Source organism: Cibotium barometz, chromosome 65 (genome assembly GCF_041138505.1).
Source record: "Cibotium barometz isolate CiBa-2024 chromosome 65, ASM4113850v1, whole genome shotgun sequence".
Taxonomy (NCBI): Eukaryota; Viridiplantae; Streptophyta; class Polypodiopsida; order Cyatheales; family Cibotiaceae; genus Cibotium; species Cibotium barometz.
In genome coordinates, this window is record NC_141110.1 from 57,451 (window position 1) to 129,539 (window position 72,089).

The following is a 72,089-nucleotide window of genomic DNA, read 5'->3' on the forward strand; positions in this document are numbered from 1 at the left end:
ACCCCCCGTGGAGGATCAATTGCAGGAGCTAGAGGCAAAATTGAGCTAAACCCTTTATACCCAAGGTAGATTAGGTCATTGCTAAGAGGCCTATCTATTCAATTTTGATTTCCCCTCTCTCTACAGCCCACAACAGCAGGCGGCGCTTTTCTATGCAGATTTCTGAAGAGTTTGATAAGATTACATCCTAATTCACTCATTTGGACACCAAATTGAATGCTTTAAAGCTTGGAGAGTTTAGCAAATACATTGCTAAGGCCTTGTGATGCTTGGTTGCAGCTCATTTCATGTATTTGGAGCTCATTGAAGTGATTTATCAGAGGTGTGCAGGTTTGCAGAAATTCTGTCCAGAAACAGAGCATTTTTAATCAAGGCATTAATCTTTGCCTATATCAAATTGGCCAAATTCCTCTGGTACAAGTAGAGTCCTATGAGTTGCTAAACTTTTGAATCAAAAATTTTTGGATTTGGAGAAGATTTGAAGGAGATAGAGCAATTTTAGTGAGAGGTGGTACCTGACAGGTGCAGAAAAATTCAAACCAGAGGTTACAAAAATTGGTGGTTCTCATTCCCCTTGAAGAATTGGATCAAACCCTTCTAGGATATGTTGGAGCAATGTGTTGGGAAGCTAATGCAAGTTGAATCATTGCATTTGGACAAGATTTGAAGGATTTAGAGCATAATCTTGACTGGTTACTGGCGAGAATTTACTGGCGAGAAAAAAACCAGAAAATTTTTTGTGAAGGAGTTTCATTTGATTTCAACTTTGATCGAGTGTACATTGTTGGTGAACCATTGTGGGATGTTAATGCACACAATTTGCAAGCATTTGATGTGATTTGAAGAAATTTGGAGCATTACAGGTACTTCGTACATTGTGATCGAAAGGGTACATCTACTTTATTTTTTTGTAACAATGGGAGATGGTCCGATACAGATTGTTGGAGAGAAGCTTGATCGCACTAACTTTCAAGTATGGAAGTTTCGAATGAAGAGTTTTTTGAAAGGCAAAGGGTTGTGGAGTCTTGTCTCGGAGGAAGACCCGGAGCCATACCTACCTCCTCAACCAAATAATGCTCAGTTACTGGCTCACAAGCAATGGGTAGAGCGGTCCTCGAAGGTGTTGCATTATTTTTCAATATGTGTAACAGATGCCTTGCTTATTCACATCCAAGATGCAGATACACCGAAAGAAGCATGGGGTATCTTGTGCAGAATGTATGAGACAGACACTGGTGCCAGGAAGATACAACTAAAGCAACAGATTCACAGTGTAACACGAAGGAATCGGAGTATACATGAGTATGTTCAGGAAATCAAGGGTTATGCTGATTCCTTGTCATCAATCCATGCCCCAATGGATGATGATGATTTGGTTGCACTCACGTTGCGTGGTTTAGGCAAAGAATACAAATCTTTTGACACTTCCATCTCAGTAAGGTTGGGAGGAATGCCAGACTTTAATGAGCTTGTGTCATTGCTCATTGTGGAAGAATTGAAGCTTGGCCTTGGTGGTATGAGTGTTACAGGTGGTGCATCCTCGTCAAGCAATGATGAACATGCAAGAAATCAAGCTTTTTACTCATCTAGAGGCTTTCGAGGCAGGGGGAGATTCGCATCACGTGGACGTGGTGGTAATGGTCGTGGATGGCAGGATAGGCCTCCACAGCAGAATTTTCAGCCTTCATATGGTGCTCGAGGTGGTCGTGGTTATGCACCTCAGTGAGGCAGAGGTAACCCCCGTGGACGAGGACGTTGGCAAGGCCAACAAAATTCTATGCAAGATGTGGAATGCCATTATTGTGGCAAATATGGTCATATGGCGAGAGATTGCTTTCGCAAACAGAATGATTTGAGAGGGGGAAGAGCACAACGTGGTGGTCATTATGGTGGAAACTATGCACAACATGGTGGCAACTATGCATCAAGTAGCAATGATGGAACTGCAAATCATTTGTTTGCCATGAAGCATGTTGTGGGTTCTATGACAACAAATGCTGAGAATGATGATACATGGTACATGGACTCAGGAGCATCAAACCATATGACATGTCATGGAGAATGGTTTGAGCACATGAAGCCAATGGATGTGAAGGGCTATGTGGAAACAGGTGATGATACCCAGCATGTCATTACACATGTTGGAAGTGTACCATTGCTCATGCATAATGGTCAGACAAAGTCTATGTCAGATGTGCTGTATGTGCCTTCGATCACTAAAAGCTTGGCCTCAGTTGGTCAAATGGTAGAACAGGGATTACAGGTTAGATTCAATGAGCATGGATGCTTCGTTGAAGACTTTAAACATGGATGTAGAGTGATTGCTAAAGGCAAGAAAGAAGGAAGACTGTTTAAGCTGGATGCTGGAATTCCTGAGCTAAAATCAGCCATGTTCTCAAAGAGCAGGAATGTGGTACAGGATATTGATATGTGGCACAAGAGGATTGGCCATGTAAATATACAGAGATTAAAGAACATGCAAACAAGAGGCATAGTCAATGGATTGCCTAGGTTCAAATATGATGGACATATGCATGTTTGTGAAGCCTGTCAGTTTGGGAAGCAGGCAAGATTGAGATTTCCTAGAGAAGGAAATATGAGTAACAGGCCACTTGAGATCGTACATAGTGATGTATGGGGTCCTGCACAAAACCCATCTATCAAAGGCAGTTTATACTATGTTACATTCATTGATGACTTTAGCAGGATGACATGGATATACTTTCTCAGGGAGAAGAGTGAAGTATTGGAAAAATTCATGGATTTCAAAGCTTTTGCAGAAAAGCAGTATGGCTGTTGGATTAAATGTCTGAGGACAGATGGAGGTGGTGAATACACCTCAAAGGCCTTTGAGCATTTCTTGAGGAAGCATGGAATAAGGAGACAATTGACATGCAGGTATACACCTCAGCAGAATGGTGTGGCTGAGAGGAAGAATAGAGTTATATGTGAAGTGGCAAGGGCGATGCTTAATGAAAAGAGCATGCCAGATTACTATTGGGCAGAAGCATGTGCTACTGCAGTTTATATATTGAACAAAACACCTACAGCAGCCATTCATGGAAGCACACCAGAGATGCGGCTCACAGGTTATAGGCCAGACATTGGACATCTTAAAGTCTTTGGATGTGTAGCTTATGTTCATGTGCATGATGAAAGAAGACGGAAATTGGATCCTAAGGCAGAGAAATGTGTATTTGTTGGATATGCACAGGATCGCAAAGCTTACAAATGCTATAACCCTCAAACTAGACAAGTAGTCATCTCACGAGATGTTGTATTCGATGAGCTTGCTAGTTGGTATAAAGCCAAAGATGAGGGAGTCATTGACACACTTGAGGCGAATGTGCCTGTGAACTTGCCATCACAAGCAAGTTCTAGTTCTACTACTATGTCTGGGCCAGCAGCAGAAGCTGAGAGTAGTAGCAGTGTACGTCCATGGTCAGGACGTCTGAGACATGAGAGTGTGAGCACTGGGAGTAGTGCTATGGATAAAGGCAAGAAGAAAGTCGAGGGAATTGGGATCACAGGTTATGAGTCCTCTAGCTCAGAGAGTTTGGATGAGGAGCTAGGGATACCTGTTGTACGCACACCTGGTGTTAGGCAGGACAGATATGTGCCACCACATGCTCGAGTTACAGGTGTACAGAGTGACCCGCATGCATTGCGGAGATCCCAAAGGGTCAGATATCCTGTTGACAGGTTGACATACAGAGATTTTGCTATGCACTATGCATACATGACATCTATGGTGAAGCATGTGGAACCTACATGCTATACAGAGGCTGTTGGAGAGCATGTATGGGAAAAAGCAATGGATGTGGAAATGGACGCATTGGTCCATAATGATACATGGGACTTGGTTGCACTACCAAAGGATAAGAATGTTATTGGATGTAAATGGGTTTACAAAGTGAAGTGCAAATCTGATGGTTCTATTGAAAGACATAAGGCAAGATTGGTAGCAAAGGGTTATGCACAGACCCATGGATTGGATTATGATGAGACGTTTAGCCCAGTGGCTAAGATGGGCACAGTGAGAGCAGTCATTGCTATGGCTGCAGCTAATGGCTGGGAAATGCATCAGATGGATGTTAAGAATGCATTTCTGAATGGAGATTTACAAGAGGAAGTATACATGGCACAGCCAGAAGGGTATGTACACCCTAGATATCCCACTCACGTATGCAGGTTGAAAAAGGCATTGTATGGTCTAAAGCAAGCACCTCGTGCTTGGAGTGATAAGATGAGCAGATATCTTATCTCACTTGGTTTTCAGACTTCTACAGCAGATTCTTCACTGTATGTGAAGAAGACACAGCATGGGATTGTTTTACTAGTCATCTATGTGGATGACTTGATTATCACAGGTGATCATAGTGCAGATGTGATGCATGTCAAGAAAGCTTTGAGTGGGCAATTTGACATGAAAGATCTTGGTGAATTGAGATACTTCCTTGGCATTGAAGTGGTGAAAGATCATGGAGGTACTTGGTTAGTACAGCGCCAATATGCCTTGGATATGTTGGCAAAGTATGGCATGACAGGGTGTAAGCCTATCAGTACACCATTGGAGCAAAATGTGAAATTGCGGGCTGATTATGGCGAGGAATTGGATGATCCTTCTATGTACAGGAAGATGGTTGGTAGTCTCATATACATGACTATCACACGCCCAGATTTGAGTTATGCAGTGGGGCTAGTCAGCCAGTTTATGCAGAGCCCCAGGAAACCACATTTGGATGCAGTGAGACGCATCATGAGATATGTGAAAACCACAGCACATTATGGTTTATTCTATGAGAGTGGTAAAAGCTTGGACATACATGGCTACACAGATGCTGATTGGGCAGGTAGCGCATATGACAGGAGGTCTACTAGTGGATATGCTTTTACACTTGGCAGTGCTGTGGTGAGTTGGAGTAGCAAAAAGCAACCTACAGTTGCTTTATCCAGTACAGAGGCTGAGTACAGAGGTGCAGCCATTGCTACTTGTGAGGCTATATGGTTAAAGAGTCTCTTGGCAGATTTATGTGAGCCTCTTGATGGCAAAGTTGTCATACATTGTGACAACATGAGCAGTATGCAGTTGGCAAAGAATCCAGTATTTCATGCGAGGACCAAACACATAGAGGTCCATTATCACTTTGTCAGAGAAAAGGTGCTGGATGGTACAGTTGATCTTCACTATGTGAAGACTGATGAGCAGGTGGCTGATATCTTCACGAAGCCACTTAGCAGGGAGAAGTTTGAGTACTTCCGGACTATGTTGGGAGTACATGGGATGAGCTTGAGGGGGAGTGTTGAGAGTGTTGATATCCCAAGCTCATCTACATCTTCATCGGCAGTACATCATGAGCTTGAGAGGGGCTGTTGAGATTCAAGCTCGATGTCAGTGTGAGCCAGCTATGCTATGTGCTGGCAGATTAGGTAGGAACATGTGTGAGACATAAATGACCGCGTGTCCAGCTGGTCATTGTGTGTGTGGACATTACATTAGGTTTACTTTGTAGTGTGGACATAACACTATGTTGTGTTCTCCTTTGTGTGTGTGAGAGAGATGGTGACTATGGCTTCTCTCCTTCTTTATGGTTGATGATTATGGATTAGGGTTTGCTTCCCTTGTGTGTGTTACATCCTGCTTCTGTTTTTTATCAGCGTGGGTATCCTAGGCAACCCAGAGCCCGAGCACCGTATGGTCAGCACCCTCTAGGATCCTTCGCAGGTAACCTAGCGCTTCACGCATAGGCCGCTTCCTTGGCCCCTCATCCACCGTACCGGAAGCTCACCATTTTAATCGCACCGAGGCTGGTCAAGACCTCGGCCGACCTTGCTACGCGAGACGTCCTTCATTGACTCCCCGTCAGCAGTTGCAACTTTACCATCACGACTTTAATCACAAGACGGTCAAAATGCTCCCCCCAGCATTCTTGACATAAAACAATCATTTACAAACAGCATTTACAAACAGTATTTACAAACAGTTTACAACACAATTTCTATTTTAACTTTCATTTTTCCACATTATCCCTCATCAATCTACATTACTTATTCCATATTCCATTTATATGTATACTCATCCCATCACCTCATTTCCATCTCATCACTTCAGATTCCCTCACATCACAATCATATATTCACATCCATACATCCACAACTATATGCGTACATTCATATCTACATGCATACATCTACATCCCTATGCATACATCCACATCCACATTCACATTCACTTCCATACATCTACATCTACATGCATACATCCACTCCACATTCACATCCACATCTATACATCTACATCTACATGCATACATCCACCTCTACATCCACATCTACGTCTATACACCTACATCTACATGCATACATCCACATCTCCATTCACATCTACATCTATACATCTACATCTATGTATACCTCCGCATCTCCATTCTCATCTACATCTATACATCTACATCTTCATGCATCCACCCACCTCCACATCCACATCTACATCTATACATCTACATCTACATGTATACATCCACATCTCTATTCACATCTACATCTATACATCTACATCTACATGTATACATCCACATCTCCATTCTCACCTACACCTATACTTCTACATCTACATGCATCCACCCACATCCACATCCACATCTACATCTATACATCTACATCTACATGCATACATCCACATCTCTATTTACATCCTCATCTATACATCTACTTCTACATGCACACATCCACATCTCCATGCATACATCTACCTCCACATTCACACTCACATCCATACATCTACATCTACATGCAACATCCACATCTCCATGCATAATAAAATTCTTTTAATTAATCTAGGATGATAGTTCCTAGAATATGGTAGGAAGTCCTCTTTTTATGCTTTGAATGATTTTATTTTATGCGTAATTTCTATAAAAATTTTGCCATAGCTCCGCTACTATGACTGATAAATCTCAATTTTTTTCTAAGGGATAAAGCTCATTATTAAAGAAATAATTAGAATGGTCTCTAATTGGATCATCAATCCATAATGGTCTCTAATTGAATCATTAAGAAAACAATTAGAATGGTCTCTAATTGGATCATCAATCCATAATGGATTGAATCATCAATGTGCATAAACTAAAAGCATAGCAAAAAAAACCATTAATTTGGCCTCAAGCATAGCTTAATCTTGGATTAAGGAAAAGCTTTATGAAAAGCTTCATTTGGATTGAGAATGGGTCATGAGTATGACCATTTCTTGAGAGAGAGAGAGAGAAATTACCTAAAAACCATTTGAATTTAAACATAAATGGAAATTAACTTCTATAGAATTTATTAAATTATGTAACTCTTCCCTACTATTCACCAATTAACTTCAATAGCATTTAAAAAACCATACCAATTAAGCTTCTCAAGCTTGAGAGGGGTTGAGAAGAGAGAATCATTGAGAAATTATAGAAAAGATCAAAATTCAATATACTTACCGTATGATTTGCTTGATTTTTTATTCACGGTAGAGGCCCCCAACCAATCAATTGGTTTAGTATGTTGATGGAGCCACCAATAGGGATTGAAGAAAGAGAGAAGTATCAAAACTAGTGAATTATTAAAGAATTCACAACTCTTGGCTTAGGTAGAGTAGAGTAACAATGCATAAGACACTCTATATTTTGGCTTAGGTGGAGTAGAGTAACAAGCATAAGACTCTATCTAATTTGGCTTAGGTGGAGTAGAGTAACAAGCATAAGACTCTATCTAATTTGGCTTAGGTGGAGTAGAGTAACAAAGCATAAGACACTATGTTTTTTTTTCAACAAGGGGAGGCTTCTATTTATAGGAAAATTTGAGCTCCTAACCAAACAAACTGATTCTAGAATTTTCCAAGTCAGTTTGGTTTAATTTGGACTAGATTTGGACCTAGTTTGGTTACTTTTTGATTCGGTTTGGTTCCATTTTGATTTGGTTTGGTTCAAGAGAGATGAGAGATAAAAATATCACATTATTTTTGAGTTTAAAACTCATTCAAGCATGTGAAATATGCACCTCCTTTAAAGAATTCCCCTTCCTTACATATGTGTCAAAATTTTATTGCTCATAGTTTTTTACTAATAAACCTTGTACATTTTCAACTCTTCATCTTATGTGAAATATGCACCTCCTTTAAAGAACTCCTCTTCCTTACATATGTGTCATAGTTTTTTTACTAATAAACCGTGTACATTTTCAACTCTTCATCTTATGTGAAATATGCACCTCCTTTAAAGAACTCCCCTTCCTTACATATGTGTTTATTTACTAATAAACCTTGTACATTTTCAACTCTTCATCTTATGTGAAATGTGCACCTCCTTTAAAGAACTCTCCTTCCTTACATATGAGTCATAATGGAATCATTTTAATATTGCTCATAGTTTTTTACTAATAAACCTTGTGCATTTTCAACTCTTCACCTCATGTGAGCATTTACTCATTTTTGGGTATTTTCTTTTTACAATTTGGATTTATCTCCTCCCTACACATGGATTGATGCTATTGGCCCATAGGAACCTTAATTGGACCATAATCTAAAAATTTCTGAAAATCTAGACTCTTAGACTAAGGTTCTTTATACTTATTCCCAATTAATTCCAATTGCACATTGGAAAATTCTTTTTGAATTTCTATTTCAGGGGAACTTATTTTAATAAGATGAGTTAATTTTCTATCCAAAAATATTCATAATCTGAATATTCTCTCTCTAGCATATTTTTCTCTCTCTAGGCTAAAACAGTTAGAACAAGGCCTTTATATTTCTGAAGAGGGATTGATTACAGGGGAAGATACTAGACATCAAAAAGGGGTTGGGGGAGGAATCTTACATTCTACCCCACTTAAAAAATGCGAGATGTCCTCATCTCGCAAACTGGGATAATTTTACAAGATGCACGAATATGAGATTTAGAGAAAAATTTTAATCAAGATTAACCACCAAGAAAAGTCTTAAAGAGAGCAAGATTCAAAATAAGAACAAGATTTAAACTTTATTCATTCACGGAACTTATACAGTAAAGATAGAAGAACTCTTTACACTTCCATAAGCCCGTCCATCATATGGTCACAAAAGCAGTCCTCACAAGCTGCACAAGTATAGGGTAACTCATCTATGGGAATGATTCTGCTGGTTATTGCCGCACCTATCTCAGTGGTATGAGGTGATCTAACAAAAGGACCTCTGAGAGGCAAGCCAAAAACGGGGTAAAGGCATATCTTCTCATGAGGAAGAAAACACGCCAGTAAGAAGACCCGCTCAGAAAACCCAAGATGCCTTGATCTCATGACGCAGTAGTATCGGGGACCCAAACCCAAAGCTTCAATAACCATGGCCAAGCGGACATTGTTACGAAAGTGTTGCTGACCCCAGGGTGTTACCCTAGTTATGTTTTGATAGGTCCGCCATTTGGTCTGCGCTACAGAAGTTCCTAGGTGAGGAAAAAGTGAGCGCTCATACTGTTCTATAAAGTCTTTCTTCACAGACTCTCTTGCGTCTTGAAGGTGAGAAATCATCAGGGATAAAACTAATTCCTGTTGTCAAGCCATGAAGGAGATTAAGAAAGAAAGGAGATTGATGGGAGTAAGATTACTGTGAGCGATAGTTAAAGGTTACGACTTATATAAAGGAAGGAGCTAGCGTAACCTAGAAGCCAACGGTAACTTGTCACTGAAGTTTTATCGTCTTTCCATGATTTGCGTTTGACACATTTTTCTATAGAAGGCATTAAGAATTTTGAGATGAGGAGATAAAAGAGGCTTGTAGGCTAAGTCACCTACTTTCATTGAATTCAGATATAAGGGTCACAATATCTGGGGGATAACTTCTTATACTCCCCAAGAGATAAAGAACATCTTTTGGGCCGTACTCGAATGAAAGCCAAAACCTTGGTATCCAAAACACCGATTCTCACTTCTGAACTCATTGTTCTAAATCCTTAAAACAGGTGGGACTCCTGAGAAGTATTCTAGGGAAAGGGTCTTCCTTTTTTTAAACAGAAACTTTCTTTTATTTTAGAGAGGGAATAATTATAAGATCAGAAAGGGAGATTCTTACTCCTGTATACCTCGAAGGCTGGGGAGGAATCTTACATTCTACTCCACTTAAAAAAAATGCGAGATGTCCTCATCTCGCCAAGTAGAGGACAACTCTTTTTCTTAAGATCCAATTTATTCTGGGGTTCCTTATATTCTGGTCAACCCAACAGAACACTGGGATAAATATCCCTTATATAGAACTCATTATTAAATAACAATTCATTCAGATCATATCTTTAACATGATAATGGTCCATTAGACCGAAAAGTTTCCTTCGAAACATTCCTCCACGGAAATTTCAGTCCAGCAAGTTCTCAATTTGACATCCCTTAACTTGATCTACCGGTCAAGTATTAACAGCAGCAATCTGACAGCACAACCCACTAATCTCATAGTGATTTGCTGAATTCGTTATCATCTTTCTAGTTATGAATATCATCACAGGGATTCGTCCCATTCCCCCTCATTGTGGTTTCATTATATTTCAACTAATTTTTAAAAATCAACATTTTTCAATCAGCATTTTCAATCAGCATTTTCAATCAGAATCCAAATCAATTCATCAATTCTCAAACAGAATTAAAAATCATATCAATCACATTCGAAATCATCATCTAGATAGCATTAACGCTTATAATTTCAAGTCTTAGATTTACTCGTATATACTGTCAGTAAAGAGCTGCAGTATACTCTCGGTATATACGGGTAGTCACGGCCCTTGGAATTATATGGTAAATACTATCATGGCCTCAAGCAAGTCAGGGATTCTATATAATTGCGGTACTTCCATCTGAAGACCCAATTACCAAATTGCGAGTTTCAGTTTGAATATCAAATTGTATGAATTATCTCACACAATTATAACCTTTTTGTGTTTCTTGATAAATTTTTGATATATTTATCTTCTCAGTTGATCTTTATTAACCAAATGCTCTGATACAAACTGTAAGATCCCTGTTCCCACCGAGCAACGGATTCGGGTACTGGCAACGGAAGTAGCGCTTCTCACGCGGGACAGGGGTCCCACACTCGGGGCCTCGCCCACGGATATCCGGATAAGAGACTAATCCGTCGGTTGTTCCAAAACCGAAACCGGAAAAACTTTCTTAACCGGAAGCACTGGCGATTCCACCAGGATAACTTTTTACTCTAACGTAGTCAAGATCATTTCTGATTGAGATGATCCAATTACATCTATAAGATACTTAGTCAGTTCAAGGAAGAAACTTGCACTTGGATCATTGGGATCAACGCTTTTTTCCCCATTCAAGAGGCACAGCCGTTGATTCCTATCCATAGAACAGTTACTGTCCGAGATTTTTTTTTTCTATCGTAAAAACAAAAGTTTGAGTCTCGATTTACGGATCCATCAGTCCAGCCTAACCCCATCCAATCCCATGGGTTAGCCAACCGCCCAACCACTGTAGTGATGGGATCCAATTAGAATTTGGTTAGGTTTTGTCCCGGGTACCAAGGAAAAGAGTTCCAAGGCCCCCTTGCCGGATGTTCATGCAAAATAAAACTAGTCACACCACTCACACACCCAATATGAAATTGCCTTTTTCAACCAGATTCAACCAGTTTAAAACAATCCTTTAATAAAACCATAGTATCATTGATCACCATCTTCCAATTTATCCAATTGATTCTTAATTTCCCATCATTCCTTCATCAGAGTATCTATGGCATCATTGGCAACTAGAACGCTCAGGAGCCGTTTCGATAGTTCCTAGCCCATAATACTTGGCAATATAATCACTTAACAAGATGGACTCTCGTTGAAGATCAGCAAGATCAACCAACAGATCCATATAAGGAGCCATGGACTCATCCATTGAAGACCAGCAAGGTCAATCAACCAGATCCATGCTCGATTTCAGAAAACAACTCCAACTCTGTTCCAATATCTTCCTCGACGCACGCGTGGGTATCCTAGGCAACCCAGAGCCCGAGCACCGTATGGTCAGCACCCTCTAGGATCCTTCGCAGGTAACCTAGCGCTTCACGCATAGGCCGCTTCCTTGGCCCCTCATCCACCGTACCGGAAGCTCACCATTTTAATCGCACCGAGGCTGGTCAAGACCTCGGCCGACCTTGCTACGCGAGACGTCCTTCATTGACTCCCCGTCAGCAGTTGCAACTTTACCATCACGACTTTAATCACAAGACGGTCAAAATGCTCCCCCCAGCATTCTTGACATAAAACAATCATTTACAAACAGCATTTACAAACAGTATTTACAAACAGTTTACAACACAATTTCTATTTTAACTTTCATTTTTCCACATTATCCCTCATCAATCTACATTACTTATTCCATATTCCATTTATATGTATACTCATCCCATCACCTCATTTCCATCTCATCACTTCAGATTCCCTCACATCACAATCATATATTCACATCCATACATCCACAACTATATGCGTACATTCATATCTACATGCATACATCTACATCCCTATGCATACATCCACATCCACATTCACATTCACTTCCATACATCTACATCTACATGCATACATCCACTCCACATTCACATCCACATCTATACATCTACATCTACATGCATACATCCACCTCTACATCCACATCTACGTCTATACACCTACATCTACATGCATACATCCACATCTCCATTCACATCTACATCTATACATCTACATCTACGTATACCTCCACATCTCCATTCTCATCTACATCTATACATCTACATCTTCATGCATCCACCCACCTCCACATCCACATCTACATCTATACATCTACATCTACATGTATACATCCACATCTCTATTCACATCTACATCTATACATCTACATCTACATGTATACATCCACATCTCCATTCTCACCTACACCTATACTTCTACATCTACATGCATCCACCCACATCCACATCCACATCTACATCTATACATCTACATCTACATGCATACATCCACATCTCTATTTACATCCTCATCTATACATCTACTTCTACATGCACACATCCACATCTCCATGCATACATCTACCTCCACATTCACACTCACATCCATACATCTACATCTACATGCAACATCCACATCTCCATGCATAATAAAATTCTTTTAATTAATCTAGGATGATAGTTCCTAGAATATGGTAGGAAGTCCTCTTTTTATGCTTTGAATGAATTTATTTTATGCGTAATTTCTATAAAAATTTTGCCATAGCTCCGCTACTATGACTGATAAATCTCAATTTTTTTCTAAGGGATAAAGCTCATTATTAAAGAAATAATTAGAATGGTCTCTAATTGGATCATCAATCCATAATGGTCTCTAATTGAATCATTAAGAAAACAATTAGAATGGTCTCTAATTGGATCATCAATCCATAATGGATTGAATCATCAATGTGCATAAACTAAAAGCATAGCAAAAAAAACCATTAATTTGGCCTCAAGCATAGCTTAATCTTGGATTAAGGAAAAGCTTTATGAAAAGCTTCATTTGGATTGAGAATGGGTCATGAGTATGACCATTTCTTGAGAGAGAGAAAGAGAAATTACCTAAAAACCATTTGAATTTAAACATAAATGGAAATTAACTTCTATAGAATTTATTAAATTATGTAACTCTTCCCTACTATTCACCAATTAACTTCAATAGCATTTAAAAAACCATACCAATTAAGCTTCTCAAGCTTGAGAGGGGTTGAGAAGAGCGAATCATTGAGAAATTATAGAAAAGATCAAAATTCAATATACTTACCTTATGATTTGCTTGATTTTTTATTCACGGTAGAGGCCCCCAACCAATCAATTGGTTTAGTATGTTGATGGAGCCACCAATAGGGATTGAAGAAAGAGAGAAGTATCAAAACTAGTGAATTATTAAAGAATTCACAACTCTTGGCTTAGGTAGAGTAGAGTAACAATGCATAAGACACTCTATATTTTGGCTTAGGTGGAGTAGAGTAACAAGCATAAGACTCTATCTAATTTGGCTTAGGTGGAGTAGAGTAACAAGCATAAGACTCTATCTAATTTGGCTTAGGTGGAGTAGAGTAACAAAGCATAAGACACTATGTTTTTTTTTCAACAAGGGGAGGCTTCTATTTATAGGAAAATTTGAGCTCCTAACCAAACAAACTGATTCTAGAATTTTTCAAGTCAGTTTGGTTTAATTTGGACTAGATTTGGACCTAGTTTGGTTACTTTTTGATTCGGTTTGGTTCCATTTTGATTTGGTTTGGTTCAAGAGAGATGAGAGATAAAAATATCACATTATTTTTGAGTTTAAAACTCATTCAAGCATGTGAAATATGCACCTCCTTTAAAGAATTCCCCTTCCTTACATATGTGTCAAAATTTTATTGCTCATAGTTTTTTACTAATAAACCTTGTACATTTTCAACTCTTCATCTTATGTGAAATATGCACCTCCTTTAAAGAACTCCTCTTCCTTACATATGTGTCATAGTTTTTTTACTAATAAACCTTGTACATTTTCAACTCTTCATCTTATGTGAAATATGCACCTCCTTTAAAGAACTCCCCTTCCTTACATATGTGTTTATTTACTAATAAACCTTGTACATTTTCAACTCTTCATCTTATGTGAAATGTGCACCTCCTTTAAAGAACTCTCCTTCCTTACATATGAGTCATAATGGAATCATTTTAATATTGCTCATAGTTTTTTACTAATAAACCTTGTACATTTTCAACTCTTCACCTCATGTGAGCATTTACTCATTTTTGGGTATTTTCTTTTTACAATTTGGATTTATCTCCTCCCTACACATGGATTGATGCTATTGGCCCATAGGAACCTTAATTGGACCATAATCTAAAAATTTCTGAAAATCTAGACCCTTAGACTAAGGTTCTTTATACTTATTCCCAATTAATTCCAATTGCACATTGGAAAATTCTTTTTGAATTTCTATTTCAGGGGAACTTATTTTAATAAGATGAGTTAATTTTCTATCCAAAAATATTCATAATCTGAATATTCTCTCTCTAGCATATTTTTCTCTCTCTAGGCTAAAACAGTTAGAACAAGGCCTTTATATTTCTGAAGAGGGATTGATTACAGGGGAAGATACTAGACATCAAAAAGGGGCTGGGGGAGGAATCTTACAGAAGCTGTGAAGCTGCCATTGGAGCTGTGAAGCTTGGAGCACACCAAATACTATCAGAGCTGAAAGCTAGGCCTACCGGGTAAGGTCTTCTAAACATCCTTGAGCGGATTGCAGGTGAAACAGGCAAAAGCAAAGCATTTTAGAGCAAATCAAAGCAAGGCAAAATTCTGTTTTTTGAAGCTTTCCATTAAAGCTTGGGAACATTGATGTATGGTGAAAATATGTGTGATTCTGGCAAGGCAAACATGTATCTGACAATGAGGGATGTATTGGCAACTCTTATGCAAGCCCTACTGTGATTTTGGAGCAATTTACATGCATTTAATTGAGAGAAATTACTGGTTTTTTGAGCTCTCACAAAACAGAGAGAAGAAAGTCAAAAATTGATGCATTTGGAGCCTATTTTTGGTGAAAATCAAAGCATTGGTGGGTTGCACACATACCCAAGTGTGTTGGGCACCCAAATACAACTTCAATTGTCACTTCAAACACTCCCAAACACCTCTATAGCAGGCGGCGCAGCCCATACAGGGAAAACAGAGCAGAAATCTGGTTTTTTCACCACGAGGAGGTCGATTACTCACTTGTTGCTTGATATCTTCCACAATTCTCTTAGCAATTGGATTCTTTACATCTTGGAGAAGAGGGCTATATGATTTGTTTGACAAATGATGCTTAATTGAGCTGGGAATGAGCTGATTAAAACAGGCTGTCCACTGGTTGCAGAGAAACAGAGCATTTTAATCGAGCAATTAATCTTTGGTGTTTTACAATTGGACAAATTCCTCTTACATGGAGTTGATGGACACTATTGCTAAGCCAATGAATGCCTGGTTGCTCAATTTGGTGAAATATTGAAGGAATTAGAGCCAAATCATTACTGGTTTTTCTGGTTTTTCTGGTTTTTCCAAAAACAGAGAAAGGGGTTTTCAAAAATTGATAATTATACATGTCAAATGGAGTTGATACTCAACATTGAGGTTCATTAGGTGTCAATGCAAGTTGCCTAGACTTGATTGCACCATTACATTGCGATTTGGAGCCTTGGAAGGCGTGTCAATACAGGGTATTCCGCACTGCGTGAGTCAGTTCATCTCAGATGATTACAGGTTGATTTTCTACATCAAATTTGGAGTTTGTTGGCTATCTTGGAGTATCTGCAACATTCATTGGAGTGTGGTTGAGCTGAGGAAGGCTCACTTACAGATTTGAAGTGTGCGGAAGGTGTATGCATTGAGCGAACATGTCGGACAATCCAGTTCAGATTGTTGGTGAAAAGCTGGATAGGAAGAACTTCCAGGCATGGAAGTACAGGATAAAGAGTTTCTTGAAAGGGAAAGGATTTTGGAATCTCATTACAGGTGCTGAGCCAGAGCCTGAGCTACCTCGGCAACCTACACAGCAGCAGCTTATTGCTCATAAGCAGTGGTCAGAGAGAGCATTCAAAGTGCTGCATTATTTGTCTATATGCATTTCTGATGCTATGCTCATACACATTCAGGATGCTGAGAATCCCAAAGATGCATGGGATACTTTGGTTAAGATGTTTGATACAGATACGAGTGCTCGCAAGTCTCAATTGCGACAGCAGATACACAATGTGAAAAGGAATAAAAGGAGCATACATGATTATGTGCAAGAAATCAAGAAGTTTGCAGATGCATTGGCCACAATAAATGCCCCCATGCCTGATGATGATTTGGTGGATATTACCTTGCGTGGTCTTGGCAAGGAATACAAATCCTTTGATACATCTATCTCCGTGAGGAGTACAGGTCTACCCGACTTCGATGAGTTGGTTTCACTCTTATTGGTTGAGGAAATCAAGCTCAGTGATTCATTTTTGGATGCATCTACTAGCCATGATGATGGCAGAAATCAGGCATTTTACTCGCAGAGAGGTTTTAGAGGCAGGGGGAGATTTGCATCACGTGGACGTGGTGGTAATGGTCGTGGATGGCAGGATAGGCCTTCACAGCAAAATTTTCAGCCTTCATATGGTGCTCGTGGTGGTCGTGGATATGCACCACAAAGAGGCAGAGGTACCCCCCGTGGAAGAGGACGTTGGCAAGGCCAACAAAATTCTATGCAAGATGTGGAATGCCATTATTGTGGCAAATATGGTCATATGGCGAGAGATTGCTTTCGCAAACAGAATGATTTGAGAGGGGGAAGAGCACAACGTGGTGGTCATTATGGTGGAAACTATGCACAACATGGTGGCAACTATGCATCAAGTAGCAATGATGGAACTGCAAATCATTTGTTTGCCATGAAGCATGTTGTGGGTTCTATGACGACAAATGCTGAGAATGATGATACATGGTACATGGACTCAGGAGCATCAAATCATATGACATGCCATGGTGAATGGTTTGAGCACATGAAGCCCATGGATGTGAAGGGCTATGTGGAAACAGGTGATGATACCCAGCATGTCATTACACATGTTGGAAGTGTACCATTGGTCATGCATAATGGTCAGACAAAGTCTATGTCAGATGTGCTGTATGTACCTTCGATCACTAAAAGCTTGGCCTCAGTTGGTCAAATGGTGGAACAGGGATTACAGGTTCGCTTCAATGAGCATGGATGCTTCGTTGAAGATTTTAAACATGGATGTAGAGTGATTGCTAAAGGCAAGAAAGAAGGAAGACTGTTTAAGCTGGATGCTGGAATTCCTGAGTTAAAATCAGCCATGTTCTCAAAGAGCAGGAATGTGGTACAGGATATTGATATGTGGCACAAGAGGATTGGCCATGTAAATATACAGAGATTAAAGAACATGCAAACAAGAGGCATTGTGAATGGATTGCCTAGGTTCAAATATGATGGACATATGCATGTTTGTGAAGCCTGTCAGTTTGGGAAGCAGGCAAGATTGAGGTTTCCTAGAGAAGGAAATATGAGTAACAGGCCACTTGAGATTGTGCACAGTGATGTATGGGGTCCTGCACAAAACCCATCTATCAAAGGCAGTCTATACTATGTTACATTCATTGATGACTTTAGCAGGATGACATGGATATATTTTCTGAAAGAGAAGAGTGAAGTATTGGAAAAATTCATGGACTTCAAAGCTTTTGCAGAAAAGCAGTATGGCTGTTGGATCAAATGTCTAAGGACAGATGGAGGTGGTGAATACACCTCAAAGGCTTTTGAGCATTTTCTGAGGAAGCATGGTATAAGATGACAGGTTGACATACAGAGATTTTGCTATGCACTATGCATACATGACATCTATGGTGAAGCATGTGGAACCTACATGCTATTCAGAGGCTGTTGGAGAGCATGTATGGGAAAAAGCAATGGATGTGGAGATGGACGCATTGGTCCATAATGATACATGGGATTTGGTTGCCCTACCAAAGGACAAGAATGTTATTGGATGTAAATGGGTCTACAAAGTGAAGTGCAAATCTGATGGTTCTATTGAAAGACATAAGGCAAGATTGGTAGCAAAGGGTTATGCACAGACCCATGGATTAGATTATGATGAGACGTTTAGCCCAGTGGCTAAGATGGGCACAGTGAGAGCAGTCATTGCTATGGCTGCAGCTAATGGCTGGGAAATGCATCAGATGGATGTTAAGAATGCATTTCTGAATGGAGATCTACAAGAGGAAGTATACATGGCACAGCCAGAAGGGTATGTACACCCTAGATATCCCACTCACGTATGCAGGTTGAAAAAGGCATTGTATGGTCTGAAGCAAGCACCACGTGCTTGGAGTGATAAGATGAGTAGATATCTTATCTCACTTGGTTTCCAAATTTCTACAGCAGATTCTTCACTGTATGTGAAGAAGACACAGCATGGGATTGTTTTACTAGTCATCTATGTGGATGACTTGATTATTACAGGTGATCATAGTGCAGATGTGATACATGTCAAGAAAGCTTTGAGTGGGCAATTTGACATGAAAGATCTTGGTGAGTTGAGATACTTCCTTGGCATTGAAGTGGTGAAAGATCATGCAGGTACTTGGTTAGTACAGCGCCAATATGCCTTGGATATGTTGGCAAAGTATGGCATGACAGGGTGTAAGCCTATGAGTACACCATTGGAGCAAAATGTGAAGTTGCGGGCTGATTATGGCGAGGAATTGGATGATCCTTCCATGTACAGGAAGATGGTTGGTAGTCTCATATATATGACTATCACACGCCCGGATTTGAGTTATGCAGTGGGGCTAGTTAGCCAGTTTATGCAGAGCCCCAGGAAACCACATTTGGATGCAGTGAGACGCATCATGAGATATGTGAAGACCACAGCACATTATGGTTTATTTTATGAGAGTGGTAAAAGCTTGGACATACATGGCTACACAGATGCTGATTGGGCAGGTAGCGCATATGACAGGAGATCTACTAGTGGATATGCTTTTACACTTGGAAGTGCCGTGGTGAGTTGGAGTAGCAAAAAGCAACCTACAGTTGCTTTATCCAGTACAGAGGCTGAGTACAGAGGTGCAGCCATTGCTACTTGTGAGGCTATATGGTTAAAGAGTCTCTTGGCAGATTTATGTGAGCCTCTTGATGGCAAAGTTGTCATACATTGTGACAACATGAGCAGTATGCAGTTGGCAAAGAATCCAGTATTTCATGCGAGGACCAAACACATAGAGGTCCATTATCACTTTGTCAGAGAGTGTAAGATTCCTCCCCCAACCCCCTTTTTGATGTCTAGTATCTTCCCCTGTAATCAATCCCTTTTCAGAAATATAAAGACCTTGTTTCTAACTGTTTTAACCTAGAGAGAGAAAATATTCTAGAGAGAGAATATTCAGATTATGAATATTTTTGGATAGAAAAATAACTCATCTTATTAAAATAAGTTCCCCTGAAACAGAAATTCAAAAAGAATTTTCCAATGTGCAATTGGAATTAATTGGAAATAGGTATAAAGAACCTTAGTCTAAGGGCCTAGATTTTCAGAAATCTTTAGACTATGGTCCAATTAAGGTTTCTATGGGCCAATAGCATCAATCCATGTGTAGGGAGGAGATAAATCCAAATCGTAAAAGAAGATACCCAAAAATGAGTAAATGCTCACATAAGATGAAGAGTTGAAAATGTACAAGGTTTATTAGAAAATAAACTCATATGTAAGGAAGAGGAGTTCTTTAAAGGAGGTGCATATTTCACATAAGATGAAGAGTTGAAAATGTACAAGGCTTATTAGTAAATAAACACATATGTAAGGAAGGGGAGTTCTTTAAAGGAGGTGCATATTTCACATAAGATGAAGAGTTGAAAATGTACAAGGCTTATTAGTAAAAAAACTATGACACATATGTAAGGAAGAGGAGTTCTTTAAAGGAGGTGCATATTTCACATAAGATGAAGAGTTGAAAATGTAGAAGGTTTATTAGTAAAAAACTATGAGCAATACAATTTTGACACATATGTAAGGAAGGGGAATTCTTTAAAGGAGGTGCATATTTCACATGCTTGAATGAGTTTTAAACTCATAAAAATTGAGATATTTCATCTCTCCTCTCTCCTCATTCAAGTCTAGTTCCAGAAAGTTAGCTTAACTGACCTAAAAATGGTCAAAAAGTGACCAAACTGACTTAGAAAATTCTAGAATCAGTTTGTTTGGTTAGGAGCTCAAATTTTCCTATAAATAGAAGCCTTCCCTTGTTGAAAAAAATATAGAGTCTTATGCCTTGTTACTCTACTCCACCTAAGCCAAGTTAGATAGAGTCTTATGCTTTGTTACTCTACTCCACCTAAGCCAAATTAGATAGAGTCTTATGCCTTGTTACTCTACTCCACCTAAGCCAAGTTAGATAGAGTCTTATGCTTTGTTACTCTACTCCACCTAAGCCAAATTAGATAGAGTCTTATGCCTTGTTACTCTACTCCACCTAAGCCAAAATATAGAGTGTCTTATGCATTGTTACTCTACTCTACCTAAGCCATGAGCTGTGAATTCTTTAATAATTCACTAGTTTTTGATACTTCTCTCTTTCTTCAATCCCCATTGGTGGGCTCCATCAACATACTAAACCAATTGATTGGTTGGGGGCCTCTACCGTGAATAAAGAATCAAGCAAATCATAAGGTAAGTATATTGAATTTTGATCTTTTCTATAATTTCTCAATGATTCTCCCTTCTCAACCCCTCTCAAGCTTGAGAAGCTTAATTGGTATGGTTTTTTAAATGCTATTGAAGTTAATTGGTGAATAGTAGGGAAGAGTTACATAATTTAATAAATGCTATAGAAGTTAATTTCCATTTATGTTTAAATTCAAATGGTTTTTATGTAATTTCTCTCTCTCTCTTAAGAAATGGCCATACTCATGACCCATTCTCAATCCAGAAGAAGCTTTTCATAAAGCTTTTCCTTAATCCAAGATTAAGCTATGCTTGAGGCCAAATTAATGGCTTTTTGCTATGCTTTTAGTTTATGCACATTGATGATTCAATCCATTATAGATTGATGACCCAATTAGAGACCATTCTAATTGTTTTCTTAATGATCCAATTAGAGACCATTATGGATTGATGATCCAATTAGAGACCATTATGGATTGATGATCCAATTAGAGACCATTCTAATTATTTCTTTAATAATGAGCTTTATCCCTTAGAAAAAAAAATTGAGATTTATCAGTCATAGTAGCGGAGCTATGGCAAAATTTTTATAGAAATTACGCATAAAATAAATTCATTCAAAGTATAAAAAGAGGAATTCCTACCATATTCTAGGAACTATCATCCTAGATTAATTAAAAGAATTTTATTATGCATGGGATGTGGATGTATGCATGTAGAAATAGATGTGTAGATGAGGATGTAAATGGAGATGTGGATGGATGCTTGTAGATGTAGAGGTATAGATGTAGATGTGAATGGAGATGTGGATGTATACATGTAGATGTAGATGTATAGATGTAGTTGTGGATGTGGAGGTGGATGGATGCATGTAGATGTAGATGTATAGATGTAGATGGGAATGGAGATATGGATGTATGCATGTAGATGTAGTTGTGAATGGAGATGTATATGTATACATGTAGATGTAGATGTATAGATATAGATGTGGATGTGGATGGGGAAGTATGCATGTAGATGTAGGTGTATAGACGTAGATGTGGATGTAGAGGTGGATGTATGCATGTAGATGTAGGTGTATAGACGTAGATGTGGATGTAGAGGTGGATGTATGCATGTAGATGTAGATGTATAGATGTGGATGTGAATGTGGAGTGGATGTATGCATGTAGATGTAGATGTATGGAGGTGAATGTGAATGTGGATGTGGATGTATGCATAGGGATGTAGATGTATGCATGTAGATGTGAATGTACGCATATAGTTGTGGATGTATGGATGTGAATATACGATTGTGATGTGAGGGAATCTGAAGTGATGAGATGGAAATGATGTGATGGGATGAGTATACATATAAATGGAATATGGAATAAGTAATGTAGATTGAGGAGGGATAATGTGGAAAAATGAAAGTTAAAATAGAAATTGTATTGTAAACTGTTTGTAAATGCTGTTTGTAAATGCTGTTTGTAAATGATTGTTTTATGTCAAGAATGCTGGGGGGAGCATTTTGACCGTCTTGTGATTAAGGTCGTGATGAGAAAGTTGCAACTGCTGACGGGGAGTCAATGAAGGACGTCTCGCGTAGCAAGGTCGGCCGAGGTCTTGACCAGCCTCGGTGCGATTAAAATGGTGAGCTTCCGGTACGGTGGATGAGGGGCCAAGGAAGCGGCCTATGCGTGAAGCGCTAGGTTACCTGCGAAGGATCCTAGAGGGTGCTGACCATACGGTGCTCGGGCTCTGGGTCGCCTAGGATACCCACGCGTGCGTCGAGGAAGATATTGGAACAGAGTTGGAGTTGTTTTCTGAAATCGAGCATGGATCTGGTTGATTGACCTTGCTGGTCTTCAATGGATGAGTCCATGGCTCCTTATATGGATCTGTTGGTTGATCTTGCTGATCTTCAACGAGAGTCCATCTTGTTAAGTGATTATATTGCCAAGTATTATGGGCTAGGAACTATCGAAACGGCTCCTGAGCGTTCTAGTTGCCAATGATGCCATAGATACTCTGATGAAGGAATGATGGGAAATTAAGAATCAATTGGATAAATTGGAAGATGGTGATCAATGATACTATGGTTTTATTAAAGGATTGTTTTAAACTGGTTGAATCTGGTTGAAAAAGGCAATTTCATATTGGGTGTGTGAGTGGTGTGACTAGTTTTATTTTGCATGAATATCCGGCTAGGGGGCCTTGGAACTCTTTTCCTTGGTACCCGGGACAAAACCTAACCAAATTTTTAATTGGATCCCATCACTACAGTGGTTGGGCGGTTGGCTAACCCATGGGATTGGATGGGGTTAGGCTGGACTGATGGATCCGTAAATCGAGACTCAAACTTTTGTTTTTACGATAGAAAAAAAAAATAAATCCGGACAGAAACTGTTCTATGGATAGGAATCAACGGCTGTGCCTCTTGAATGGGGAAAAAAGCGTTGATCCCAATGATCCAAGTGCAAGTTTCTTCCTTGAACTGACTAAGTATCTTATAGATGTAATCGGATCATCTCGATCAGAAATGATCTTGACTACGTTAGAGTAAAAAGTTATCCTGGTGGAATCGCCCGTGCTTTCCGGTAAAGGAAGTTTTTCCGGGTTCGTTTTTGGAACAACCGACGGATTAGTCTCTTATCCGGATATCCGTGGGCGAGGCCCCGAGTGTGGGACCCCTGTCCCGCACGAGAAGCGCTACTTCCGCTGCCAGTACCCCGAATCCGTTGCTCGGTGGGAACAGGGATCTTACAGTTGGTATCAGAGCATTTGGTTAATAAAGATCAACTGAGAAGATAAATATGTCAAAAATTTATCAAGAAACACAAAAAGGTTATAATTGTGTGATGTAACTCATACAATTTGATATTCAAACTGAAATTCATAATTTGGTAATTGGTTCTTCAGATGGAAGTACCGCAATTATATAGAAACCCGGACTTGCTTGAGGCCTAGACATGATAGTATTTACCTTATAATTCCAAGGGCCGTGACTACCCGTATATACCGAGAGTATACTGCAGCTCTTTACTGACAGTATATACGAGTAAATCTAAGACTTGAAATTATAAGCGTTAATGCTATCTAGATGATGATTTTGAATGTGATTGATATGATTTTTAATTTTGTTTGAGAATGGATGAATTGATTTGGATTCTGATTGAAAATGCTGATTGAAAAATGTTGATTTTTAAAAATTAGTTGAAATATAATGAAACCACAATGAGGGGGAATGGGACGAGTCCCTGTGATGATATTCATAACTAGAATGATGATAATGAATTCAGCAAATCACTATGAGGTTAGTGGGTTGTGCTGTTAGATTGCTACTGTTAATACTTGATCGGTAGATCAAGTTAAGGGATGTCAAATTGAGAACCTGCTTGACTGAAATTTCCGTGGAGGAATGTTCCGAAGGAAACTTTTCGGTCTAATGGACCATTATCATGTTAAAGATATGAATGATATAATCTGAATGAATTGTTATTTAATGATGAGTTCTATATAAGGGATATTTATCCCAGTGTTCTGTTGGGTTGACCAGAATATAAGGAACCCCAGAATAAAATTGGATCTTAAGAAAAAGAGCTGTGCTCTACCTTGCGAGATGAGGACATCTCGCACTTTTTAAGTGGGGTAGAATGTGAGATTCCTCCCCAGCCTTCGAGGTATACAGGAGTAAGAATCTCCCTTTCTGATCTTATAATTATTCCTTCTCTAATAAAAAAAAAAAATTTCTGTTTAAAAAAGGAAGACCCTTTTCCTAGAATACTTCTCAGAAGTCCCACCTATTTTAAGAATTTAGAACAATAAGTTCAGAAGTGAGAATCGGTGTTTTGGATACTAAGGTTTTGGTTTTCACTCGAGTACGGCCCAAAAGAAGTTCTTTATCTCTTGGAGAGTATAAGAAGTTATCCTCCAGATATTGTGACCTTATATCTGAATTCAATGAAAGTAGGTGACTTAGCCTACAAGTTTCTTTTATCTCCTCATCTCAAAATTCTTAATGCCTTCTATAGAAAAATGTGTCAAACTCAAATCATGGAAAGACGGTAAAACTTCAGTGGCAAGTTACCGTTGGCTTCTAGGTTACGCTAGCTCCTTCCTTTATATAAGTCGTAACCTTTAACTGTCGCTCACAGTAAGCTTACTTCCATCGATCTCCCTTCTTCTTAATCTCCTTCATGGCTTGGTAACAGGAATTAGTTTTATCCCTGATGATTTCTCACCTTCAAGACGCAAGAGAGTCTGTGAAGAAAGACTTTATAGAACAGTATGAGCGCTCACTTTTTCCTCACCTAGGAACTTCTGTAGCGCAGACCAAATGGCGGACCTATCAAAACATAACTAGGGTAACACCCTGGGGTCAGCAACACTTTCGTAACAATGTCCGCTTGGCCATGGTTATTGAAGCTTTGGGTTTGGGTCCCCGATACTACTGTGTCATGAGATCAAGGCATCTTGGGTTTTCTGAGCGGGTCTTTTTACTGGCATGTTTTCTTCCTCATGAGAAGATATGCCTTTACCCCGTTTTTGGCTTGCCTCTCAGAGGTCCTTTTGTTAGATCACCTCATACCACTGAGATAGGTGCGGCAATAACCAACAGAATCATTCCCATAGATGAGTTACCCTATACTTGTGCAGCTTGTGAGGACTGCTTTTGTGACCATATGATGGACGGGCTTATGGAAGTGTAAAGAGTTCTTCTATCTTTACTGTATAAGTTCCGAGAATGAATAAAGTTTAAATCTTGTTCTTATTTTGAATCTTGCTCTCTTTAAGACTTTTCTTGGTGGTTAATCTTGATTAAAATTTTTCTCTAAGTCTCATATTCGTCCATCTTGCGAAATTATCCCAAATTGCGAGATGAGGACATCTCGCGTTTTTTAAGTGGGGTAGAATGTAAGATTCCTCCCCCAACCCCCTTTTTGATGTCTAGTATCTTCCCCTGTAATCAATCCCTTTTCAGAAATATAAAGACCTTGTTTCTAACTGTTTTAACCTAGAGAGAGAAAATATTCTAGAGAGAGAATATTCAGATTATGAATATTTTTGGATAGAAAAATAACTCATCTTATTAAAATAAGTTCCCCTGAAACAGAAATTCAAAAAGAATTTTCCAATGTGCAATTGGAATTAATTGGAAATAGGTATAAAGAACCTTAGTCTAAGGGCCTAGATTTTCAGAAATCTTTAGACTATGGTCCAATTAAGGTTTCTATGGGCCAATAGCATCAATCCATGTGTAGGGAGGAGATAAATCCAAATCGTAAAAGAAGATACCCAAAAATGAGTAAATGCTCACATAAGATGAAGAGTTGAAAATGTACAAGGTTTATTAGAAAATAAACTCATATGTAAGGAAGAGGAGTTCTTTAAAGGAGGTGCATATTTCACATAAGATGAAGAGTTGAAAATGTACAAGGCTTATTAGTAAATAAACACATATGTAAGGAAGGGGAGTTCTTTAAAGGAGGTGCATATTTCACATAAGATGAAGAGTTGAAAATGTACAAGGCTTATTAGTAAAAAAACTATGACACATATGTAAGGAAGAGGAGTTCTTTAAAGGAGGTGCATATTTCACATAAGATGAAGAGTTGAAAATGTACAAGGTTTATTAGTAAAAAACTATGAGCAATACAATTTTGACACATATGTAAGGAAGGGGAATTCTTTAAAGGAGGTGCATATTTCACATGCTTGAATGAGTTTTAAACTCATAAAAATTGAGATATTTCATCTCTCCTCTCTCCTCATTCAAGTCTAGTTCCAGAAAGTTAGCTTAACTGACCTAAAAATGGTCAAAAAGTGACCAAACTGACTTAGAAAATTCTAGAATCAGTTTGTTTGGTTAGGAGCTCAAATTTTCCTATAAATAGAAGCCTTCCCTTGTTGAAAAAAATATAGAGTCTTATGCCTTGTTACTCTACTCCACCTAAGCCAAGTTAGATAGAGTCTTATGCTTTGTTACTCTACTCCACCTAAGCCAAATTAGATAGAGTCTTATGCCTTGTTACTCTACTCCACCTAAGCCAAGTTAGATAGAGTCTTATGCTTTGTTACTCTACTCCACCTAAGCCAAATTAGATAGAGTCTTATGCCTTGTTACTCTACTCCACCTAAGCCAAGTTAGATAGAGTCTTATGCTTTGTTACTCTACTCCACCTAAGCCAAATTAGATAGAGTCTTATGCCTTGTTACTCTACTCCACCTAAGCCAAAATATAGAGTGTCTTATGCATTGTTACTCTACTCTACCTAAGCCATGAGCTGTGAATTCTTTAATAATTCACTAGTTTTTGATACTTCTCTCTTTCTTCAATCCCCATTGGTGGGCTCCATCAACATACTAAACCAATTGATTGGTTGGGGGCCTCTACCGTGAATAAAGAATCAAGCAAATCATAAGGTAAGTATATTGAATTTTGATCTTTTCTATAATTTCTCAATGATTCTCCCTTCTCAACCCCTCTCAAGCTTGAGAAGCTTAATTGGTATGGTTTTTTAAATGCTATTGAAGTTAATTGGTGAATAGTAGGGAAGAGTTACATAATTTAATAAATGCTATAGAAGTTAATTTCCATTTATGTTTAAATTCAAATGGTTTTTATGTAATTTCTCTCTCTCTCTTAAGAAATGGCCATACTCATGACCCATTCTCAATCCAGAAGAAGCTTTTCATAAAGCTTTTCCTTAATCCAAGATTAAGCTATGCTTGAGGCCAAATTAATGGCTTTTTGCTATGCTTTTAGTTTATGCACATTGATGATTCAATCCATTATAGATTGATGACCCAATTAGAGACCATTCTAATTGTTTTCTTAATGATCCAATTAGAGACCATTATGGATTGATGATCCAATTAGAGACCATTATGGATTGATGATCCAATTAGAGACCATTCTAATTATTTCTTTAATAATGAGCTTTATCCCTTAGAAAAAAAAATTGAGATTTATCAGTCATAGTAGCGGAGCTATGGCAAAATTTTTATAGAAATTACGCATAAAATAAATTCATTCAAAGTATAAAAAGAGGAATTCCTACCATATTCTAGGAACTATCATCCTAGATTAATTAAAAGAATTTTATTATGCATGGGATGTGGATGTATGCATGTAGAAATAGATGTGTAGATGAGGATGTAAATGGAGATGTGGATGGATGCTTGTAGATGTAGAGGTATAGATGTAGATGTGAATGGAGATGTGGATGTATACATGTAGATGTAGATGTATAGATGTAGTTGTGGATGTGGAGGTGGATGGATGCATGTAGATGTAGATGTATAGATGTAGATGGGAATGGAGATATGGATGTATGCATGTAGATGTAGTTGTGAATGGAGATGTATATGTATACATGTAGATGTAGATGTATAGATATAGATGTGGATGTGGATGGGGAAGTATGCATGTAGATGTAGGTGTATAGACGTAGATGTGGATGTAGAGGTGGATGTATGCATGTAGATGTAGGTGTATAGACGTAGATGTGGATGTAGAGGTGGATGTATGCATGTAGATGTAGATGTATAGATGTGGATGTGAATGTGGAGTGGATGTATGCATGTAGATGTAGATGTATGGAGGTGAATGTGAATGTGGATGTGGATGTATGCATAGGGATGTAGATGTATGCATGTAGATGTGAATGTACGCATATAGTTGTGGATGTATGGATGTGAATATACGATTGTGATGTGAGGGAATCTGAAGTGATGAGATGGAAATGATGTGATGGGATGAGTATACATATAAATGGAATATGGAATAAGTAATGTAGATTGAGGAGGGATAATGTGGAAAAATGAAAGTTAAAATAGAAATTGTATTGTAAACTGTTTGTAAATGCTGTTTGTAAATGCTGTTTGTAAATGATTGTTTTATGTCAAGAATGCTGGGGGGAGCATTTTGACCGTCTTGTGATTAAGGTCGTGATGAGAAAGTTGCAACTGCTGACGGGGAGTCAATGAAGGACGTCTCGCGTAGCAAGGTCGGCCGAGGTCTTGACCAGCCTCGGTGCGATTAAAATGGTGAGCTTCCGGTACGGTGGATGAGGGGCCAAGGAAGCGGCCTATGCGTGAAGCGCTAGGTTACCTGCGAAGGATCCTAGAGGGTGCTGACCATACGGTGCTCGGGCTCTGGGTCGCCTAGGATACCCACGCGTGCGTCGAGGAAGATATTGGAACAGAGTTGGAGTTGTTTTCTGAAATCGAGCATGGATCTGGTTGATTGACCTTGCTGGTCTTCAATGGATGAGTCCATGGCTCCTTATATGGATCTGTTGGTTGATCTTGCTGATCTTCAACGAGAGTCCATCTTGTTAAGTGATTATATTGCCAAGTATTATGGGCTAGGAACTATCGAAACGGCTCCTGAGCGTTCTAGTTGCCAATGATGCCATAGATACTCTGATGAAGGAATGATGGGAAATTAAGAATCAATTGGATAAATTGGAAGATGGTGATCAATGATACTATGGTTTTATTAAAGGATTGTTTTAAACTGGTTGAATCTGGTTGAAAAAGGCAATTTCATATTGGGTGTGTGAGTGGTGTGACTAGTTTTATTTTGCATGAATATCCGGCTAGGGGGCCTTGGAACTCTTTTCCTTGGTACCCGGGACAAAACCTAACCAAATTTTTAATTGGATCCCATCACTACAGTGGTTGGGCGGTTGGCTAACCCATGGGATTGGATGGGGTTAGGCTGGACTGATGGATCCGTAAATCGAGACTCAAACTTTTGTTTTTACGATAGAAAAAAAAAATAAATCCGGACAGAAACTGTTCTATGGATAGGAATCAACGGCTGTGCCTCTTGAATGGGGAAAAAAGCGTTGATCCCAATGATCCAAGTGCAAGTTTCTTCCTTGAACTGACTAAGTATCTTATAGATGTAATCGGATCATCTCGATCAGAAATGATCTTGACTACGTTAGAGTAAAAAGTTATCCTGGTGGAATCGCCCGTGCTTTCCGGTAAAGGAAGTCTTTCCGGGTTCGTTTTTGGAACAACCGACGGATTAGTCTCTTATCCGGATATCCGTGGGCGAGGCCCCGAGTGTGGGACCCCTGTCCCGCACGAGAAGCGCTACTTCCGCTGCCAGTACCCCGAATCCGTTGCTCGGTGGGAACAGGGATCTTACAGTGTATACATCCACATCTCCATTCACATCTACATCTATACCTCTACATCTACAAGCATCCATCCACATCTCCATTTACATCCTCATCTACACATCTATTTCTACATGCATACATCCACATCCCATGCATAATAAAATTCTTTTAATTAATCTAGGATGATAGTTCCTAGAATATGGTAGGAATTCCTCTTTTTATACTTTGAATGAATTTATTTTATGCGTAATTTCTATAAAAATTTTGCCATAGCTCCGCTACTATGACTGATAAATCTCAATTTTTTTTTCTAAGGGATAAAGCTCATTATTAAAGAAATAATTAGAATGGTCTCTAATTGGATCATCAATCCATAATGGTCTCTAATTGGATCATTAAGAAAATAATTAGAATGGTCTCTAATTGGGTCATCAATCTATAATGGATTGAATCATCAATGTGCATAAACTAAAAGCATAGCAAAAAGCCATTAATTTGGCCTCAAGCATAGCTTAATCTTGGATTAAGGAAAAGCTTTATGAAAAGCTTCTTCTGGATTGAGAATGGGTCATGAGTATGGCCATTTCTTAAGAGAGAGAGAGAAATTACATAAAAACCATTTGAATTTAAACATAAATGGAAATTAACTTCTATAGCATTTATTAAATTATGTAACTCTTCCCTACTATTCACCAATTAACTTCAATAGCATTTAAAAAACCATACCAATTAAGCTTCTCAAGCTTGAGAGGGGTTGAGAAGGGAGAATCATTGAGAAATTATAGAAAAGATCAAAATTCAATATACTTACCTTATGATTTGCTTGATTCTTTATTCACGGTAGAGGCCCCCAACCGATCAATTGGTTTAGTATGTTGATGGAGCCCACCAATGGGGATTGAAGAAAGAGAGAAGTATCAAAAACTAGTGAATTATTAAAGAATTCACAGCTCATGGCTTAGGTAGAGTAGAGTAACAATGCATAAGACACTCTATATTTTGGCTTAGGTGGAGTAGAGTAACAAGGCATAAGACTCTATCTAATTTGGCTTAGGTGGAGTAGAGTAACAAAGCATAAGACTCTATCTAACTTGGCTTAGGTGGAGTAGAGTAACAAGGCATAAGACTCTATCTAATTTGGCTTAGGTGGAGTAGAGTAACAAAGCATAAGACTCTATCTAACTTGGCTTAGGTGGAGTAGAGTAACAAGGCATAAGACTCTATATTTTTTTCAACAAGGGAAGGCTTCTATTTATAGGAAAATTTGAGCTCCTAACCAAACAAACTGATTCTAGAATTTTCTAAGTCAGTTTGGTCACTTTTTGACCATTTTTAGGTCAGTTAAGCTAACTTTCTGGAACTAGACTTGAATGAGGAGAGAGGAGAGATGAAATATCTCAATTTTTATGAGTTTAAAACTCATTCAAGCATGTGAAATATGCACCTCCTTTAAAGAATTCCCCTTCCTTACATATGTGTCAAAATTGTATTGCTCATAGTTTTTTACTAATAAACCTTGTACATTTTCAACTCTTCATCTTATGTGAAATATGCACCTCCTTTAAAGAACTCCTCTTCCTTACATATGTGTCATAGTTTTTTTACTAATAAGCCTTGTACATTTTCAACTCTTCATCTTATGTGAAATATGCACCTCCTTTAAAGAACTCCCCTTCCTTACATATGTGTTTATTTACTAATAAGCCTTGTACATTTTCAACTCTTCATCTTATGTGAAATATGCACCTCCTTTAAAGAACTCCTCTTCCTTACATATGAGTTTATTTTCTAATAAACCTTGTACATTTTCAACTCTTCATCTTATGTGAGCATTTACTCATTTTTGGGTATCTTCTTTTACGATTTGGATTTATCTCCTCCCTACACATGGATTGATGCTATTGGCCCATAGAAACCTTAATTGGACCATAGTCTAAAGATTTCTGAAAATCTAGGCCCTTAGACTAAGGTTCTTTATACCTATTTCCAATTAATTCCAATTGCACATTGGAAAATTCTTTTTGAATTTCTGTTTCAGGGGAACTTATTTTAATAAGATGAGTTATTTTTCTATCCAAAAATATTCATAATCTGAATATTCTCTCTCTAGAATATTTTCTCTCTCTAGGTTAAAACAGTTAGAAACAAGGTCTTTATATTTCTGAAAAGGGATTGATTACAGGGGAAGATACTAGACATCAAAAAGGGGGTTGGGGAAGGAATCTTACATTCTACCCCACTTAAAAAACGCGAGATGTCCTCATCTCGCAATTTGGGATAATTTCGCAAGATGGACGAATATGAGACTTAGAGAAAAATTTTAATCAAGATTAACCACCAAGAAAAGTCTTAAAGAGAGCAAGATTCAAAATAAGAACAAGATTTAAACTTTATTCATTCTCGAAACTTATACAGTAAAGATAGAAGAACTCTTTACACTTCCATAAGCCCGTCCATCATATGGTCACAAAAGCAGTCCTCACAAGCTGCACAAGTATAGGGTAACTCATCTATGGGAATGATTCTGTTGGTTATTGCCGCACCTATCTCAGTGGTATGAGGTGATCTAACAAAAGGACCTCTGAGAGGCAAGCCAAAAACAGGGTAAAGGCATATCTTCTCATGAGGAAGAAAACATGCCAGTAAAAAGACCCGCTCAGAAAACCCAAGATGCCTTGATCTCATGACACAGTAGTATCGGGGACCCAAACCCAAAGCTTCAATAACCATGGCCAAGCGGACATTGTTACGAAAGTGTTGCTGACCCCAGGGTGTTACCCTAGTTATGTTTTGATAGGTCCGCCATTTGGTCTGCGCTACAGAAGTTCCTAGGTGAGGAAAAAGTGAGCGCTCATACTGTTCTATAAAGTCTTTCTTCACAGACTCTCTTGCGTCTTGAAGGTGAGAAATCATCAGGGATAAAACTAATTCCTGTTGCCAAGCCATGAAGGAGATTAAGAAGAAGGGAGATCGATGGAAGTAAGCTTACTGTGAGCGACAGTTAAAGGTTACGACTTATATAAAGGAAGGAGCTAGCGTAACCTAGAAGCCAACGGTAACTTGCCACTGAAGTTTTACCGTCTTTCCATGATTTGAGTTTGACACATTTTTCTATAGAAGGCATTAAGAATTTTGAGATGAGGAGATAAAAGAAACTTGTAGGCTAAGTCACCTACTTTCATTGAATTCAGATATAAGGTCACAATATCTGGAGGATAACTTCTTATACTCTCCAAGAGATAAAGAACTTCTTTTGGGCCGTACTCGAGTGAAAACCAAAACCTTAGTATCCAAAACACCGATTCTCACTTCTGAACTTATTGTTCTAAATCCTTAAAATAGGTGGGACTTCTGAGAAGTATTCTAGGAAAAGGGTCTTCCTTTTTTAAACAGAAAAAAAAAATTTTATTAGAGAAGGAATAATTATAAGATCAGAAAGGGAGATTCTTACTCCTGTATACCTCGAAGGCTGGGGAGGAATCTTACAGAGAGAAGGTGCTGGATGGTACAGTTGATCTTCACTATGTGAAGACTGATGAGCAGGTGGCTGATATCTTCACGAAGCCACTTAGCAGGGAGAAGTTTGAGTACTTCCGGACTATGTTGGGAGTACATGGGATGAGCTTGAGGGGGAGTGTTGAGAGTCTTGATATCCCAAGCTCATCTACATCTTCATCGGCAGTACATCATGAGCTTGAGAGGGGCTGTTGAGATTCAAGCTCGATATGTCAGTGTGAGCCAGCTATGCTATGTGCTGGCAGATTAGGTAGGAACATGTGTGAGACATAAATGACCGCGTGTCCAGCTAGTCATAGTGTGTGGACATTAGCTAGGGTTAGTAGAGTGTGGACACAACTCATTGTGTGTTGTGTGGATTATGGATTAGTGCATTATGCTTTGTGTGAGAGAGAACATGGCTTCCCTCTATGGTTAGGGTTTGCAATATACATTAGGGTTTGCTCCTGTGTGTGTGTCTCCTCCTCCTCTACCGTTCTTTCAACACAAGCCCTACTTTATCTAGTGAACAAACCTTGCAATACAGGGCGAATAGTAAGATGGTTCATCATCTTACTTGAGTTTGATTTCACGGATGTAGTAAAGAAAGGTACCACACACCATAGGGCCGACCATCTGTTGCGCCTAACAAGTGGGGAAGCACCTAAGAGAATTGAAGATGATTTTCTAGACGCTTATCTCTTCAACATAGAAATGATCCCCAAATGGAGCGAAAAGCTTGTTCCACTCATGACCATAGGACAGTTGAATATCCCACTTCCCATTAGAGAAAAACAAGCTCTAGTACAAAATGCAGCATCATTTTCATGCTCGCAGGATGGATGTATCATGTAGGAAGGGATGGAATATTGCGCCTATGCATTGAGCACCAAGAAAAGGAACATTATCTGGTAGCTGCCCACATCACGATTGGAGGGATACATATGGCAGCAAACCAAACAATCAAGAGAATCCTTTGGGCAGGAGTCTGGTGGCCCATGATACGAGCCGAAGTCCATTACTTCGTGCAGACATGCATGGAATGTCAGTCAAGACCACCAAGACCGCATGCAACTCTATTTGAGATAGCCATTGCACCCAATTGGAGTAGATACATTGTTGACTACTTGGAACATTGTAGATTGCCAGAGAAAGTCAACAAGGTCAGAAGCAAGGCTATTGAATTAGAATCCAAAGATTATGAGCTCATTGCCAATCAACTCTACAAGAGAGGAAAGGACAAACAACTACGGTTGTGTGTCACAGAATCGGAGTACGTACGAGTGCTAGAACAAGCTCATGCTGGACTATCAGGCGGGCACTTTTCTGTGGACACGACTGCTAAAGCTATCATGATGACAAGATTGTGGTGGCCCACGCTATTCAGTGATGCAGCTGAGTTTGTTAAAAGATGTGATGAGTGCCAAAGGGTAAAGGTACCAATCCGCAAAGATAACATGCCATTAAGACCAATGATGGGAGCTAGGGCTTTTGCAAAATGGGGTATTGACTTTGTCAGTCCCATTAACCCACCAGCGCATAGAACAAGGGTGCAATATATTATTGTTGCCACGGATTATTTGACTAAGTGGGTAGAAGCGAAGGCCATGCCCAAAAATGATGCACGAACAATGGCATGTTTTCTTTACGAACACATCTTTACACGCTATGGCTTGTCGATAGAAATAGTAAGTGATAGGGGGACTCATTTTATCAATGACGTTATTCACTATCTACTCGAAGAGTTCATGGTGATACACAAGAGTTCAGCCCCATATCACTCGCAAGCTAATGGGCAAGCTGAAAGCTCAAATAAGATCCTCTGCAACATTCTTACAAAGATTGTCAGTAACTCAAGGACAGATTGGGAATTAAAGCTTAATTCAACCTTATGGGCTTATCGAGTTGCTTACAAGATAGCCATTGGAACCACACCTTTCAACATGGTATATGGATTAGACGTAATTCTACCCATATAATTCCTAATTCCTACACTTAGGGTGGCCAAAGAGCTAGAGTGGACAGGGCATGAACTCTCAAATAGACTCACAAAACTGGAGCAACTAGATGAATTCTGCCTACAAGCAGTGGCTGGGATGTATGCTCAGAAAAGACGTCTAAAGAAGTTTCATGATGCCCATGTCATAAACAAAGAGTTCAAGAAAGGGGATCTGGTGCTAGCCTACACATTGAAATAACACACATCAGAAGTAAAAAAATGAGGCATGGGACCATACGTAATTCACAATCTATCATCGAGTGGGGCAGTGCATCTTGCAACACTTTATGGAGAGCCCATGACCAGTTGGATTAGTGGGTGCAGACTCAGGAAGTATCATGAGCCCCTAACGCAAGAAACCTTGAATCGTTTGCATGCCACAAAACAACGCAATAAACAAAAGGAAGCAACAAAAGCGCAGGCACAGGCTGAAGCACAAGAGCGACGAAACAAACTATGACGGGGGCGAGGAGATCTACAAGAGATCACCAACCTCACCAAACAAATGAGAATATGTGCCATACAAGAGAAAGATGTCCAAAATACAGCCCTTAGGCCGGATATCATGGTAGAAATTGGCACGAATTGTTAGCCAGAAGTCACCCTCTTTGATACGGGAGCAAGCAAAAAGCAAAGAGGACCTCCTTTCAAGTTTCCAGAATATAAGAGCGCTTTGCTTCCCACTCACCCACACCTCTGCCCTATATATGTGAGTATCTTCTTCAGCAAAGCATTGATCGTGCTTTTCACCAAACTGTGCATGATCGATCGCCCCCTGTGCATCGCAGTCTTTTGTCTTCTCCATTGATCCTGCCGAGAAGCTTGTTTTCCTTTCTCCTCCTGCTCCTTCCTCCTCTTGATTTTCGCTACGTATGGAATTTCTGCCCGCTCCATACCCTCGCTGTAGACCCACACCGCCGGCTATGAGTACTACCGACATGCTCAACAAAATACAACGACATGTTGGGAGCTTCAAGGCGAAGGAGGACAACCTGGCTGCCGCCGCTGCTGAATTCAAAAAAACTACGGAGGTTCACTTTGTCCACTCTGTATGTTCAATCGAGGGTGAGTCTCTCCATTCTGTGGAGGATACTTTGCAGGCAATCGAGCTTTGGAGGTGCTGTAAAGAGCGTATTGGAGGAAGATGCAAATGTAAGGAGGGCACACGAAAGCTTGGTAGCTGCTGCGAAGTAGCACGTCCTTTCTCAATTCAATCGCCAGAGAAGAAGATGCTGACCATGTCTTTGCTTGACGCAGGTTTGTTCACACCCTTCTCCTATATGGTTTGGCTTCCCTTGCACCATTTTTTACCTACTTTGTTGTCGAAAATTGGTCCAACAGGTTTCGACTCTTTATTGGATACGGAGACGTGTCTGCGGGGTGGAGTCAGCAGGAGCTCTCTCAATGCAGATAAGCTTCATGCCACGCTCGCGCTCTATGAAGCTCTGAAGCTTGTGGAAGGTTGGGAAACAGAACCCTATCCTCTACTGGATGTTTTCAAGATCAAGCAGCTGCATTCCGTTCTGTTCGAAGGCACAGGTGACTGGCATTCTGCCTGTACCTATAGATCTACAAGTGCCTGGACAAGGCGAATGAATGGTGAAGTGCATACGTATTTGAGTCATGGGAAGATCGCCAAGGCCTTGAATGGCCTGGTCAGGAAGGTAAACACCACAATTGCTGAGATATTTAGTGAGCAGAACCGGACAAATCTTGTCCCCAAGTTGTTTCACTTAGTTTCCAGTTTCTTTCTCGAGTTTGAAGGGATTCACCCTTTCCATGATGGGAATGGGAGGGTGGGCCGCCTTCTTGCTGCATATCTGTTGGCTCCAGTGACCCCATTTGGCCCAAATGTCCTCTACTTTCACTCCCTCAACAAGCCGGAGCTTCAGGGTGGACACTTCATGTTTGTCAACAGGGAAACATTTCTCGAATCAATAGAGGATGATGAAGAAGATGGCCATCCCACAAGACTAGCCGCGCTCTTCATAGAGGGTGTTTATGTGGCTTGGGAGATGTTTTCCCATCTCAGCTCCTCACCGGTGATGCAATTATGCCAGACAAGTAGCAATAGCGAAGCTTTTGATGCTGCTACATTGGAGAGTTGCAGCTGAAGATTCTGTTGTACCAACAGGACAATGGACAGACAGACAGGTAGCAGTAGCGAAGCTTTTGATGCTGCTGCATTGGAGAGTTGCAGCTGAAGATTCTGCTCTACCAACAGGACAATGGACAGTTTGCTGGGCAGCATGACACTTTGACACTTCAAGGGGTTCTTCATCTTCAAGCATTGTATATAATGTGGTCCATGCTTTGTCATGATTTGGTATAAGGCGTAAATTGCAATTTGCCATGCATAGACTTCAAAGGGTTTGCTATGACCCATCATCTTCAAGCATTGTATATAATGCGGTCCATGCTTTGTAACATTGTATAAACTGGTATACCTAAGGCACAGATTGCAATTTTCCATTCATGCTGCTATGTGTTTTGTTTTTCTTTTATGAGTCAGTTCTAGCTTTATGAAACGTCTTGGGGTGACTTTATCTCTCTGTTCATCATACGTCCGAACTTGGGTGGCATTAAGGGTTATAATTCTAGCACTGGCGATATCTCTCGGTGCAGCTTTATGGGTTCGGTCCCTGTACTCGCCCCTTCACCCTCACCCCATAGGACCACCCCAATCCTTGTGCTGCAGCACTTGCCTGACAGGATGTTGATTCTTCTGTCCGAGGAAGAGGCTTTGCAAGCATAGGATTTAGATCCCTGACGGACAGGATGACTATTATGGTACCTCTCCAGATTTGAGGACTAGCCCTGGCTTTTCCCTGGAGTGGGAACTAGAGGTAGGGTTTTCATGGTCAGATTTTCCCTCCCTTACCTATGTGAGAGTGTTTCACTGTCTCTAGGGGGTCTGGTTTGTCTCATGGAACATTCAGGGGTCTTGGGGAATTGTCAAAACTCAGCTTCATGGTGCAGTCAGTCACACAGGTGGGCTTATGTATGTATTGCTCTTGCAAAAGCATAAACTAAATCCGAGTCGTTGTGCGAGATAGTCATTGTGTTCGACCCACCAACATCGGAAGGATGATAACCAAGGCTTGCGTTGAGACATGGTACTGCGAGAGTGCAGTGGATCCTTCTTATGCAAGGTACTACACACGTTGGTATTCGCAACCTCTATGCTCTTAACCATAGAGGTGATCCTCTTGAAAGGGCATCTTGCCAGACCTTCATCACTCTCTTGATCAGCGTGCAAAGGGCATCTTGCCAGACAGTCATCACTCTCTTGATCAGCGTGCGGAGTGCCCTTACCATGCCTAGGAATCCTTTTGGACACATATGGGTTAACGGACCTTGTGAGAGTATAAGCGAAGGCAGCAAGCACCTCTCACATGTCACTTATTCTCTCTTGTTTCTTGGGTTTCAGAATGGGTTGGTTCAGTTTAAACAAACTTCTTGTGCATGCATGGTGCGACAAAATCTTAAGCCGCGCATCTCATCATCAGAGCTATTGTTTTAAGGTATGCCACCAAGCATCGTCGCCGTCCACGTTTTTGCTCTTCATATTGATTCAAGCATAGCAATGACTTTTGGGGTTGGGTCACCATCCGGAATCTTTTTTGCAGCTGTGTGGGCAAAACAATTAAACATTGAGTGTAAGATTCGTGTTGGTGTTGTCGTGTAGTTCTTCGGGCTGCTTGCAAGTTTGTAGAAGAGAGTGGTGCGCCGAGGGGTGGCTTTGGCATTCTGGAGAACTTTCACTGTGTTTATTCCATGCTTAGCGGTCCAATTGGTGGGACTGGGAACTACCACTTTTGTGTCTGCACATAAATTGTTTGGTTGTATTAGTTTCTCTTTGGATATATCTCAAATGTGAGTTTGAGCCTTTTGTGTTACATGAGGCTCAAACATGAGTTTGAGGCTCACTTTGGCTCAAACTTGAGTTTGAGCCTCATGTAACAAAAGAGGCTCAAACTCACGTTTGAGTCTCAAGTTGCATAAGAGGCTCAAACTTATTCTTGAGCCTCAAGTTGCATAGGAGGCAATGGAAAGTTGCATAGGAGTCCCATCATTAAAACAAAATGAGAAACAGAGAAATTAAGAGAGGGACACATGAAAGAAGTCAACATCAAGCACACCTGTATGCTTTGCCTGCAAGGGTAGCCCGCCCGCGAAGGCTCTGTGTGTGGAAGGCACTAACAAAGACAGTCTGTGTCTATGCGTACAGAACCAACGAGGACGGTCTATGTTTGCATTTAGAGCACCAAGGACGATGTGCGTTTGCACTTGGAGCACTGAGGATGGTGTGTGCTTTCTCTGCGTCTGCGCGCAAGATACTGTGGGCGGTATGCACCTGCACGGAGAGGAACGACGGCGATATGCACCTACACAGAGAGCAACGAGGGCGGCGTGCACTTTCTCTGCGTGGGCGTGTACAATAATGAACACGATAGGGTTTTTTGATATTAACTCAGATAACTAGTATGAAAAGGACACTTTATGTTCAAGTCGGCCATATTCACAAAATATAATTAAACGGTCGGGTAGTGTGAACGTGGACATGTATTTGAATTTCAAATTTTGAAATTGGGGGGGAAGAAGAAGAGCAGCCATGGCTGGAGCAAACACGCAGGCAAGTTCTCGCTCTCCTCTTCCACAGACCGCAATCTGCGCCGCAATTTTTGGAGCTATTCGGCTACCCGTGCGCATCATATTTCTCCTCTCTCTGCTGTGCGCTGCTGCAAATGATCTTTCTCCTCTCTGTGCACAGCCACGCATCATATTTCTCCTCTCTCTGCTGTGCGCAATCTCCTCCTCTTGCTGCACAAGTTCACGGGCTCGGCTGAGAAGCAGAAACGTAGAAGAAGCAAGCGACGGAGATGGAGCAATGGCTGTACAAAATGCTCCTCTCTCTGCTATGCGCAATCTCCTCCTCTTGCTGCACAAGGTCACGGGCTCGGCTGAGAAGCAGAAACGTAGAAGAAGCAAGCGGCGGAGATGGAGCAATGGCTGTACAAAATGTTGGTTCCGGTTCCTTAGCCCGAGCCCGAGCCCGGTCCCGGTCTTTTGATAGTAGCTATGCACCACTTTAGTATATATAGCCCTCATCCCATAAGCCCAATAAAGCTTATGGGATTATTCAAAGAGCCCTCTCCCTCTTCTCATCCTTCCCACTTTTTTCTTTTTTGACGTGTAGGCTCAAACCCAAGTTTGCGCCTCAAACTTGGGCTTGAGTGAAACACACAAGGCTCAAGCCCAAGTTTGAGCCTCAAACTTGGGCTTGACTTTTGTGAAACAAACAAGGCTCAAACCCAAGTTTGAGCCTCAAGCCATAATTATGCATAGGATAGGGTATGATACGATATGGTATGATACGATACGATATGATGTACTTACTGCATTTCAAAATTCATATCGTATGGTACGGTAAATATAGTTTGTTTTTAGAAACTACTTAAAATTGTTTAAGACTTCACCTTCATTCTTATTTGCAAATTGCAATGACAAATGTATTATGTGACCAACAAAAGTTTCATTGAAATATGGTACGGTGTACATACCATACGGTGTGATACGGGATGGTGTATTTATTGTATGAATTGAATCATACGTCTCCATTTCTTCAACTTGGGTTGTTTGGGTTTTCTATTATGGGTTTGGTGACTTTGTTCTCTTTTGTTATGGGCTCTTCACGCTCTATTTTTGGATTGACTATTACTTTTGAGTGCCCTCTTTGGTGCAAAGGTTTTGAACTTGCTTGGTCGCTAAGTTGTGTAGTCATGGGAAACTTTTTTGATCCTCAAGATTGTTTTAGTAGCCAAATCTTGGATGCCCCCTTACAGTAACCTTGAGTACATAGCGTTTCCTTGGTCACCCATTTGTATTGTATGTGAGTATGTTTGATATACTCCCTAGTTATCTTACTTGTTAATGATGGATTCTTTTGCTTTGGTTGTGCCTTGATGTACTTGGTAATGGGTTGTTTTGTTAGTGGTTGGTTTCTTTTTCTTTCGTTATGCCTTGATATACTTGGTGACGGCAAAGAGTTTTGGGAATACATATCTATCTTTGTCTTACCTATGCTTGGCAAAGCTTGATTTGTAGTTGCATAGATGTTCCACTTAATTTGTATGGATGGCTACTATTGCAGGGTTTATTAATCTCCCTTTCCTCTACCAATTGTGATATTTGTTCTAAGAGAATATTTATTGTGTTGGTGAGATCCCTATCCTTTTGATATGTTTTGGACTCCCCATCTTAAGGCTTAGAGTCAGAGATGGAATATTCCTCACTGATATCATCTTCCAAGTTGATGCTCTCATTTCAGTAGTTGGGAATTCCATTGTGGGTACCCTTCAACATCATTAGTTGCACCCACAAATGAGGCTCAAACAAAAGTTTGAGCCTTATGTAGCTTATGTTTGAGCCTCAAATTTAGATACACCCTAATTTAGGAGAAAAAGAATTTACTTGAGATTTAATCTCATGTACAAGAAGAGGCTCAAACAAAAGTTTGAGCCTCAAACTACTTTGTCTTTATGATATAGGTTGAATTCACTAATACTTTACCATATACATTGCTGCATTGAATAATCTCTTTTCATTACCCACACTTAAAGAAACTTAGTCACTTCCAAATGTTTATTATATCTACTAATTGTGTGCACCCCCCTTGCATGCATGCATGCTATAAGCAGAGGTTGTGTTGTATTCTTCTTTGTGATCCCTAGTTTTAAGAGGCATGCACTTGACTGAGAAAACCAACTAAAAAAACACCTATTTATTGAAGTATTTTTTATTTGATTGCAGACACAATGGCGAAATGGAGACAAGGTGTTTCTCTCTCAAGGAAATTCAAGAAAGGGATGTGGTGTTATTCATTGTGTTGATCCTTCGGGAAAGTGTGGCTGTGACTATATTGGTATCGGATGTGTCTCAGTTCATGTAACTCAAAGTTTTGAAAACACATGGCCACTTCCTTTTCCAACAATAGAAGCAAAGACAATGGAAACAACGATTGGAAGCACCATTAGATGGCCAATCAATCTACTTGTGCTAGATAATGAAAAGTTTCATAATAACAACTTTGAAACTGATTTAGAATTGTAGGATGCATCCTTGATTCGAGATTCATGGCGAAAAAAAAACAAACACACACCAACCTACCTTAACCTCACTCCGATCCGCAACAGTGTTGAAAGGGTTCACACCATTACTCCAACTTTACATTGATGACACTATATGACCTACGTATTCAATCTCTTTTTGAAAGAAAGAACTCTTTTTAGGATTGACATATAATTCATTTTCTCTCAAAAGGTTGAATACTTGCTCCCAGTGTTGCTCATGCTCTTGACGATTTTTGCTGAAAACTAGAATGTCATCAAAGAACACATCAACAAAACTTTGAAACTTTAAGAATATGTGATTCATCATACGACTGAATGTAGTTGGAGCATTGGTCAAACCAAATGGCATAACCAAAAACTCATAATGTCCAGTCTGGGTTCTAAATGCAATCTTAAATATGTTTGACACATCATGCGTACTTGATGATAACCAAACTTTAAGTCAATCTTGCTAAAGACCTTTGATCCTCTAAGCTTATCAAGAAGGTCATCTACCCTAGGGATAGGATATATGTTCTTGATAGTGATTTTGTTTAATGCTCGGTAGTCAACACACATTTGAAAATTTCTGTTCTTCTTTTTAACAAGAAGGACTAGAGCTCCAAAGGGTGAACTACTAGGTCTAATAAGGCCTCTCTCTAACAAATCCTCGATTTATTTTTGGATTTCTTTTTGCTCGAAATTGTTGACTCTATAAGGAGCTTTACAAGGTGGAGAGTTGCCTGGCAATAAGTCAATACTGTGGTCGTCAAGCCTAGACTTTGGTAATCTTGGAGGTAAATCTTCCATAAAACAATCCCTGAATTTGGAGATATAAGGATCAAGTTTTAGACTTTTGGATGTGTCAAACTCAGTGTTGAGGTGGTTAACCAATAAAGGGCTCGCTTTGCTTGAGTATGACTCAATAAAGGGTTTGTCTCTCCTTTGACTAGACATGGAGGAAAATATTTTCATTGTCCTTCCTTACACAAATGCTATGTGTATCATAGTCTATAATAGGGTTGTACATATGTCTCCAAGGCATACCCAATATTACATCTACGCCTTGTAAAGATGCAACTAAGAAATCCCTTTTTTTTGTTAAGGAATTGATTCTTAAAGTTAAACCTTTCACCTCTTCCATGCAATTATACTTGGTTCCACTAAATGCAGCTTTAACTCTATAATGTGTAGGTGAAGGTTGAATGTTTAAAGCTCTAATTGCCTTTTCAGAAAAAAAGTCATGAGTGCTACCATCGTCATGAAAAACAATAACTTTATGCTCATTAATTTTTCCTTTTATTTTGAGTAGCGAATGAGCTTGAGGCTTACATTCTGCTTCTGAATAGTCAGGGTCGGAGTTACCCTCTTGCTTGAGCGATTTATCTTCATTGTCGTCCCCTTCAAGCATATTGACTTATGATGCAGGTGTCGGATTCTTTGTACGTTTTGGGCAGTTTGGTGCTATATGTCCTTCTTTATGACATCGAAACATTTGATATGAGGACCTTTGGGCTTGCCACTGTTGACTTTCTTGAAATTCGGTTCGCCTTTGACCACCTCCTTGCTTTTGTCAAACCCTGGCTTATGAAAATTTCTTGAAGCATGAAAAGGTTTAGCAAAAGGTTTAGAATGGTTACTCTCAAATGACTTGGCCTCTCTTGGCAATTTTACTTATCTACATTGTTTGCACGAGTACTATGGCAAATTTTCCTAATTCACCTTCAATTCAAGAGCAACTCCAATCTCTACAACAACAAATTGTATAAGAAAGAGAGATGCGAATTGAATTGGAGTGACATCTCACGAGTCGAAGGCGTAAGCATGACTCTTTGCCATCTTATGATGACGAAGACGAAGGTTTTCCTAGAGAGGCCAAGTCATTTGAGGGTAACCATTCTAAACCTTTTTCTAAACCTTTTCATGCTTCAAGAAATTTTCATAAGCCAGGGTTTGACAAAAGCAAGGAGGTGGTCAAAGGCGAACCGAATTTCAAGAAAGTCAACAGTGGCAACCCCAAAGGTCCTCATATCAAATGTTTTCGATGTCATAAAGAAGGACATATAGCACCAAACTGCCCAGAACGTACAAAGAATTCGACACCTGCGTCATAAGTCAATATGCTTGAAGGGGACGACAATGAAGATAAATCGCTCAAGTAAGAGGGTAACTCTGACCCTGACTATTCAGAAGCAGAATGTAAGCCTCAAGCTCATTCGCTACTCAAAATAAAAGGAAAAATTAATGAGCATAAAGTTATTGTTTTTCATGACGATGGTAGCACTCATGACTTTTTTTCTGAAAAGGCAATTAGAGCTTTAAACATTCAACCTTCACCTACACATTATAGAGTTAAAGCTGCATTTAGTGGAACCAAGTATAATTGCATGGAAGAGGTGAAAGGTTTAACTTTAAGAATCAATTCCTTAACAAAAAAAAGGGATTTCTTAGTTGCATCTTTAGAAGGCGTAGATCTAATATTGGGTATGCCTTGGGGAGACATATGTACAACCCTATTATAGACTATGATACACATAGCATTTGTGTAAGGAAGGACAATGAAAATATTTTCCTCCATGTCTAGTCAAAGGAGAGACAAACCCTTTATTGAGTCATACTCAAGCAAAGCGAGCCCTTTATTGGTTAACCACCTCAACACTGAGTTTGACACATCCAAAAGTCTAAAACTTGATCCTTATATCTCTAAATTCAGGGATTGTTTTATGGAAGATTTACCTCCAAGATTACCAAAGTCTAGGCTTGAAGACCACAGTATTGACTTATTGCCAGGCAACTCTCCACCTTGTAAAGCTCCTTATAGAGTCAACAATTTAGAGCAAAAAGAAATCCAAAAATAAATCGAGGATTTGTTAGAGAGAGGCCTTATTAGACCTAGTAGTTCACCCTTTGGAGCTCTAGTCCTTCTTGTTAAAAAGAAGAACAGAAATTTTCAAATGTGTGTTGACTACCGAGCATTGAACAAAATCTCTATCAAGAACATATATCCTATCCCTAGGGTAGATGACCTTCTTGATAAGCTTAGAGGATCAAAGGTCTTTAGTAAGATTGACTTAAAGTTTGGTTATCATCAAGTACGCATGATGTGTCAAACATATTTAAGATTGCATTTAGAACCCAGACTGGACATTATGAGTTTTTGGTTATGCCATTTGGTTTGACCAATGCTCCAACTACATTCAGTCGTATGATGAATCACATATTCTTAAAGTTTCAAAGTTTTGTTGCTGTGTTCTTTGATGACATTCTAGTTTTCAGCAAAAATCGTCAAGAGCATGAGCAACACTGGGAGCAAGTGTTCAACCTTTTGAGAGAAAATGAATTATATGTCAATCCTAAAAAGAGTTCTTTCTTTCAAAAAGAGATTGAATACGTAGGGCATATAGTGTCATCAATGTAAAGTTGGAGTAATGGTGTGAACCCTTTCAACACTGTTGTTGCGGATCGGAGTGAGGTTAAGGTAGGTTGGTGTGTGTTTGTTTTTTTTTCGCCATGAATCTCGAATCAAGGATGCATCTTGCAATTCTAAATCAGTTTCAAAGTTGTTATTATGAAACTTTTCATTATCTAGCACAGATTGGCCATCTAATGGTGCTTCCAATCGTTGTTTCCATTGTCTTTGCTTCTATTGTTGGAAAAGGAAGTGGCCATGTGTTTTCAAAACTTTGAGTTACATGAACTGAGACACATCCGCCGATACCAATATAGTCACAGCCACACTTTCCCGAAGGATCAACACAATGAATAACACCACATCCCTTTCTTGAATTTCCTTGAGAGAGAAACACCTTGTCTCCATTTCGCCATTGTGTCTGCAATCAAATAAAAAATACTTCAATAAATAGGTGTTTTTTTAGTTGGTTTTCTCAGTCAAGTGCATGCCTCTTAAAACTAGGGATCACAAAGAAGAATACAACACAACCTCTGCTTATAGCATGCATGCATGCAAGGGGGGTGCACACAATTAGTAGATATAATAAACATTTGGAAGTGACTAAGTTTCTTTAAGTGTGGGTAATGAAAAGAGATTATTCAATGTAGCAATGTATATGGTAAAGTATTAGTGAATTCAACCTATATCATAAAGACAAAGTAGTGTGAGGCTCAAACTTTTGTTTGAGCCTCTTCTTGTACATGAGATTAAATCTCAAGTAAATTCTTTTTCTCCTAAATTAGGGTGTATCTAAATTTGAGGCTCAAACATAGGCTACATAAGGCTCAAACTTTTGTTTGAGCCTCATTTGTGGGTGCAACTAATGATGTTGAAGGGTACCCACAATGGAATTCCCAACTACTGAAATGAGAGCATCAACTTGGAAGATGATATCAGTGAGGAATATTCCATCTCTGACTCTAAGCCTTAAGATGGGGAGTCCAACACATATCAAAAGAATAGGGATCTCACCAACACAATAAATATTCTCTTAGAACAAATATCACAATTGGTAGAGGAAAGGGAGATTAATAAACCCTGCAATAGTAGCCATCCATACGAATTAAGTGGAACATCTATGCAACTACCAAGCAAGCTTTGCCAAGCATAGGTAAGACAAAGATAGATATGTATTCCCAAAACTCTTTGCCGTCACCAAGTATATCAAGGCATAACAAAAGAGAAAGAAACCAACCACTAACAAAACAACCCATTACCAAGTACATCAAGGCACAACCAAAGCAAAAGAATCCATCATTAACAAGTAAGATAACTAGGGAGTATATCAAACATACTCACATACAATACAAATGGGTGACCAAGGAAACGCTATGTACTCAAGGTTACTGTAAGGGGGCATCCCCAAGATTTGGCTACCAAAACAATCTTGAGGATCAAAAAAGTTTCCCATGACTACACAACTTAGCGATCAAGCAAGTTCAAAACCTTTGCACCAAAGAGGGCACTCAAAAGTAATAGTCAATCCAAAAATAGAGCGTGAAGAGCCCATAACAAAAGAGAACAAAGCCACCAAACCCATAATAGAAAACCCAAACAACCCAAGTTGAAGAAATGGAGACGTATGATTCAATTCATACAATAAATACACCATCCCGTATCACACCGTATGGTATGTACACCGTACCATATTTCAATGAAACTTTTGTTGGTCACATAATACATTTGTCATTGCAATTTGCAAATAAGAATGAAGGTGAAGTCTTAAACAATTTTAAGTAGTTTCTAAAAACAAACTATATTTACCGTACCATACGATATGAATTTTGAAATGCAGTAAGTACATCATATCGTATCGCATCATACCATATCGTATCATACCCTATCCTATGCATAATTATGGCTTGAGGCTCAAACTTGGGTTTGAGCCTTGTTTGTTTCACAAAAGTCAAGCCCAAGTTTGAGGCTCAAACTTGGGCTTGAGCCTTGTGTGTTTCACTCAAGCCCACGTTTGAGGCTCAAACTTGGGTTTGAGCCTACACGTCAAAAAAGAAAAAAGTGGGAAGGATGAGAAGAGGGAGAGGGATCTTTGAATATCCCATAAGCTTTATTGGGCTTATGGGATAAGGGCTATATATACTAAAGTGGTGCATAGCTACTATCAAAAGACCGGGACCGGGATCGGGCTCGGGCTCGGGAACCGGAACCAACATTTTGTACAGCCATTGCTCCATCTCCGCCGCTTGCTTCTTCTACGTTTCTGCTTTTCAGCCGAGCCCGTGACCTTGTGCAGCAAGAGGAGGAGATTGCGCATAGCAGAGAGAGGAGCACTTTGTACAGCCATTGCTCCATCTCCGCCGCTTGCTTCTTCTACGTTTCTGCTTCTCAGCCGAGCCCGTGACCTTGTGCAGCAAGAGGAGGAGATTGCGAACAGCAGAGAGAGGAGAAATATGATGCGTGGCTGTGCACAGAGAGGAGAAAGATCATTTGCAGCTGCGCACAGCAGAGAGAGGAGAAATATCATGCGCACGGGTAGCCGAACAGCTCCGAAAATTGCGACGCAGATTGCGATCTGTGGAAGAGGAGAGCGAGAACTTGCCTGCAATTTACACGCCCACGCAGAGAAAGTGCATGCCCCCCTTATTGCTCTCTGTGCAGGTGCAGATCGCCGTTGTTCCTCTCCGCGCAGGTGCATACCGCCCACAGTATCTTGCGCACAGACGCAGAGAAAGCACACACCATCCTCAGTGCTCCACGTGCAAACGCACATCGTCCTTGGTGCTCTAAATGCAGACATAGACCGTCCTCGTTGGTTCTGTACGCATAGACACAGACTGTCTTTGTTAGTGCCTTCCACACACAGAGCCTTCGCGGGCGAGCTACCCTTGCAGGCAAAGCATACAGGTGTGCTTGATGTTGACTTCTTTCATGTGTACCTCTCTTAATTTCTCTGTTTCTCATTTTGTTTTAATGATGGGACTCCTATGCAACTTTCCATTGCCTCCTATGCAACTTGAGGCTCAAGAATAAGTTTGAGCCTCTTATGCAACTTGAGACTCAAACGTGAGTTTGAGCCTCTTTTGTTACATGAGGCTCAAACTCAAGTTTGAGCCAAAGTGAGCCTCAAACTCATGTTTGAGCCTCATGTAACACAAAAGGCTCAAACTCACGTTTGAGATATATCCAAAGTGAAACTAATACAACCAAACAATTTATGTGCAGACACAAAAATGGTAGTTCCCAGTCCCACCAATTGGACTGCTGAGCATGGAATAAACACAGTGAAAGTTCTCCAGAATGCCAAAGCCACCCGTCGGCGCACCACTCTCTTCTACAAACTTGCAAGCAGCCCGAAGAACTACACGACAACACCAACACGAGTCTTACACTCAATGTTTAATTGTTTTGCCCACACACAGCTACAAAAAAGATTCCGGATGGTGACCCAACCCCAAAAGTCATTGCTATGCTTGAATCAATATGAAGAGCAAAAAAGTGGACGGCGACGATGCTTGGTGGCATACCTTAAAACAAAATCACTATCAAGAACATATATCCTATCCCTAGGGTAGATGACCTTCTTGATAAGCTTAGAGGATCAAAGGTCTTTAGCAAGATTGACTTAAAGTTTGGTTATCATCAAGTACGCATGATGTGTCAAACATATTTAAGATTGCATTTAGAACCCAGACTGGACATTATGAGTTTTTGGTTATGCCATTTGGTTTGACCAATGCTCCAACTACATTCAGTCGTATGATGAATCACATATTCTTAAAGTTTCAAAGTTTTGTTGCTGTGTTCTTTGATGACATTCTAGTTTTCAGCAAAAATCGTCAAGAGCATGAGCAACACTGGGAGCAAGTGTTCAACCTTTTGAGAGAAAATGAATTATATGTCAATCCTAAAAAGAGTTCTTTCTTTCAAAAAGAGATTGAATACGTAGGTCATATAGTGTCATCAATGTAAAGTTGGAGTAATGGTGTGAACCCTTTCAACGCTGTTGCGGATCGGAGTGAGGTTAAGGTAGGTTGGTGTGTGTTTGTTTTTTTTTCGCCATGAATCTCGAATCAAGGATGCATCCTGCAATTCTAAATCAGTTTCAAAGTTGTTATTATGAAACTTTTCATTATCTAGCATAGATTGGCCATCTAATGGTGCTTCCAATCGTTGTTTCCATTGTCTTTGCTTCTATTGTTGGAAAAGGAAGTGGCCATGTGTTTTCAAAACTTTGAGTTACATGAACTGAGACACATCCGCCGATACCAATACAGTCACAGCCACACTTTCCCGAAGGATCAACACAATGAATAACACCACATCCCTTTCTTGAATTTCCTTGAGAGAGAAACACCTTGTCTCCATTTCGCCATTGTGTCTGCAATCAAATAAAAAATACTTCAATAAATAGGTATTTTTTTAGTTGGTTTTCTCAGTCAAGTGCATGCCTCTTAAAACTAGGGATCACAAAGAAGAATACAACACAACCTCTGCTTATAGCATGCATGCATGCAAGGGGGGTGCACACAATTAGTAGATATAATAAACATTTGGAAGTGACTAAGTTTCTTTAAGTGTGGGTAATGAAAAGAGATTATTCAATGTAGCAATGTATATGGTAAAGTATTAGTGAATTCAACCTATATCATAAAGACAAAGTAGTTTGAGGCTCAAACTTTTGTTTGAGCCTCTTCTTGTACATGAGATTAAATCTCAAGTAAATTCTTTTTCTCCTAAATTAGGGTGTATCTAAATTTGAGGCTCAAACATAAGCTACATAAGGCTCAAACTTTTGTTTGAGCCTCATTTGTGGGTGCAACTAATGATGTTGAAGGGTACCCACAATGGAATTCCCAACTACTGAAATGAGAGCATCAACTTGGAAGATGATATCAGTGAGGAATATTCCATCTCTGACTCTAAGCCTTAAGATGGGGAGTCCAACACATATCAAAAGGATAGGGATCTCACCAACACAATAAATATTCTCTTAGAACAAATATCACAATTGGTAGAGGAAAGGGAGATTAATAAACCCTGCAATAGTAGCCATCCATACAAATTAAGTGGAACGTTCATCTATGCAACTACAAATCAAGCTTTGCCAAGCATAGGTAAGACAAAGATAGATATGTATTCCCAAAACTCTTTGCCGTCACCAAGTATATCAAGGCATAACGAAAGAAAAAGAAACCAACCACTAACAAAACAACCCATTACCAAGTACATCAAGGCACAACCAAAGCAAAAGAATCCATCATTAACAAGTAAGATAACTAGGGAGTATATCAAACATACTCACATACAATACAAATGGGTGACCAAGGAAACGCTATGTACTCAAGGTTACTGTAAGGGGGCATCCAAGATTTGGCTACTAAAACAATCTTGAGGATCAAAAAAGTTTCCCATGACTACACAACTTAGCGATCAAGCAAGTTCAAAACCTTTGCACCAAAGAGGGCACTCAAAAGTAATAGTCAATCCAAAATAGAGCGTGAAGAGCCCATAACAAAAGAGAACAAAGTCACCAAACCCATAATAGAAAACCCAAACAACCCAAGTTGAAGAAATGGAGACGTATGATTCAATTCATACAATAAATACACCATCCCGTATCACACCGTATGGTATGTACACCGTACCATATTTCAATGAAACTTTTGTTGGTCACATAATACATTTGTCATTGCAATTTGCAAATAAGAATGAAGGTGAAGTCTTAAACAATTTTAAGTAGTTTCTAAAAACAAACTATATTTACCGTACCATACGATATGAATTTTGAAATGCAGTAAGTACATCATATCGTATCGTATCATACCATATCGTATCATACCCTATCCTATGCATAATTATGGCTTGAGGCTCAAACTTGGGTTTGAGCCTTGTTTGTTTCACAAAAGTCAAGCCCAAGTTTGAGGCTCAAACTTGGGCTTGAGCCTTGTGTGTTTCACTCAAGCCCAAGTTTGAGGCTCAAACTTGGGTTTGAGCCTACACGTCAAAAAAGAAAAAAGTGGGAAGGATGAGAAGAGGGAGAGGGCTCTTTGAATAATCCCATAAGCTTTATTGGGCTTATGGGATGAGGGCTATATATACTAAAGTGGTGCATAGCTACTATCAAAAGACCGGGACTGGGCTCAGGCTCGGGCTAAGGAACCGGAACCAACATTTTGTACAGCCATTGCTCCATCTCCGCCGCTTGCTTCTTCTACGTTTCTGCTTCTCAGCCGAGCCCGTGACCTTGTGCAGCAAGAGGAGGAGATTGCGCATAGCAGAGAGAGGAGCATTTTGTACAGCCATTGCTCCATCTCCGTCGCTTGCTTCTTCTACGTTTCTGCTTCTCAGCCGAGCCCGTGACCTTGTGCAGCAAGAGGAGGAGATTGCGCATAGCACAGAGAGGAGAAATATGATGCGTGGCTGTGCACAGAGAGGAGAAAGATCATTTGCAGCAGCGCACAGCAGAGAGAGGAGAAATATGATGCGCACGGGTAGCCGAACAGCTCTGAAAATTACGGCGCAGATTGCGGTCTGTGGAAGAGGAGAGCGAGAACTTGCCTGCGTGTTTGCTCCAGCCATGGCTGCTCTTCTTCTTCCCCCCCAATTTCAAAATTTGAAATTCAAATACATGTCCACGTTCACAGTACCCGACCGTTTAATTATATTTTGTGAATATGGCCGACTTGAACATAAAGTGTCCTTTTCGTACTAGTTATCTGAGTTAATATCACAAAACCCTATCGTGTTCATTATTGTACACGCCCACGCAGAGAAAGTGCACGCCGCCCTCGTTGCTCTCTGTGCAGGTGCATATCGCCGTCGTTCCTCTCCGCGCAGGTGCATACCGCCCACAGTATCTTGCGCGCAGACGCAGAGAAAGCACACACCATCCTCAGTGCTCCAAGTGCAAACGCACATCGTCCTTGGTGCTCTAAATGCAAACATAGACCGTCCTCGTTGGTTCTGTATGCATAGACACAGACTGTCTTTGTTAGTGCCTTCCACACACAGAGCCTTCGCGGGCGGGCTACCCTTGCAGGCAAAGCATACAGGTGTGCTTGATGTTGACTTCTTTCATGTGTCCCTCTCTTAATTTGTCTGTTTCTCATTTTGTTTTAATGATGGGACTCCTATGCAACTTTCCATTGCCTCCTATGCAACTTGAGGCTCAAGAATAAGTTTGAGCCTCTTATGCAACTTGAGACTCAAACGTGAGTTTGAGCCTCTTTTGTTACATGAGGCTCAAACTCAAGTTTGAGCCAAAGTGAGCCTCAAACTCATGTTTGAGCCTCATGTAACACAAAAGGCTCAAACTCACATTTGAGATATATCCAAAGTGAAACTAATACAACCAAACAATTTATGTGCAGACACAAAAGTGGTAGTTCCCAGTCCCACCAATTGGACTGCTAAGCATGGAATAAACACAGTGAAAGTTCTCCAGAATGCCAAAGCCACCCCTCGGCGCACCACTCTCTTCTACAAACTTGCAAGCAGCCCGAAGAACTACACGACAACACCAACACGAATCTTACACTCAATGTTTAATTGTTTTGCCCACACAGCTGCAAAAAAGATTCCGGATGGTGACCCAACCCCAAAAGTCATTGCTATGCTTGAATCAATATGAAGAGCAAAAACGTGGACGGCGACGATTCTTGGTGGCATACCTTAAAACAATAGCTCTGATGATGAGATGCGCGGCTTAAGATTTTGTCGCACCATGCATGCACAAGAAGTTTGTTTAAACTGAACCAACCCATTCTGAAACCCAAGAAACAAGAGAGAATAAGTGACATGTGAGAGGTGCTTGCTGCCTTCGCTTATACTCTCACAAGGTCCGTTAACCCATATGTGTCCAAAAGGATTCCTAGGCATGGTAAGGGCACTCCGCACGCTGATCAAGAGAGTGATGACTGTCTGGCAAGATGCCCTTTGCACGCTGATCAAGAGAGTGATGAAGGTCTGGCAAGATGCCCTTTCAAGAGGATCACCTCTATGGTTAAGAGCATAGAGGTTGCGAATACCAACGCGTGTAGTACCTTGCATAAGAAGGATCCACTGCACTCTCGCAGTACCATGTCTCAACGCAAGCCTTGGTTATCATCCTTCTGATGTTGGTGGGTCGAACACAATGACTATCTCGCACAACGACTCGGATTTAGTTTATGCTTTTGCAAGAGCAATACATACATAAGCCCACCTGTGTGACTGACTGCACCATGAAGCTGAGTTTTGACAATTCCCCAAGACCCCTGAATGTTCCATGAGACAAACCAGACCCCCTAGAGACAGTGAAACACTCTCACATAGGTAAGGGAGGGAAAATCTGACCATGAAAACCCTACCTCTAGTTCCCACTCCAGGGAAAAGCCAGGGCTAGTCCTCAAATCTGGAGAGGTACCATAATAGTCATCCTGTCCGTCAGGGATCTAAATCCTATGCTTGCAAAGCCTCTTCCTCGGACAGAAGAATCAACATCCTGTCAGGCAAGTGCTGCAGCACAAGGATTGGGGTGGTCCTATGGGGTGAGGGTGAAGGGGCGAGTACAGGGACCGAACCCATAAAGCTGCACCGAGAGATATCGCCAGTGCTAGAATTATAACCCTTAATGCCACCCAAGTTCGGACGTATGATGAACAGAGAGATAAAGTCACCCCAAGACGTTTCATAAAGCTAGAACTGACTCATAAAAGAAAAACAAAACACATAGCAGCATGAATGGAAAATTGCAATCTGTGCCTTAGGTATACCAGTTTATACAATGTTACAAAGCATGGACCACATTATATACAATGCTTGAAGATGATGGGTCATAGCAAACCCTTTGAAGTCTATGCATGGCAAATTGCAATTTACGCCTTATACCAAATCATGACAAAGCATGGACCACATTATATACAATGCTTGAAGATGAAGAACCCCTTGAAGTGTCAAAGTGTCATGCTGCCCAGCAAACTGTCCATTGTCCTGTTGGTAGAGCAGAATCTTCAGCTGCAACTCTCCAATGCAGCAGCATCAAAAGCTTCGCTACTGCTACCTGTCTGTCTGTCCATTGTCCTGTTGGTACAACAGAATCTTCAGCTGCAACTCTCCAATGTAGCAGCATCAAAAGCTTCGCTATTGCTACTTGTCTGGCATAATTGCATCACCGGTGAGGAGCTGAGATGGGAAAACATCTCCCAAGCCACATAAACACCCTTTATGAAGAGCGCAGCTAGTCTTGTGGGATGACCATCTTCTTCATCATCCTCTATTGATTCGAGAAATGTTTCCCTATTGACAAACATGAAGTGTCCACCCTGAAGCTCCGGCTTGTTGAGGGAGTGAAAGTAGAGGACATTTGGGCCAAATGGGGTCACTGGAGCCAACAGATATGCAGCAAGAAGGCGGCCCACCCTCCCATTCCCATCATGGAAAGGGTGAATCCCTTCAAACTCGAGAAAGAAACTGGAAACTAAGTGAAACAACTTGGGGACAAGATTTGTCCGGTTCTGCTCACTAAATATCTCAGCAATTATGGTGTTTACCTTCCTGACCAGGCCATTCAAGGCCTTGGCGATCTTCCCGTGACTCAAATACGTATGCACTTCACCATTCATTCGCCTTGTCCAGGCACTTGTAGATCTGTAGGTACAGGCAGAATGCCAGTCACCTGTGCCTTCGAACAGAACGGAATGCAGCTGCTTGATCTTGAAAACATCTAGTAGAGGATAGGGTTCTGTTTCCCAACCTTCCACAAGCTTCAGAGCTTCATAGAGCGCGAGCGTGGCATGAAGCTTATCTGCATTGAGAGAGCTCCTGCTGACTCCACCCCACAGACACGTCTCCGTATCCAATAAAGAGTCGAAACCTGTTGGACCAATTTTCGATAGCAAAGTAGGTAAAAAATGGTGCAAGGGAAGCCAAACCATATAGGAGAAGGGTGTGAACAAACCTGCGTCAAGCAAAGACATGGTCAGCATCTTCTTCTCTGGCGATTGAATTGAGAAAGGACGTGCTACTTCGCAGCAGCTACCAAGCTTTCGTGTGCCCTCCTTACATTTTCATCTTCCTCCAATACGCTCTTTACAGCACCTCCAAAGCTCGATTGCCTGCAAAGTATCCTCCACAGAATGGAGAGACTCACCCTCGATTGAACATACAGAGTGGACAAAGTGAACCTCCGTAGTTTTTCTGAATTCAGCAGCAGCGGCGGCAGCCAGGTTGTCCTCCTTCGCCTTGAAGCTCCCAACATGTCGTTGTCTTTTGTTGAGCATGTCGGCAATACTCATAGCCGGCGGCGAGGGTATGGAGCGGGCAGAAATTCCATAGGTAGCGAAAATCAAGAGGAGGAAGGAGCAGGAGGAGAAAGGAAAACAAGCTTCTCGGCAGGATCAATGGAGAAGACACAAAGACTGCGATGCACAGGGGGCGATCGATCATGCACAGTTTGGTGAAAAGCACGATCAATGCTTTGCTGAAGAAGATACTCACATATATAGGGCAGAGGTGTGGGTGAGCGGGAAGCAAAGCGCTCTTATATTTTGGAAACTTGAAAGGAGGTCCTCTTTGCTTTTTGCTTGCTCCCGTATCAAAGAGGGTGACTTTTGGCTAACAATTCGTGCCAATTTCTACCATGATATCCGGCCTAAGGGCTGTATTTTGGACATCTTTCTCTTGTATGGCACATATTCTCATTCGTTTGGTGAGGTTGGTGATCTCTTGTAGATCTCCTCGACCCCGTCATAGTTTGTTTCGTCGCTCTTGTGCTTCAGCCTGTGCCTGCGCTTTTGTTGCTTCCTTTTGTTTATTGCGTTGTTTTGTGGCATGCAAACGATTCAAGGTTTCTTGCGTTAGGGGCTCATGATACTTCCTGAGTCTACACCCACTAATCCAACTGGTCATGGGCTCTCCATAAAGTGTTGCAAGATGCACTGCCCCACTCGATGATAGATTGTGAATTACGTATGGTCCCATTAATTCATTTTTTTAGTTTTGATGTGTGTTATTTCAATGTGTAGGCTAGCACCAGATCCCCTTTCTTGAACTCTTTGTTTATGACATGGGCATCATGAAACTTCTTTAGACGTCTTTTCTGAGCATACATCCCAGCCACCACTGCTTGTAGGCAGAATTCATCTAGTTGCTCCAGTTTTGTGAGTCTATTTGAGAGTTCATGCCCTGTCCACTCTAGCTCTTTGGCCACCCTAAGTGTAGGAATTAGGAATTATATGGGTAGAATTGCGTCTAATCCATATACCATGTTGAAAGGTGTGCTTCCAATGGCTGTCTTGTAAGCAACTCGATAAGCCCATAAGGTTGAATTGAGCTTTAATTCCCAATCTGTCCTTGGGTTACTGACAATCTTTGTAAGAATGTTGCAGAGGATCTTATTTGAGCTTTCAGCTTGCCCATTAGCTTGCGGGTGATATGGGGCTGAACTCTTGTGTATCACCATGAACTCTTCGAGTAGATAGTGAATAACGTCATTGATAAAATGAGTCTCCCTATCACTTACTATTTCTATCGACAAGCCATAGCGTGTAAAGATGTGTTCGTAAAGAAAACATGCCATTGTTCGTGCATCATTTTTGGGCATGGCCTTCGCTTCTACCCACTTAGTCAAATAATCCGTGGCAACAATAATATATTGCGCCCTTGTTCTATGCGCTGGTGGGTTAATGGGACTGACAAAGTCAATACCCCATTTTGCAAAAGCCCTAGCTCCCATCATTGGTCTTAATGGCATGTTATCTTTGCAGATTGGTACCTTTACCCTTTGGCACTCATCACATCTTTTAACAAACTCAGCTGCATCACTGAATAGCGTGGGCCACCACAATTCTGTCATCATGATAGCTTTAGCAGTCGTGTCCGCAGAAAAGTGCCCGCCTGATAGTCCAGCGTGAGCCTGTTCTAGCACTCGTATGTACTCCGATTCTGTGACACACAACCGTAGTTGTTTGTCCTTTCCTCTCTTGTAGAGTTGATTGGCAATGAGCTCATAATCTTTGGATTCTAATTCAATAGCCTTGCTTCTGACCTTGTTGACTTTCTCTGGCAATCTACAATGTTCCAAGTAGTCAACAATGTATCTACTCCAATTGGGTGTAATGGCTATCTCAAATAGAGTTTCATGCGGTCTTGGTGGTCTTGACTGACATTCCATGCATGTCCGCACGAAGTAATGGACTTCGGCTCGTATCATGGGCCACCAGACTCCTGCCCAAAGGATTCTCTTGATTGTTTGGTTTGCTGCCATATGTATCCCTCTAATCGTGATGTGGGCAACTACCAGATAATGTTCCTTTTCTTGGTGCTCAATGCATAGGCGCAATATTCCATCCCTTCCTACATGATACATCCGTCCTGCGAGCATGAAAATGATGCTGCATTTTGTACTAGAGCTTGTTTTTCTCTAATGGGAAGTGGGATATTCAACTGTCCTATGGTCATGAGTGGAACAAGCTTTTTGCTCCATTTGGGGATCATTTCTATGTTGAAGAGATAAGCGTCTGGCAAATCATCTTCAATTCTCTTAGGTGCTTCCCCACTTGTTAGGCGCAACAGATGGTCGGCCGGCCCTATGGTGTGTGGTACCTTTCTTTACTACAGCCGTGAAATCAAACTCAAGTAAGATGATGAACCATCTTACTATTCGCCCTGTATTGCAAGGTTTGTTCACTAGATAAAGTAGGGCTTGGTGATCAGTGAAGAAGACGAACTGGTTGGCTAGTAGATAGTGACGGAACTTCTTTATAGCATATATCATGCCTAGCCCCTCCCTCTCGGTGGTTGTATAATTTTGTTCGGCTCAATTTAGCTGTCTGCTCGCATAGGAGATTGGAAAATCCATATTCTTTTCTCCTGCCTGCAGAAATGTCAGGCATACCAAGGGGCTCAACCACTTTCTCACCTTGTGTGTTCTCTATTAGGGTTTTGTGAGTGTGTGTGTGTGCTTGCAAGAGCTCAAGCTCTCTCCCCCTACATCTTTCCATGGTATCAGGGCCTGGTTCGTGCTAAGGGCTGAGCTGCAAGCAAGAGAACCACAAGAAGTGGTACGAGGGTAAGAGCTTCAATTACTCTTCCCTATTTGTGTTGGTGACTACACCCTTGTCAGGAGCTCTACGGGAGGCACCGGCAACAATCTCTGATTGAGGAGCTTTCTTCGCGGGAGTAAAGCTATTGGGCAACTATGCAGTCCTATGGACTGCATCCTACGGACTGCCATTTTCGGGCCAAAAACGCGTTTCGAACACGTCTGGACCTCCGTTTTTCAGAAAGCAGGCGATTTCGAGCACTGCGGGTAAGTCATCGATTCTTTGCAGAACTCTGTTTTAAGAACTGCAGGAAGACAGATTGACTGTGCAGACACTGTGGGTGCTGCAAAGAGGTCTACAGTTGCCATTGGGTGTATGTATGCACATTGAAGTCACTGGTTGTGACATTTGAGAGTACTATAGTACCGCTGTGCAGAAAATACAGCAGTTTGTGCAGAAAAACCAGAGTGCAGTTTCTGGTAAAATTGTGTGTTTGGCAAGATGTCAAATGATGGGATAACTCAGATTGTGGCTGAGAAGCTTTGTAAGATTCCTCTCCCAACCCCTTTTTGATGTCTAGTATCTTCCCCTGTAATCAACCCCTCTTCAGAAATATAAAGACCTTGTTTCTAACTATTTTAGCCTAGAGAGAGAAAATATTCTAGAGAGAGAATATTCAGATTTTGAATATTTTTGGATAGAAAAATATCTCTTATAATTCAGATGAGTTCCCCTGAAACAGAAATTCAAAAAGAATTTTCCAATGTGCAATTGGAATTAATTGGAAATAGGTATAAAGAACCTTAGTCTAAGGTCTAGATTTTCAGAAATCTTTAGACTATGGTCCAATTAAGGTTCCTATGGGCCAATAGCATCAATCCATGTGTAGGGAGTAGATAAATCCAATTTGTAAAAAAGAAGATACCCAAAAATGAGTAAATGCTCACATAAGGTGAAGAGTTGAAAATGTACAAGGTTTATTAGTAAAAAACTATGAGCAATATTAAAAATATGAGATATTTTGGGAATAATGATTTTATTATGACACATATGTAAGGAAGGGGAGTCCCTTAAATGCTCACATAAGATGAAGGGTTGAAAATGTACAAGGTTTATTAGTAAAAAACTATGAGCAATATTAAAATGATTCCATTATGACACATATGTAAGGAAGGGGAGTTCTTTAAAGGATGTGCATATTTCACATAAGATGAAGAGTTGAAAATGTACAAGGTTTATTAGTAAAAAACTATGAGCAATATTAAAATGATTCCATTATGACACATATGTAAGGAAAGAGAGTTCTTTAAAGGAGGTGCATATTTCACATGCTTGAATGAGTTTTAAACTCATAAAAATTGAGATATTTCATCTCTCCTCTCTCCTCATTTAAGTCTAGTTCCAAAAAGTTAGCTTAACTGACCTAAAAATGGTCAAATATTGACCAAACTGATTTAGAAAATTCTAGAATCAGTTTGTTTGGTTAGGAGCTCAATTTTTCCTATAAATAGAAGCCTCCTCCTTGTTGAAAAATATATAGTGTTTATGCATCGTTACTCTACTCCACCTAAGCCAAGAACTGTGAATTCATTTAATAATTCACTAGTTTTTGGAGCTTCCCTCTTTCTTCAATCCCCATTAGTGGCTCCATCAACATACTTAACCAATTGATTGGTTGGGGGCCTCTACCGTGAACAAAGAATCAAGCAAGTTGTAAGGTAATTAGTGAATATTGATCTTTCTATAATTTCTCAATGTTTCTCTCTTCTCAACCCCTCTCAAGCTTGAGAAGTTTAATTGGTATGGTTTTTTTTTTAAATGCTATTGAAGTTTGAATAGTAGTGAAGAGTTACATAATGCTATTGAAGTTAATTTTCATTTATGTTTAAATTCTAATGATTTTTATGTAAATTCTCTCTCTCACTCAAGAAATGGTCATACTCATGACCCATTCTCAATCCAAATCAAGCTTTTCATAAAGCCTTTCCTTAACCCAAGATTAAGCTATGCTTGAGGCCAAATTATTGGCTTTTTTCTATGCTTTTAGTTTATGTATATTAATGATTCAATCCATTATGGATTAATAATCCAATTAGAGATTATTTTAATTATTTCCTTAATGATAAGCATTATCCCTTAGAAAATTTGAGATTTATCAGTCATAGCAGCGGAGCTATGGCAAAATTTTTATAAAAATTATGCATAAAATAATCTCATTCAAAGCATAAAAAGAGGACTTCCTACCATATTCTAGGAATTATCATCCTAGATTAATTGAAAGAATTTCATTACAATCATGGAGAAATTGAATTTTAATATCATGCATAATGATAAATTTTTATATCAAAAGTGTTACTTTTATCATTTCTATTTTCATGCATAAGAGTATGCATAATGATAAATTTTTATATCAAAAGTGTTACTTTTATCATTTTTATTTTCATGCATAGGAATATGCATAATGATAAATTTTTATATCAAAAGTGTTACTTTTATCATTTCTATTTTCATGCATAAGAGTATGCATAATGATAAATTTTTATATCAAAAGTGTTACTTTTATCATTTTTATTTTCATGCATAGGAATATGCATAATGATAAATTTTTATATCAAAAGTGTTACTTTTATCATTTTTATTTTCATGCATAAGAGTATGCATAATGATAAATTTTTATATCAAAAGTGTTACTTTTATCATTTTTATTTTCATACATAGGAATATGCATAATGATAAATTTTTATATCAAAAGTGTTACTTTTATCATTTTTATTTTCATGCATAGGAATATACATAATGATAAATTTTTATATCAAAAGTGTTACTTTTATCATTTCTATTTTCATGCATAAGAGTATGCATAATGATAAATTTTTATATCAAAAGTGTTACTTTTATCATTTTTAATTTTCATGCATAGAAGTATGCATAAGAGTTGATTATTTTATTATAAAAGTGTGACTTATATCATAATTGAATTTCATGCATAGAGGTATGCATAAAAGTTGATTATTTTATTGTAAGAGTGTTACTTTTATCATATTGGATTTCATGCATATAGGTATGCATAAAAGATATTCTTTTTATACTAAAAGTGTGATTTTTCTCATAAATGGATTTTATGCTTAACTTAGATGCATAAGAGAAATTCTTTTATTCTAAAAGTGTAATTTCCTACCAAACTGAATTTATGCATAAGAAGATGCATAAAAGATTGATTTTAATTTCGAAAGTGTTAGTCTCCTTAAATGGAATTTATGTATAAATAAATGTGTAGAGAAAACTTATATTAAATATAAGAATTCTCTTTTTTTAAAAAAAAGATATGAAATGTGATAAGATGTGATAAGAGGTGTATGAGATGTGATAAGAATTGATAAGATGCGTATGGAAAGTGATAGGATGTGATAAGATGTGTATGGGATGAGGTAAGAAGTGTATGTGATAGAATAGGATGTATATGGGTTGTGATAGGGCGAGAATGGATGTGATGTAAAAGATTAGATGTGAAGACATATGGGGTTACATGAATGGGAATGTGGATGTATGTATGTATGTGGATGTAGATGTGAATGTATAGATGTGAATGGGAATGTGGATGTGGATGTATATGAATGTGGATGTAGATGTGGATGTATAGATGTGAATGGGAATGTGGATGTGGATGTATGTATGTATGTGGATGTAGATGTGGATGTATAGATGTGAATGGGAATGTGGATGTGGATGTATGTATGTATGTGGATGTGGATGTATGTATGTATGTGGATGTGGATGTATGAATGAGGACGTGATAATGGATGTATGCATGTAGATGTGGATATATGGATGTGAATATGAATGTGGATGTGGATGTGGATGTATGGATGTGGATATGGATGTGTATGTATGAATGTAGATAAGGGATGTGGATGTATAAATGAGGATGTGAAAATGGAGGTATGCATGTAGATGTGGATGTATAAATGAGGATGTGAAAATGGAGGTATGCATGTAGATGTGGATGTATGGATGTGAATATGGATGTGGATGTGGATGTATAAATGAGGATGTGAATGTGGATGTGAATGTGAATGTGGATGTATGGATGTGGATATGGATGTGTATGTATGAATGTAGATAAGGGATGTGGATGTATAAATGAGGATGTGAAAATGGAGGTATGCATGTAGATGTGGATGTATAAATGAGGATGTGAAAATGGAGGTATGCATGTAGATGTGGATGTATGGATGTGAATATGGATGTGGATGTGGATGTATAAATGAGGATGTGAATGTGGATGTGAATGTGAATGTGGATGTATGGATGTGGATATGGATGTGTATGTATGAATGTGGATATGGGATGTGGATGTATAAATGAGGATGTGAAAATGGATGTATCCATGTAAATGTGGATGTATGAATGTGAATGTGAATTAATGTGTCGTCGATATGAGGAAATGGATGAGAATGAGTACACATTGAATGGAATGTGGAATAAGTAATGTGGACTAAGGAGGGATAATGTGGAAAGACGAGAGTTTGATTTAGAAACTGTATTTTGTGACTGTTGTAAATGACTGTTTTATGTCAAGAATGCTGGGGAAGCATTTTGACCATCTTGTGGATTAAGGTCATGAAGACCTAACTGTTAAAGTTGCAACTGCTGACGGAGAGTCAATGGAGGACGTCTCGCGTAGCAAGGTCGACCGAGGTCTTGACCAGCCTCGGTTCGATTTAAATAGTGAGCTTCCGGTACGGTGGATGAGGGACCAAGGAAGCGGCCTATGAGTGAAGCGCTAGGTCACCTGCGAAGGATCCTAGAGGGTGCTGACCATACGGTGCTCGGGCTCTGGGTCGCCCAGGATACCCACGCGTGCGTCGAGGAAGATATTGGAACAAGGAGTAAGAGTTGTTTTGTGAAACCGGGCATGGATCTGGTTGATTGACCTTGCTGGTCTTCAATGGATGAGTCCATGATTCTTTATATGGATCTGTTGGTTGATCTTGCTGATCTTCAACGAGAGTCCATCTTGATTTTTATAAGTGATTATATTGCCGAGTATTATGGGCTAGGAACTATTGAAAAGGCCCCTGTGTGGACAGGTGGTGAGCGTTCTAGTTGCCAATGATGCCATAGATACTCTGATGAAGGAATGATGGGAAATTATGAATCAACCGGATAAATTGGAAGATTATGATCAGTGGTACTATGGTTTCATTAAAGGATTGTTTTAAAGTTAGTTGATGCTAAGAAAAAGGCAATTTCATATTGGGTGTGTAAGTGGTGTGGCTAGTTCTATGTTTGCATGAACTTCCGGCTAGGGGGCCTTGGAACTCTTTTCCTTGGTACCCGGGACAAAACCTAACCAAATTCTAAAATTGGATCCCATCACTACAGTGGTTGGGCGGTTGGCTAACCCATGGGATCGGATGGGGTTAGGCTGGACTGATGGATCCGTAAATCGAGATTTAATTTCTATTATTACGATAGATGAAGTAAATCCCGGATAGAAATTGTTCTATGGATAGGAATCAACGGCTGTGCCTCTTGATGGGGAAAAAAGCGTTGATCCCAATGATCCAAGTGCAAGTTCTTCCTTGATTTGACCAAGTACCGTTAAAGGTGCAGTCAGATCAGTTTGATCAGTAATGATCTTGACTACGTTAGAGTAAAGAGTTATCCTGGTGGAATCGCCCGTGCTTTCCGGGTAAAGGAAGTTTTTCCGGTTTCGGTTTTGGACAAACCGACGGATTAGTCTCTTGTCCGGATATCCGTGGGCGAGGCCCCGAGTGTTGGACCCCTGTCCCGCGCGAGAAGTGCTACTTCCGCTGCTAGTACCCGAATCCGTTGCTCGGTGGGAATAGGGATCTCACAGTTGGTATCAGAGCATTTGGTTAATAAAGATCAACTGAGAAGACAAATATGTCAAAAATTTATCAAGAAACAAAAAAAAAGGTTGTAATTGTGTGATATAAGTCATACAATTTGATATTCAAACTAAAATTCGTAATTTGGTAATTAGGTCTTCAGATGGAAGTACCACAATTATATAGAATCCCTGACTTGCTTGAGGCCTAGACATGATGGTATTTACCTTATAATTCCAAGGGCCGTGACTACCCGTATATACCGAGAGTATACTGCAGCTCTTTACTGACAGTATATACGAGTAAATCTAAGACTTGAAATTATAAGCGTTAATGCTATCCAGAGGATGATTTCGAATGTGGTTGATATGATTTTTAATTCTATTTGAGAATTGATGAATTGAATTGGATTCTGATTGAAAAATGATGATCCTTGAAATTTGGTTGAAATGTAATAAGCTGAGCGAAACCTCAATGAGGATGAATGGGACGAGTCCCTGTGATGATATTCATAACTGGAATGATGATAATGATTTCAGCAAATCACTATGAGATTAGTGGATTGTGCTGTCAGATTGCTACTATTAATACTTGACCGTTAGATCAAGTTAAGGGATGACAAATTGAGAACTTACTTGACTAAAATTCCCGTGGAGGAATGTTCAGAAGGAAATTTTTCGGTCTAATGGACCATTATCATGTTAAAGATATGAATGATATGATCTGAATGAATTGTTGATAAGTTCTAAGGGATATTTATCCTAGTATTTTGTTGGGTTGACCAGAATATAAGGAACCCCAGAATAAAATTGGATCTTAAGAAAAAGAGTTGTTCTCTTCCTACGAGATGAGAACATCTCGCGCTTTTTTTTAAGTGGGGTAGAATGTAAGAATTCTCCCCAGTTTTTGAGGTATTCAAAAATAAGAATCTCCTCTCTAATCTTATAACTATTCTCTCTCTAATACATAAATTTTTGACAGAATCATGAGACGAGGAAATCGTAGCCGTCATCAGCCAGACCCTCTCACTGAAGATAACGAACTTGATCCTGATGTTCGCAAGGCTCTTCATAGGACTCAACCAGGACCCTTCAAAGGAGAAGGGGAGAACCTAGGTGAGACTGTGGAGAAATGGGTGGAAGCCATGGAAGAGTATTTTGACGTCACAGGTTATAATGAACTGAGCAAAATAGCTCTTGGCCGGTTGAAAATAGTGGAAACAGCCAGGGTAGCATGGAGGAACCACTGTGACACCAACCGTCTAAATAGAAATACCCAATCTTGGAATGACCTAAAAACCTATTTGAGAAAGAGATTCTGTCCCCCTGGATTTTTGGAAACCAAAATGAATGAATTTTTAGAACTAAAGCAGGAGAACAAAACCATTGAAGAATATCACCAAGCCTTTGCTCTTCTACTCAAATACTCACCACCTCTAGATGAAGAACAGCTCATGGCCAGGTTCATTCGGGCAATGAACGAACCTTTGGACACACTGGTCAAAAATGCCAAACCAGTGTCCATGGCTGAAGCAGTAAAAATGGCAAAGGATTTTGCCAAAGCCTTTGTAGTAAAGGTCCCGCCAAAACCTGCACCCTCTAACTTTAAAAGATTCCAAGCCCAGGAAGGTACTTCAAACTTTCCACCTCCAAAGAGGCAGCAAGGACCGTTTCAGAATCAAGATGCAGGAAGATTCCAAAGTGAAGGAAGATCCTTCCCCCAAAATACTTTCTCAGGAGGACCATCTATTTTAAGGATGCAGAACAATGAACCCAGAAGTGAGAACCGGTGTTTTGGATGCCAAGGTTTTGGTCATCAGTTAAAAGACTGCCCAACTCCTGCCATGTCAAGGGGACAGGGAAGTCTAGGACCCCGAATTCAGAGACCAATTCCTTCATACCAGTCTAATCAGGGTCCGTCTCACCCAAGCCAGGGTAACCCCAGAAGAACTCCAAATCAACCATCTGCCTCTACCCAGAATAACCTTAGAACTCCTTTCCAGAACAGGGGCAACCAAAGAGAAAGAATTCCACCTCAGACTGCAGCAGCCAGAGCAGTCACAATTTCAGAAGAAGTAGAAGAGGAAAGAAGGGCAGATCTTTACTGCAATTGAAAAACCAAGGACTTAACAGACAGTTCTCAAGTCATCCATACTCCACCAGAATACCAGGGAAAAATCGACCGTCCACTTCCAAGGCGTAAAGTTGAATGTGATTGAAGAAGAAGAAGATGTGATAAAAGAAATCATACTCCACCTGCGAGATGAGGACATCTCGCGTTTTTTAAGTGGGGTAGAATGTAAGATTCCTCTCCCAACCCCTTTTTGATGTCTAGTATCTTCCCCTGTAATCAACCCCTCTTCAGAAATATAAAGACCTTGTTTCTAACTATTTTAGCCTAGAGAGAGAAAATATTCTAGAGAGAGAATATTCAGATTTTGAATATTTTTGGATAGAAAAATATCTCTTATAATTCAGATGAGTTCCCCTGAAACAGAAATTCAAAAAGAATTTTCCAATGTGCAATTGGAATTAATTGGAAATAGGTATAAAGAACCTTAGTCTAAGGTCTAGATTTTCAGAAATCTTTAGACTATGGTCCAATTAAGGTTCCTATGGGCCAATAGCATCAATCCATGTGTAGGGAGTAGATAAATCCAATTTGTAAAAAAGAAGATACCCAAAAATGAGTAAATGCTCACATAAGGTGAAGAGTTGAAAATGTACAAGGTTTATTAGTAAAAAACTATGAGCAATATTAAAAATATGAGATATTTTGGGAATAATGATTTTATTATGACACATATGTAAGGAAGGGGAGTCCCTTAAATGCTCACATAAGATGAAGGGTTGAAAATGTACAAGGTTTATTAGTAAAAAACTATGAGCAATATTAAAATGATTCCATTATGACACATATGTAAGGAAGGGGAGTTCTTTAAAGGATGTGCATATTTCACATAAGATGAAGAGTTGAAAATGTACAAGGTTTATTAGTAAAAAACTATGAGCAATATTAAAATGATTCCATTATGACACATATGTAAGGAAAGAGAGTTCTTTAAAGGAGGTGCATATTTCACATGCTTGAATGAGTTTTAAACTCATAAAAATTGAGATATTTCATCTCTCCTCTCTCCTCATTTAAGTCTAGTTCCAAAAAGTTAGCTTAACTGACCTAAAAATGGTCAAATATTGACCAAACTGATTTAGAAAATTCTAGAATCAGTTTGTTTGGTTAGGAGCTCAATTTTTCCTATAAATAGAAGCCTCCTCCTTGTTGAAAAATATATAGTGTTTATGCATCGTTACTCTACTCCACCTAAGCCAAGAACTGTGAATTCATTTAATAATTCACTAGTTTTTGGAGCTTCCCTCTTTCTTCAATCCCCATTAGTGGCTCCATCAACATACTTAACCAATTGATTGGTTGGGGGCCTCTACCGTGAACAAAGAATCAAGCAAGTTGTAAGGTAATTAGTGAATATTGATCTTTCTATAATTTCTCAATGTTTCTCTCTTCTCAACCCCTCTCAAGCTTGAGAAGTTTAATTGGTATGGTTTTTTTTTTAAATGCTATTGAAGTTTGAATAGTAGTGAAGAGTTACATAATGCTATTGAAGTTAATTTTCATTTATGTTTAAATTCTAATGATTTTTATGTAAATTCTCTCTCTCACTCAAGAAATGGTCATACTCATGACCCATTCTCAATCCAAATCAAGCTTTTCATAAAGCCTTTCCTTAACCCAAGATTAAGCTATGCTTGAGGCCAAATTATTGGCTTTTTTCTATGCTTTTAGTTTATGTATATTAATGATTCAATCCATTATGGATTAATAATCCAATTAGAGATTATTTTAATTATTTCCTTAATGATAAGCATTATCCCTTAGAAAATTTGAGATTTATCAGTCATAGCAGCAGAGCTATGGCAAAATTTTTATAAAAATTATGCATAAAATAATCTCATTCAAAGCATAAAAAGAGGACTTCCTACCATATTCTAGGAATTATCATCCTAGATTAATTGAAAGAATTTCATTACAATCATGGAGAAATTGAATTTTAATATCATGCATAATGATAAATTTTTATATCAAAAGTGTTACTTTTATCATTTCTATTTTCATGCATAAGAGTATGCATAATGATAAATTTTTATATCAAAAGTGTTACTTTTATCATTTTTATTTTCATGCATAGGAATATGCATAATGATAAATTTTTATATCAAAAGTGTTACTTTTATCATTTCTATTTTCATGCATAAGAGTATGCATAATGATAAATTTTTATATCAAAAGTGTTACTTTTATCATTTTTATTTTCATGCATAGGAATATGCATAATGATAAATTTTTATATCAAAAGTGTTACTTTTATCATTTTTATTTTCATGCATAAGAGTATGCATAATGATAAATTTTTATATCAAAAGTGTTACTTTTATCATTTTTATTTTCATACATAGGAATATGCATAATGATAAATTTTTATATCAAAAGTGTTACTTTTATCATTTTTATTTTCATGCATAGGAATATACATAATGATAAATTTTTATATCAAAAGTGTTACTTTTATCATTTCTATTTTCATGCATAAGAGTATGCATAATGATAAATTTTTATATCAAAAGTGTTACTTTTATCATTTTTAATTTTCATGCATAGAAGTATGCATAAGAGTTGATTATTTTATTATAAAAGTGTGACTTATATCATAATTGAATTTCATGCATAGAGGTATGCATAAAAGTTGATTATTTTATTGTAAGAGTGTTACTTTTATCATATTGGATTTCATGCATATAGGTATGCATAAAAGATATTCTTTTTATACTAAAAGTGTGATTTTTCTCATAAATGGATTTTATGCTTAACTTAGATGCATAAGAGAAATTCTTTTATTCTAAAAGTGTAATTTCCTACCAAACTGAATTTATGCATAAGAAGATGCATAAAAGATTGATTTTAATTTCGAAAGTGTTAGTCTCCTTAAATGGAATTTATGTATAAATAAATGTGTAGAGAAAACTTATATTAAATATAAGAATTCTCTTTTTTTAAAAAAAAGATATGAAATGTGATAAGATGTGATAAGAGGTGTATGAGATGTGATAAGAATTGATAAGATGCGTATGGAAAGTGATAGGATGTGATAAGATGTGTATGGGATGAGGTAAGAAGTGTATGTGATAGAATAGGATGTATATGGGTTGTGATAGGGCGAGAATGGATGTGATGTAAAAGATTAGATGTGAAGACATATGGGGTTACATGAATGGGAATGTGGATGTATGTATGTATGTGGATGTAGATGTGAATGTATAGATGTGAATGGGAATGTGGATGTGGATGTATATGAATGTGGATGTAGATGTGGATGTATAGATGTGAATGGGAATGTGGATGTGGATGTATGTATGTATGTGGATGTAGATGTGGATGTATAGATGTGAATGGGAATGTGGATGTGGATGTATGTATGTATGTGGATGTGGATGTATGTATGTATGTGGATGTGGATGTATGAATGAGGACGTGATAATGGATGTATGCATGTAGATGTGGATATATGGATGTGAATATGAATGTGGATGTGGATGTGGATGTATGGATGTGGATATGGATGTGTATGTATGAATGTAGATAAGGGATGTGGATGTATAAATGAGGATGTGAAAATGGAGGTATGCATGTAGATGTGGATGTATAAATGAGGATGTGAAAATGGAGGTATGCATGTAGATGTGGATGTATGGATGTGAATATGGATGTGGATGTGGATGTATAAATGAGGATGTGAATGTGGATGTGAATGTGAATGTGGATGTATGGATGTGGATATGGATGTGTATGTATGAATGTAGATAAGGGATGTGGATGTATAAATGAGGATGTGAAAATGGAGGTATGCATGTAGATGTGGATGTATAAATGAGGATGTGAAAATGGAGGTATGCATGTAGATGTGGATGTATGGATGTGAATATGGATGTGGATGTGGATGTATAAATGAGGATGTGAATGTGGATGTGAATGTGAATGTGGATGTATGGATGTGGATATGGATGTGTATGTATGAATGTGGATATGGGATGTGGATGTATAAATGAGGATGTGAAAATGGATGTATCCATGTAAATGTGGATGTATGAATGTGAATGTGAATTAATGTGTCGTCGATATGAGGAAATGGATGAGAATGAGTACACATTGAATGGAATGTGGAATAAGTAATGTGGACTAAGGAGGGATAATGTGGAAAGACGAGAGTTTGATTTAGAAACTGTATTTTGTGACTGTTGTAAATGACTGTTTTATGTCAAGAATGCTGGGGAAGCATTTTGACCATCTTGTGGATTAAGGTCATGAAGACCTAACTGTTAAAGTTGCAACTGCTGACGGAGAGTCAATGGAGGACGTCTCGCGTAGCAAGGTCGACCGAGGTCTTGACCAGCCTCGGTTCGATTTAAATGGTGAGCTTCCGGTACGGTGGATGAGGGACCAAGGAAGCGGCCTATGAGTGAAGCGCTAGGTCACCTGCGAAGGATCCTAGAGGGTGCTGACCATACGGTGCTCGGGCTCTGGGTCGCCCAGGATACCCACGCGTGCGTCGAGGAAGATATTGGAACAAGGAGTAAGAGTTGTTTTGTGAAACCGGGCATGGATCTGGTTGATTGACCTTGCTGGTCTTCAATGGATGAGTCCATGGCTCTTTATATGGATCTGTTGGTTGATCTTGCTGATCTTCAACGAGAGTCCATCTTGATTTTTATAAGTGATTATATTGCCGAGTATTATGGGCTAGGAACTATTGAAAAGGCCCCTGTGTGGACAGGTGGTG

At 39.4% G+C, this 72,089-nt stretch overlaps 2 protein-coding genes across 2 annotated transcripts; one reads left to right on the top strand and one right to left on the bottom strand.

The window, feature by feature from the left end:
* The first annotated feature begins 36,671 nt into the window (after positions 1 to 36,671).
* LOC147602817 (uncharacterized) lies at positions 36,672 to 38,094 on the top strand. The gene is made up of 3 exons (XM_086797191.1): positions 36,672 to 37,098; positions 37,183 to 37,836; positions 37,952 to 38,094. Exons 1-3 carry the CDS (start codon positions 36,714 to 36,716, stop codon positions 38,092 to 38,094), a joined length of 1,182 nt encoding a protein of 393 aa, XP_086653317.1. The 5' UTR covers positions 36,672 to 36,713.
* A 17,209-nt stretch (positions 38,095 to 55,303) lies between these two features.
* LOC147602818 (uncharacterized) lies at positions 55,304 to 56,427 on the bottom strand. The gene is made up of 3 exons (XM_086797192.1): positions 56,300 to 56,427; positions 55,598 to 56,215; positions 55,304 to 55,446 (listed from the first exon to the last, which is right to left on the bottom strand). Exons 1-3 carry the CDS (start codon positions 56,325 to 56,327, stop codon positions 55,304 to 55,306), a joined length of 789 nt encoding a protein of 262 aa, XP_086653318.1. The 5' UTR covers positions 56,328 to 56,427.
* Between the last annotated feature and the right edge of the window lie 15,662 nt (positions 56,428 to 72,089).

Bases quoted from the DNA above. Each gene is read 5' to 3' on its own strand.
- LOC147602817 (XM_086797191.1), top strand. From the start codon at position 36,714: ATGGAATTTCTGCCCGCTCCATACCCTCGCTGTAGACCCACACCGCCG. The intron at 37,099-37,182 runs GTTTGTTCACAC...TTGGTCCAACAG, and splicing joins CATGTCTTTGCTTGACGCAG to GTTTCGACTCTTTATTGGAT. The intron at 37,837-37,951 runs GTGTTTATGTGG...GGAGAGTTGCAG, and splicing joins AGCCGCGCTCTTCATAGAGG to CTGAAGATTCTGTTGTACCA.
- LOC147602818 (XM_086797192.1), bottom strand. From the start codon at position 56,327: ATGCTGACCATGTCTTTGCTTGACGCAG. The intron at 56,216-56,299 runs GTTTGTTCACAC...TTGGTCCAACAG, and splicing joins CATGTCTTTGCTTGACGCAG to GTTTCGACTCTTTATTGGAT. The intron at 55,447-55,597 runs GTCATCCCACAA...GGAGAGTTGCAG, and splicing joins AGAGGATGATGAAGAAGATG to CTGAAGATTCTGTTGTACCA.